The sequence below is a fragment of the Haliotis cracherodii genome, unplaced genomic scaffold (assembly GCF_022045235.1).
Source record: "Haliotis cracherodii isolate W230 unplaced genomic scaffold, xgHalCrac1.p SCAF_8, whole genome shotgun sequence".
NCBI lineage: Eukaryota > Metazoa > Mollusca > Gastropoda > Lepetellida > Haliotidae > Haliotis > Haliotis cracherodii.
In genome coordinates this window covers 35,138,762-35,197,001 of record NW_027266341.1, presented here as the reverse complement: position 1 = coordinate 35,197,001, position 58,240 = coordinate 35,138,762, and the positions used below count along the sequence as shown (strand labels likewise).

Sequence of the window (58,240 nt, the reverse complement as noted above, 5' to 3'; positions counted from 1 at the left end):
GAATGTATACACCTGAAATTCCCATGACAGAAGACGAAAATCTTATTTAGCGATGCAAGGTCATGGATATTGCCTGTGTTATGCTCTATTACCCCAATGAGTCTAGACTAAGAGAAAAAACCCATATGTGGTGGAAACGTTATATAATGGTGCCCGACAATGGTGCCCAATTCATTACAAAAAATATTTAACAATAACTGACGCAATCCCTGATAGTTCAAACAAATTCCTGCGTAACATTAAATGAAGAAGTCAAGCATGGAGACCCTTCCGCGCAATCACAGTGTGTAGGGCACTCCCACAGTGATAAAACCGCAGTCGTCCTACGCTTGGCGTATTATCAATATACAAAAAAGCATGTTATTCCTATACAAACATGCTTTACACACAATGCCAAGCTTGTTGCGAGAGAACCCAACAGCGTGTGTCTTTACACAGGCTCACCCTGGATTGGTTTCAGTCCACCTTTGTGTGTATAAACTGCTGACTACAGAATGATACAGCAGGTCATGTCCCATTAGTCATACGCCCATTTGTCATACTCCCAATAGTTATACAGCAAACGAGGGATCAGTTAAAACAACAATAGGCATATACCCTTTGGTCAAAATGGATTAGTCCACTAATTAGAGTGAGTGAGTGAGTGAGTGAGTTGGGTTTTACGCCGCTTTTAACAGTATTCCAGTTATATCGCGGCGTGTCAGCTTAATGTGGGAGGAAAGCCCGAAGTGATGCAGGCCTCAGACGTTTACCACTTCGATGAAACCCACGAGCACGGGTATGGTGCTGACAAACCTAGAAACATAATCGGGGCGAACCGGGATTCGAACCCACAATCATAGATTTCTGGCGTGCCCAAGGGACGCAACTCTGCACAGCGAATTGCGGCGCCTTAGACGACTGGGCCACCCGTGCCCCCCCACTAATTAGAGAGCTTGGGATTAGTTTAAATAAATACCTATGATGTTTTAGGAACAAGTACAAGATTCATCTCAAACTATTTACTGTTCTTTATATTGTATATTATATTATTATGTATTATATTGTAACAACTTGGGTTCATGATGATGCTAGATTCCCCATCCCTCTCTGGAATCACCACCGAAACATTGAACCTCGCACGAACAATAATCTGGAAGGCTTCCACTACCGACTGAACAAGTCTCTGTCACATCATCATACAACATCTATCGTTTTGTTGAACTGATCAAGCTGATTGAGAAGTCTGAATCTGACAAGATGCGTCAAATTGACTTTGGTGCTGATCCCCAAGGCAGAAAGCGAGTGTATCGCGAGAAGGAAAACCGACTCATCAGATTGTGGGACCAACTCCAAGCACGGTAGGTCAGAAAAACTGTGTTCAGTTTCTGGATGCTGCTGGTTATCCAACTGACCACTAAATGTGAAACTGCAAACTCAAAATGTTCATATGTGATCTTGCGTTAATGATCATTTAACTTACAGTGATTACTTAATGTGATTATATATATATATATATATATATATATATATATATATATATATATATATATATATATATATATATATATATATATATATATATATATATATATATATATATGTCATAGGTAAGATTATAGGTCATTGATGATGATAAGTGCTATGCTGAATATATATGCTATGCTGAGGAGTATTAAAAGATTATTAAAAGTATTGAAAGTTGTAATTTTGTGTTTCTTGGATCATGCCACTTTAATTGTGGGTATTACAAAGGTAGTTGCTGGTGCAGTCAACCATACCATATGTTGTTTTAACCCGTATGACTAATGGGCCGTATGACTAATGGGAGGACACCATACAGCGTACAGCGATATATATATATATTATATAGCGAAGTGCAAGCACGTTCGTGTGTGTCTGCTTGTACTAGTACGGACTGATGCCGATTTATAGTGCTAGCCCACTGCCGCAGTTTAACATGAATACCCCACTCGACACAGTATAGTGGCTCCTAGACGACCAGTCCTTGTTTTACCCCTTAATGCCGAGCGCCAGACAGGGTAACAACAAGTACCACCTTTTAACGTCTTTTGGTATGACGCGGCGGGGATCGAACCCCGGACCTTCCCCTCTCCGGGCGGACGCTCTACCTCTAGGCCACGGAGGCGGTCCGTACATTCAGTCAACGCTGCCGATACCCAATGACAAGCGGCAGGCTGAAATTAGCTGCGGGTTCGTAACGAATAACGAACAGGCTTGAAATATGGTATCTTATTTTTGTTATATCAAGTATGAATAATGAACCTGCAGTTTGTTAGTGTTTCGTTATTCAAGAGTACTGAATTACTAAACAAAATAGACCAAAGACTATGTTATACTTGATTTCTCGTTATTCCGAGAACTACTGAATGAGTATGGTTTTACGCCGTTTTTAGCAATATTCCGGCAATATCACGACTGGGGACACCGGAAATTGCTTCATACATTGTACCCATGTGGGCAATCGAACCCGGGCCTTCGGCGAACGCTTTAATCGCAAGGCTAAACAGAGAACTAAACAGACAGATTTGATTGAATATAACGCCCCAGGCTCTAAATACATTAAGTGAAAATCATGAATAAGGCACAGGTTATATGACTGGTTTCCAGTTGTCAACACTTTGTTTACTAGACGTAGCCAGTGTTACATGTAACAGGCATGCTACAGTCCTGTAACAGGTTGATAAGTGTTTGAAATGTGTATGGCTCTTCACTGACAAGTGAAACATGCATTTCATTTTCAACAAAGCGTGATCATCTAAATTTAAATGTAGACACATGTCTTGGTTTGTCGTAAGGACGGGTCAACATCTTTTTTATAATAATAATAATAATAATAATAATAATAATAATAATAATAATAATAATAATAATAATAATAATAAAAACAACACGAGACATACGTACTTTTAAATGTCTGGGGATGTCACAACATAAACGTCTCTCTACATGTAAGAGCGCCAGTACAGGTTTATAAAAGTAGCATGACGAATCATGTACAGAGGACGCACAAGGTATGAGACAATCTTTGTTTAAACACATTGATAAATATAGTTACATTACCAACTACTTGACTAAACCAGACATAACAAAACCCATAATGGAAAAGTAAATTTGCACTTTCTATGCCCATATTATACACCCACTTGCACCTACAACTTTTAGCATAATATACTTTGGTGTGGTAACTGAATACGTCTACATCGATTTTTGATAACTCGTGTTGTGTATAAGTGTTATAGGGGATCTGCCACATTCATCCAGATCCATGCCATTAAATGATATTCTACCTTTATTAAGAACATTTACAAATATGTACAGATTCAATCTTTCAATGGGAACATCTCGGTTTGCCGGCACCTATTGTTCTGGGTTAAACATTACCCAACCATTACTGACAAGTGTACAATAGAGGGATTATGAGGATTAAAAAGGGATTTAAAAGAGGGCAACATGACTTTCGTTATTTTATTTCTCATGTACATACAGCATACATTATAAATTATACATGTGTTCATACATACAAAATATATAAACTTAAAGTCAGAAATTAAAGTGACTATTTACACTTCACATATATTTGAACTCACAAACCAATAAAATCTTGCCACAGAATCAGTATATTCTGTTGGTGACTTGAGCCCTGCCAACAACTCTTGCTTTTCCCTCTCAATACCGCTATCCACATTGCAGTACTTCCTCCTCTTTGGAGGAAGTCGCCCACCAGGCTGGATTTGCAGGAGCTGTGACTCTACAAAACACTATTCTTTTTTTATAATGTCAATGAATTGTGGTTGTTGCGGTATGTGGTGATGATGTTGTTTGCTGTATTGATAGTTGCTGTACAATCTTTCATACAGCAACGCCAGTGAATTGTTGTATTTCTTCTGCTCTTTATACGGAATCTGTACACCAAATTCTGTCCACCATGCTTATTTTCAACAAATCTCACTTGAAACTGTGCATTAGCCATTTTGACACCCTTTCCTTCCTGGTTCGTCATTTTATAGATTAAATGATTAATAAATTCGTTCAACATGATATGAAACTCTCGTTTGACACGTGTCAGCCAAGCGTCACCGTTAACGAAGCAGGGTTCACTGGTCCCTATAATCCTTTAGATAAGCATCTAAATTGCTGGCACATTTAATCTCTTACCATAACATTCAGGGTGCCGGCAAACCGAGGTTAAACCCTTTCAATCTTCACAAAGGGAGGTTCCCTATATTGTTGAAGCATATCATATAATTGGCATCAAATAATTCAAACAAGCCAGATCATGTGATTTTAACAAAGCTTCAAAAAAACCTACTGACAAAACTGCCTTTCTGGTTTGTGATGCTAAACAAGTTTGAGCTCTGGTCTTTTCAAGTTTGAATGTAAACCAGAGTCCTAGGGATCAGTGGAATGAGACGGTTTCAGTAAGTTCAGCTTTGAAATAACATTTCTCATATTTCGTCCAGATTTACCCCCATGCCTGTTCCCTTACATTTTCAAAGTCACCTATCATTTTTGTAGTTAACTACATGTGTTTCAAATAGACGATACACCATCAGCTAACATGTGTGCAAATCCGTTATTAAAGGCAGATGCAGTCACTGTAATATTCCTTTACGACACTCACTTTCCATAACGGTATATTTGCCATTGATATTAGTGATAATCATCTGGTGACTTAAACGCATCCCGGACAGGGTTGGTTGGTTGGTTTGTTTGTTGTTTAACGCCGCACTCAGCAATATTCCAACTATATGACGGCGGTCTGTAAATAATCGAGTCTGGACCAGATAATCCAGTGATTAATATCATGAGCATCAATCCACATTGGATTCCAAAGCTTCTGGCCCCCGTTCCTCAAAGCGATCTTAGCACTAAGGTGACCGTAAGCCCCATACTTTAGCATAGTCTTACGATCATCGTAGCGCTAAGGTCGCTTTGAGGAACGGGGCTCAGAAGCTTTGGAATCCAGATTGAAACCTGTGTCATGCCCAGCTCTTGCCTCAAATTAGTCTCAATGCTCCTGAAACAGAGTTAGTTTCTACACTAAAACTGACCAAAACCTAGAATGCTTTCGGGGAATTAGCCACGGGATCAACACACCTTCAAAGACAAACAGAGAGAGGTTCTCAGGCAAAGCAGGAATTCTTTATTAAATGTTTTCATCATCATCAAGCATATAGACATAATCTGACAATCTCCTTCATCATCAAACATCAAAGACATAATCAGACAAATAATTAAGCAGTGATACAAAAACTGTTAAGATATTCTTTGTTATATAATAGGCATGAGTTAATAAACAATTGCTTGTTATGTGATCTGACTTTGAGAACAATGCATTAACTTCAGAGACGTCTCAGTACTTATTCAAGTTACAGCCTAATATAACATTGCATAAGATTACGTAACACATTTATAATTAAAATACCATTTGTAAAATAATAACAAAGTGTAAAGTGTAAGCTCAACTCATTGGATATTCATTTATATCATAGCAGTGAACATTTGATATAATGCAGACATTATAATCAATTCAAATTAAATTACTCATTGATAATTACTCATAATGTTTGATATATATATTTAAGGTACTCATAAATAACATCTGAACAATGTTTACAAAAAGCATTCATATGAAAGATTATAACAACACCTTTCTTGAACAATGACATGTCTAATAACTTATTTTACATTAAATACGGTACATGTGACGTCATGAACTATAGCCGATTCAGGTGTACACTTCAGAGTTAAATAGTGAACACAAGATTGAATACGGTAAATTATAATGGGACCTACATTAAATGACTGAATACACTATACTTAATTCAGATAACAGCTATGCGCAAAATGGTTAAATACGGTACGTGACGTCACTGCCAAGCGCTGGTGAGTGCGCCGTTATGTAACAATGAGCGGTGCCGCCTGTGCATGCCGCGCTATGCAGGCCGAGCTTATACAAATCACACATGAATGAATACCGTATTTATAACATGAAATATATATGGATTAAAACTGATTATTAATGAACGTATATTCTATTGTGAATGTTTATGAACCTTATTGGAGATTTCGCCAGAGAAGAACTGTAATTTAGAAATGGATATAAACACTGCTATAGGAAAGCCTGTTTCATTACAACTATTCTACAACATAAAACTACAACGTTATCTGTAGCGTCCAAATTATGCTAAAAGTATAGTATCTGAGATATTCTATACAGCGTCCATTCATCTTACCGAATGGAAATATTATGCATACATTGGAAAACATAAATTTATCAGGCATTGATTACATTGCGTGCATTTATCTAGAACAAAAGTTACGTTCGAGTATTGTGGTCTAGTGCTATGCCCTCACAAAGTAGTTACCTAATAAGAAATATATTTTGGGCTACAGATAAGAATAATATACTTTGCTGTACTTGCACTGATCTGGTTTTGTATATAAAGAATATATTTGATGCATGAACATCGGATATAAGTTACATTCTAGAACCGTATTTTTCAGGCATAAGAACGCAAACATATATACATAACGTAATTTATATCGAGTAACTGGATCATGTTAATGCATATTGACGCATTTAACGTTGTTGCATTATAAAACCACTCTACTATCGATACAACATACAATAAGGTAAATAACACGACACACATATGAATACTGGTCCTACCGATACACGGACAAATAATTCATACATTATTATAATGCACGCTATTCACATTGAACCATGATAATTATGAAGCATCCACGACACCTGTGATTAATAATCATTTGCCTAGTAGTTTTAAACCGATAAATAAACATGTGGTATACGAGCGCTGATTGTGAAATAGTAATATTTCTACATGAGACGCACGCATATAAATTACTGTAGTTAATTTGTGTCAGTAATACTAGAATAATATGCAGCTTAGATTCGAACGGCATTTCGAATACATAGAATATAAGTTCATTGTTCAAGCAAGATATTCATACAAATATCAAAGACAATTTTAAGCAAAGTTCAACCTAAATGGCAAAGTAACAAGTAAAAGTGACTTACATTCAAAGACAAACAGAGAGAGTTTCTCAGGCAAAGCAGGAATGACTAACAGTCGATTTCCCCCTATATTTATACCTGAGACCTCCTTAGTTAATCTGAAGGCAAGTCTACACGTGCATGTCCAGTTTGAAATTTGAGACTTTGGACCAATAAAGACAATTTTGTATGATGGGTTTGGTCTGTTAATAGCCAAAGCAGACGGTCAGTTTGGAAAGTTGAGTAATAGAAGATTATAAATGCCGATAGAATCACTCAGCTCGTGTTTGGTTTCGCGTTTTCAATTTTCTAGTAAGGTCAGTTGCCGCTAAATAGCTGATAACGGTACACTGGTAAGTGCCAAACGCGCTGACCACTACCAGTTGTTATTCAACATGTAATTAAAGTTTCACCCACCGACCTGTTTCAGGCGGCGTTAATCTAAAGGGCTAGATGTTGTTATACAATTTCTTATCACTAGTATGTACCAACAGGTCTTAAATGGTAAACCGACAACTTATGAATTGATGGCGAATTACACAAAAAGTTGAATAAAATATAGCAATTTTAGCACTGTTACAATCCCATGAGAGATGCCTACTATATTGGCTATGTGGCTGTGGTGGGACAATCATTCATAGTCATATGCATTTCATGCATATTTTCCTCAGTGTTTGCACTGAAGGTTTTCCTGATCTCTGGATCATCTTCGAATTCGACTCTCCCTTCGCCTCTTGAACTCCGCTGCTTACCTCCAAACAGTGGCAAAGGAAGGAGGTGAGGTGACTCTAGGAGATTTAACGTGCACTTTCCGACTAAAAGCGTATTTCGCACACGGGGAGGTACTTTATACTATTGGGAGAAAAAAAGCGTAATGAATAAATAAAGAAGTGCGCCCCCCCAAAATGTAACTTTTACAGAGCTAATCTAAATAAAGCTGCGGGGGGTGGGGGTTTGGTAGGATGGGAGTGGGTGGTAAAAAAGTACACAAAAATATGGAAAAGGTTGGGCGTGGGTTGGAGGGGAGGGGGTCAAGCGTGGGAAGGCACGGCGTCGGCGGGCGAGCGTCAGGCTAGAAGACTAGTGAAGGGGGCCTTGAAGGAGTCTCTTGGTCAGCTTCTCTTCCTGGGGGTTGGGATTCTGGTAGAGACTCTTTGCAAGGAGGACGGTGGTGTTGGCGATGAAGTGTTCAGAGCATGAGCCGCCATTACTTTGGAAAAAGTGATACAAATCTGTAAAACTTGTAATGTCGTATTCGTACTCTTGATTTGACTTCCTGTGAACCATGACGAGAGGAACTCCTTGCTTGGCATAGAGCCGCTCCTTGGGGGTAGGAGATGAGCTCTGCGTGGAGATCCGGGTGCGTCTTATAGTGGTTGATCAGGATGTCTGATTTTTCCACTAAGACGTCCCTGAAGCTTTTGACCTTAGGGTGGGCCTCGACCGGGATGGTCTGGGTCTGGGCTTCGGTGTGTTGTGGCGGTGTGGTCTGGAAGCTGGAGTCGTTTAGGGCGGGCTCCATGGTCTGTGACTCTGTGGACGGTGCCATCGGGCGAGCGGAATGGTTCCTCCCCTCTGGATTCGAGGGGAGCGAGTTCCACTGCAGCTGGCGGGGGAGGAGGGGTGGTAGGGAGGGAAGCCTCTATCTCCATGTCTAGGACTGGAGGAGGGGTCTTCTTTTCCCGTGGTGGCCTGTTCTTCTGCGCCGGGCGGGGTGCAGGAAGAGCTGAGGCCGGGGTGCGTTTCACCTGAGGCTTGGTCTTGGCCGGAGCCTTGACCAGAGGTCTCTTCCTTTGACCGAGGTCAAAGGAGATGGTGAGCGTAGACGATTGTGACTTATAGGAAGTCTTGAGGGAGTAGTCCCAACCCGGTAAGCCAGCAAAGGCTCCAGGATGGAGACAAGCTCCCTCGGTAATGACGTTGAGAGGTCTCTCATTGTCAGCTTGGTGGTTTGGAGAGCTTGGGAGGACGTGTGTGCAGGGCGAGAGTCCAAGCCAAGATGATGGAAGGAAGGAGTATCCGCCCCTTAAATGTACACCTTGTCCGGATGGAGACCCATGACGTAAAAGGTGACTATGCTTGTCGTAAAAGGCGACTAACGGGATCGGGTGGTCAGGCTCGCTGATTTGGTTGATGCATGTCATCGATCCCAATCGCGTGGATCGATGCTCATGATATTAATCACTGGATTGTCTGGTCCAGACTCGATTATTTACAGACCGCCGTCATATAGCTGGAATATTGCTGAGTGCGGCGTTAAACAACAAACCAAACCAAACCAAACTTGTCCGGATTGGATGGCTGTTGGAGCTTTTTCCGCTGGGTATACTTGGTGACAACGTGGTAGCCAATTCTATTCGTTTTCATCATTAGGGAATAACAGTCACTTTGATGCCTGCAAAAATCTGCCACCTGTTGGTTGTGTATTTGATTCAAATGCAGCCTCTCAGCATGGACAGTTTTATCCTTAACGTATGTAACATGTTAAGTGTGTGGAGTAGTTTATCCTTAAACCGGCCTGAGACTCATGATATTTTTATCTACACACCAGGTTGGCAACATCTTATTCAAAATGGAAATATATGTTTTACAGAGTCGTCATTTAGTGTGATTCCTCTATGTTTATTTGGGTAATCTCTTTCGCCAAATTTGAATATTAGACTGGTGTTACCTTTATCCCAAAGAGCTGGAAAATAACCACTTTTGTATTAGACAATACACTGTGAAAGGACATAACAAAATGTTTTACAAACTTAATGTTCTCTCTGGTCCTGAGGATTGGGTAGATATCATATATGAGATAGTACCCCCTGTTCAGAAATTGGTTTGTGTATAGAGTGAGACTCCTCTGTAGCTAGCTTCACGAAACATTTACGTAGATGCTCAAAAGTGATAAAAACATTTCGACAGTCATAAGAAATATCTGAAAGTGTCCACTGTACGAATGCGACTATATCCCGACCATATGCTTATGAATCAATATCAAATGTTCGCGAAAAGGTGAGCAACTATCACATACACATGAAAATGCAAGTCTGTTTTTTTCACCTGAAAAAAACAACAACACGGGAACATATGGTACAAGTCAAAATAGGGAATTGCATCGGGCATCATTTTGGTCACTGATGCGCCAAAATTGGAATGTCAAACTTTTTGAAAGCTTTATTGATCCCTTGAATCAAACAGCTTCCGAGCAAGAGTCGTATGGCTCTCTTTGAAATCTTGGTAGAAAGAGCATACCGAAATGTACATTAAAAGGCTCAAACGCTGGAGCTGCAGTGTTCGATATAAAAGATGTTGATAAATATTATAAGATAAATTATCAATGCAAGAGAAGTAATCCTTCGTGTCTTACAGTTTTGTGGAGAATCCGTCTCTCTGAATCTTTATGCATAGACCAAGATATGAAACAGATGATGCGGTCTCCGTAAATTCTAGTTCAGGTGGGTTCAGTGGAAGGGAACTGGCTATTTCATGGTTATTGAACGATATCAGATCATCGATATATCTGAAGCTTAAGATAAACTGCTGGGCCAAATTACCTTGTTTTGACCTTGCTAATCTGAGCAGAAATTGTAACATGGAATGCGGATAAAATATGATAATTATTTATATAATTTGAGAATAATTGGTGAAAGTACAAGCGTCTGTGCCTAAGCGTCGCATGGAAAGCACAAAGAAGTTGAATACTGATGGATGCGCCAAGCATGATCGTACATCCGGCTTTCCATTATAACTCTGTAATCACTCTGTGTGATTTTCTTTCGAGCAATAAACTTCTGTTCTGTTCTGTTCTGTTATAACAAGAACAGACTGTATATCGCGAGCGATGCATAACTAAGAATATTTCTACCCATCGTGACACTAATTATACCTTATATTGTTATTCATTTTGACATTTTACATGTTATGAATAGGTCGTAATTCATAGAGGTCCAAGTACAACACAAAAAATACCATGCCCGAATAGGTGTGGAACAGTGATACGCTTTTCGAAATTCACACTGGTGGGCGGATGTACATCAGTAACATTCTCCTGCATATTTCATCATACAATTTATTTTATGTTGTCTCAGAAAAAAACCCTTAAACAATGAATAGGAAGCTATTTTTGATATATCTCATGAGATTTGTCAGTCTGATAAAAGATGCACATAACTACGATTGAATTTAAAAATGCCTCCCTAAAAAGTGGCATTGGTATGGTATGTACCCTGTACACTAGAAATGTACTTGATACACCAATATTTGGCATACAGGATCCTTGGACGGTCTTGTATAACGCGTATCCAAATCTTAATTTTGATTTCCGTTTGATTTTCGTTAATGGCAAATAAATGTGTAGTTTCTAAAATGTATGCTTTATTCAAATGAAATATAATTCCACTAAAAAGAAATTCACAATAAGATTTTTGGTTTTGGAAGAAACACGCATATACTGTACATATGAACGCTTGAGTTCGATGCAGCATTCAGTTTGGCTCGCCGCTGAACCAAACAATTATTCATCATTGGTAAGCAAAATTGCATCGCAGTTGACGATGTAGTTGCGTCAAAATAACAACTTTGAAACGCCGTCTAGCTCTGGACAGAGTGGATACTGCTGCTGAAGATGATCTGTTCAGTATGCCGTTGGGTGCCAATGAACGAGCCGTCTACTGAATACAGGCATACCGAACCAGAACATTATAATTGTATAAAAAACCTTATGTACCTAAGTGTTCAGTTTTCAGTCCAACCAAAACCATTTGCCGTAGCCATCCTGGATTTCAAAATGGCCGCAATTTCTCAACCACTATCGGTTATATTTCAAAATATAACGCACTTTCACATTGTGACACACATACGTGATGCATATCAAATGAAAGCTATTTCTATGCCCTTTCTATTGATATATAATAGTATTAATAATATATAAAACTGTTTCTGTACTGAATTTCAGATATTGTTCTGACCATATTATACTCATCATGTAAAATACATCCGATTTACCCCAGTTTTGTTACATATACATATGGAAGTCTATATTTTGGTTCTCCAATATCATATAAGTCGGTAGAATAACATGAATCGGGTCCGACTTATATCACGATAATGCCATAAAATCGAGCCTTGCTGTCTGATCTTGTGACCATCTAACTATCGTTCTTTTTTTATAGACAATTACAATTAACATACACAATGTTCAACTTTATTCCTAAAATCAGTCTGCAACACCATTTTGAAAACTGCGCCCTCTGTCGGCGGAAAATGACACATCGTTCGATGGCACCCGAACGTCTGCGGAGAGCTCTTAGAAAGCGCTTCGGCCCCATGAACCTGTTGTACATTTTCGTCTCATATGACGTAATCGAACAAACCGGTCCTTGATTTCTTTTAGCCAATATTATTTGCTACGCTGCTCAGTCTAGAGGACCAATCAGAATGCGATTTACAAACCTGCCTCAATGTTGGCTGGGCGATGTCAACAACATGGCGACTAGTCCCATTAATTACGATAGAGTTTGCAAGCAATTATACAATGAAGAACTGACTGACACGAAAGAAAAAAAACTAAAAATCTTTATGATGGAAAGGATGTCTTAATGTCTATTAAAACTGGCGGTATCAAGTCCTTCCTTAACCATTTCCCTTTTCCTTATCTTACGTTTGATTGGTCGGTAAAATGTTTGTGAATCAAGGTCGAATCCACGAGATAGTGCAGGTTGAGTGAAATGCGAGCCCTCAGGATGGCCAGGGAAATTTCAAGTAGACAACATGTAATTAATCATGCAGAAGTACTGCGAATGTAGATATGTGTATATGTGAATACTGAGAGGCCACATGAGGCCTATAGTACTTAATATATAGTGATGGGCGTACATACATTTATAAGGTAACACATTCAGAACTTTTTAGCTTCACAGCATGCAATATGTACTTTGACATGTTTTTCGTTATTACTACATTGTTACTTGACATTAAGAAACACGTTTCTGTAAACTAGGATAACGGATATAATATTTATCAGTATACAGAGTTCAGCATACAACGGACAGGTAGTAAGAAATGGTATTCACTTTTCTACAGTGCTTAAATCACAAAACTGACAAAATCTGTGTTCTCTTACTGTCCCCTTATATTTCCCCGTCTCTCTCAATAAAGATGTGCGTGTGAAATACATCTAAATCTTGCAAGTACAATTCGAAGCGTTTTTTGTGTTACATTTAATACGTATTGCTCTCCACAGAAACTGCTTTTAAAGAGGGAATAAGTTGACAGTTTATTGAACACTGACAAGGACAAAAGTCAATTTTGAATGTATATGATATGATCTGGTATATACGTGTCCTGTTCTGTTTTGACATTACCATAACAACATGGATAAAATGGATAAAGCTGATGCCTCATGGAAGATACATAAATAGTCTGTCCTTGTTGATCATAGAGTAATAGCATGTGAAGAGATTTCTTTAGATATCTTGTTACAGGCATTTTAACTAATTTTATCCATTATTTTATCGTCTTCTCCCTCAACAAACATGGTTAATGGCTATCGTCCACATTCTCCGTAGACCATTAGATTAGACGTGCTATGTTTCACACCAAGGAATATTTTGCATGCATATAATGTACTTTTTCTATAACATCAATCTTTTCAAACCTCTGCTCAATATAAAAAATTAGACTTATGTTTTTGTCGAAAATCTTAAAGAATGTATTAAAGGATATATGTTCAAGAATTTCAATTAAGATTTTCTTAGCTTGTACAGCAGCTTGGTTAGCATGCATCTTCCATGACAATCTATTTGCAAAATATACACGTAAGTACTTATAGAACGATACAACATCTAATGAATGCCCTTGAAAAAAAACATTTCTCTCTTCTAGCTAGTGTCCGATCATTTTTCAAAACAATAACTTTTGTCTTATTCTTGTTGACAGATAAATTCCATTCTTGGCAATAACATTCCATCTTATAGATTTGCTTTTGTAGTCCAGGTATTGAGTTTTGAAAACATTACTATATCATCGGCAAACACATGATGAAATAACTTTACAGTTTGCGCGTGAAGTTGGATACCATCAGAACAGTTCTGCTGAATTTGTTGAGCTAATTCATTGAAAAAGAAGGAGGATTTAAGAAAAAATGTTGAGAACTTTCGCAGAAAGGTCAAACGAAATCACTGATTAAGAAAAATCATATTGACAGTCTAACCACGAACATTTAAGGTAGCCATCCTGGATTTCAAAATGGCCGCCATTGGTCATACTTAAAACATAACTCTCTTTGACATTGTAACACACAGGCATGATCCATATCAGATGAAAACTCTTATTCTCTTTTTATTGATATATAATAGTATAATACATAAAACTGTTTCTAATATACACGACTGTCTGAACTGAATTTCAGATATTGTTCATACCATATTCTATTTATTCTGAAAAAATACATTAGATCTGTACGAGTTAATAATCATTACATAATTGAATTGCACCTTATATTTCTTTGTAGAAACACATATAAACTGAGGAGGAAAAGAAACTATACATCTCAGTTGTGTTTTTGATATGTTTGATTTTCAACTGAAAATATCGTAAGTTAACGATATTTCATCCAAAGAATGAACTGTACAAGCGCTTAGTCAGCGCTTAGTCAGCGCTTAGTCAGCGCTCAAGAATTACTTCTACAGGGCTTCATTTAAAAAATATAATTTGATTTAAACCTTTATAGAAATAAAAATAATTCTCATTATACACAACTGCTGATAGGTATGACAGACATCCTATCTTCGAAAATCAATAAAAATGCTTTTTTTCGGCACAAATGTAAAACATATAACAGACATGGTACGGGTTACGTCGTTGCAAAGTCAAATTACACAGGAATGAGTGATGGACATGCTCAAAATTAACACCAGTTCTTTCATATTTTTAATTATATAAACAACAAACACACTCGGTATACTTTCTTTTGTCCCCACGTATACTTGGTAAAGGTGAGTACCCAATTACTACCTAAAGTCCCCCTGATGTCACTGTTCGAAGTGTCTGCGGTCAGTGTTTTGAAGTACCAGAAGAAATTCAGTCATTCCTCATCGCCAGTTTGTTTGTTTGTTTGTTTGTTTGTGTTAGGTTAACGCTGCACTCAGCAATATTCCAGCTATATGACAGCGGTCTGTAAATAATCGAGTCTGAAACAGACAATCCAGTGATTGACATCGTGAGCACTGATCTACGCAATTGGGATGATCACAGATCATTGTTTAGCGGTACCGAGAATTGAAGGGCAACTAAAGTGAAAACAATGATTTCGATTTTTATTGCTTATGAATCGCTGAAAAGTGCAGCGAAAATGTCAAAAACTAGAATCAAAACGTCAAAAACAAAAACGAAAAGGTCAAAAACTAATATAAAAATGTCAAAAGCTAAACGCGGTGGGAAAAGTTGTCTGTATTTTCATCTTAGCTTTTGTTTTTGACATTTTAGTTTTTGTTTTTGACATTTTCATTTTAGTTTTTGACATTTTCGCTTCACTTTTCAGCGATTCAATAGCTACTTGAAAGTAAATTTTCAATGTTCTCGGTTGTTTTTATACACGATTTATCACATATTTGTATGACAAATTGTTAATTTGCAAAAGGTTATGATAAAAGTAAGTGAAATATCAAAATATTGAAAAACAGACTCCATGTCCCTTATGGGCCACCGTATCCTTGGGAACATTTCCTATGAATGTTTCCAACATCAGTTCTTAATCATGAACTTGTATCCGGACCAAATGCTGAACCGTCATAGATTTAGTAATATACTCTATATTAAACTGGACATTCACCACAGTGAAATCCTGTTTCTTATGTGTAATTCTTTTCATAGCCCAAGTCGTACAACCACCAAACAGACTGGGCCCGATTGTTGAAATTGCGCAGCGCGCCAAACACCAGGAACCTGTTTAACCCCCGTAAGGAGAATCCCCACAGTGGCGGAATTCTTCTTTGAGGAACGATTTCGCTTGTCGTTCCTCCACCCTACCCCCGGCATATAATGCGGAGGGATATAGTCACTATCTGGTTTGCCTGTCCCTCTGTCTGTCCCTCTGCCTGTCCGTCTGTTTGTCTGCCTTCCTACATATAACTTATAAACCGTGAAAGATTTTTCATACCAACTTGCAACATCTATTAACCAGGGGCTGAAAATGGTGTCTTTTGCCATCAAGGAATTTTTCTAAATTTCATTTTCCATGTTTCCATGGAAACAAATCAGATTTAACTGAAACGCAGGTAGGTGTCGTTTGGCCATAAGACAGGCTAGGGAGTTTAGCTTCTCTCCACCTGCACATGATCCACAAAAAGATAAATATTGTCAGACAGACGGGTAATTTATGAAAGTCACCCCCCAATAAAATACAGCAATATACAAATACGACATACAACAGGTAGTGCCACTCTATAAGGAGTTAAGTCAATAATTATACACATTCATACAAGACAGATTTCTTCTTTTGTGAAATGTTATGGCAGGTTTTGGCAGACAAAGAAACATAACATTGCACGATAATATAAGGGACATGTGCAAATCTCAAAGTCCATTAAAACCTGGTTTTACACGACAACATTCTTCTCAAAGTCTAAAACGCTCATCAATATCCATAGGATAAGTTAAAAGTACCTGGTTTCATCTTCAACAACACTATCACAGTAACAATAGACTCTCTCTTCTACAGACTTATTACTATAGCGACCTACCTCGATGTTTATTGGGGCTGTTCACTTCTAAAAAGAAAGTAGAAAGTGCACTCCTGTGTGACCGGGTCACAGGGTGTGTAGCATAGGCCTCTGTAGACTATTCATGTTGAAAAGTACACAATAATCTTAACTTATTACCTCCCTTACCCGAAGCACTCCGTGGTTGTTAAATAACATTTTCCCAGTCAGTTGTAAATCTATCAAATATCACACGTTGTACTTCAGCTGCTACAAATTTTATGTTAAAATTGTTTTCAGACTGGGTAAAATGCTCTAAACCATAGTCTCTGAGCTTAGAACGTATCAGGTAGTAGGGTGTTGTGGTTGAAGGGTGGTGTGTTAGTGGGGTGTTGTGGTAGTAGAGTGGTGTGGAGGTAGTAGAGTGGTGTGTTAGTGGGGTGTTGTGGTAGTAGGATGGTGTGGTGGTAGTAGGGTGGTGTGTAAGTGGGGTGTTGTGGTAGTAGGATGGTGTGGTCGTAGTAGGGTGGTGTGTAAGTGGGGTGTTGTGGTAGTAGGGTGGTGTGTTAGTTGGGTGTTGTGGTAGTAGGGTGGTGTGTTAGTGGGGTGTTGTGGTAGTAGGGTGGTGTGTTAGTTGGGTGTTGTGGTAGTAAGATGGTGTGGTGGTAGTAGGGTGGTGTGTTAGTAGGGTGGTGTGTTAGTAGGATGGTGTGGTGGTAGTAGGGTGGTGTGTTAGTGGGGTGTTGTGGTAGTAGGGTGGTGTGGTGGTAGTAGGGTGGTGTGTAAGTGGGGTGGTGTGGTAGTAGGGTGGTGTGGTGGTAGTAGGGTGGTGTGGAGGTAGTAGAGTGGTGTGGTGGTATTAAGGAGGCGAGGTAGTAGGGTGGTGTGGAGGTAGTAGGGTGGTGTGGAGGTAGTAGAGTGGTGTGGTAGTAGTAGGGTGGTGTGGTGGTAGTAGGATGGTGTGTTAGTGGGGTGTTGTGGTAGTAGGGTGATGTGGTGGTAGTGGGGTGGTGTGGAGGTAGTAGGGTGGTGTGGTGGTAGTAGGGTGGTGTTGTGGTAGTAGGGTGGTGTGGGGGTAGTAGGGTGGTGTGGAGGTAGTAGGGTGGTGTGGTGGTAGTAGGGTGGTGTGATAGTAGTAGGGTGGTGTGGTGGTAGTAGGGTGTTGTGTTAGTGGGGTGTTGTGGTAGTAGGGTGGTGTGGGGGTAGTAGGGTGGTGTGGAGGTAGTAGGGTGGTGTGGTGGTAGTAGGGTGGTGTGGTGGTAGTAGGGTGGTGTTGTGGTAGTAGGGTGGTGTGATAGTAGTAGGGTGGTGTGGTGGTAGCTGGGTGGTGTGGTGGTAGTAGGGTGGTGTGGAGGTAGTAGGGTGGTGTGGTGGTAGTAGGGTGGTGTGGTGGTAGTAGGGTGGTGTGGTGGTAGTAGGGTGGTGTGGAGGTAGTAGAGTGGTGTGGTGGTAGTAGGGTGGTGTGGAGGTAGTAGAGTGGTGTGGTGGTAGTAGGGTGGTGTGGAGGTAGTAGGGTGGTGTGGTGGTAGTAGGGTGGTGTGGTGGTAGTAGGGTGGTGTGGTGGTAGTAGGGTGGTGTGGAGGTAGTAGAGTGGTGTGGTGGTAGTAGGGTGGTGTGGTGGTAGTAGGGTGGTGTGGTGGTAGTAGGGTGGTGTGGTGGTAGTAGGGTGGTGTTGTGGTAGTAGGGTGGTGTGGGGGTAGTAGGGTGGTGTGGAGGTAGTAGGGTGGTGTGGTGGTAGTAGGGTGGTGTGATAGTAGTAGGGTGGTGTGGTGGTAGTAGGGTGGTGTTGTGGTAGTAGGGTGGTGTGATAGTAGTAGGGTGGTGTGGGGGTAGTAGGGTGGTGTTGTGGTAGTAGGGTGGTGTGGTGGTAGTAGGGTGGTGTGGGGGTAGTAGGGTGGTGTGATAGTAGTAGGGTGGTGTGGGGGTAGTAGGGTGGTGTGGAGGTAGTAGGGGTAGTAGGGTGGTGTTGTGGTAGTAGGGTGGTGTGGTGGTAGTAGGGTGGTGTGGAGGTAGTAGGGTGGTGTGGAGGTAGTAGGGTGGTGTTGTGGTAGGGTGTTGTGGTAGTAGGGTGGTGTGGAGGTAGTAGGGTGGTGTGGAGGTATGATTCGAGTTTCATCCGAGGGATTGTGTTTGCCATTCTTGTCGGATTGGGCAGAGCTTCAGTGTACTTTAGAAATTTACCGGGTGGTATCTGAGACCGAAAACGTTTGGCTAAAAGTGCATCACATTTGAAGGAGAATGCGCCTAATCATGCCCACGAGCGATGTAGTGTGAGATACTCCAACACAAAAAGACATTTGTTGACTACGGATCACACACAATGCAGTCCGACGCTTGCACCTTACGTAATCCTGGCATAAGCCGTTGTGTAACACATCTGTCCTATTTAACCTTTTGTGATGATACAGGATTTACAGACGACGCAGTGTAGCGCTGTCAGGGTCTGCCTTGTTGATAACTCGGCCACTGAAGTCACATGACCCAGGTCGTTCTGGGCTGCGGCGTATTCAGGTCACAGTGTCCTGATGGCGCTCTTTGGCGTGACGATGTACTTTATGCATTGCCGCCACTCTAGTGTATCCCTCCGCCACAAAGAAAGGACAAAGACAGAGAGTCGAGAGAGCTTTTTGATAACCGTACGCTAAGACGATCACCAAAGACCGTATCAACGTGAATGACAAACCTTGGAAAGTACAAATCGCCCCATATCTAGATATGAGTCAATATATTTGCACTAGTTTCATCTTTAAAAAGTCTAATCGGTCGTGTTTGAGCGTCTGCCCCAATCACAGTGGGCGGAGCTTATTTGGGGTTGTGCGATTAATAGGAAAGCACATGTTTACATGTGACACATTTAGATGCATTTGTGTTCAAACTGTATTGTAGTGTACATATTTACCAGGGAACAACAGCACATCAGCAGTTTCGGTAAATGTAACAGCAACGATGCATAAATACGAAATTGACGTTAATTACATAAGTATTAGCGCCAAGATTCTTAAGTTCAAAAATCCGAAAATGACAGGTAACCTATTTGTTTAGTTTTGGATTATACCACACAATAATCAGATTAGATCTTTAAAACTTCAATTATTAGACAGATTTTTCAACTAGTGTTTTTGAAGAGGCCTAGTTTGAAACACCAGCGGTTGCGCCACTATTTCATACCTTGACTACAATATATGAATATGTCACGTGTATCAACATGACAATGCACAAAACCAACTGATAAATAAGTAACGACATAAACGTAGATGTTTTGACCTCGATTAGGCCTATTTTGATAATACTGTACTTTTAATTACGGATTTCCTTTTCTTTGACATAATTTTCACGCATAAAACTGTGTTTGATCATTAGATCCACGTGTGTCCCATGTATTATTTGTTCGGTGGATTTGGATACATTTCGTTCACAAGTTGAAAACACAGTCTGGTATCATATCCCGGTTTGTCCACAACTGTTTCCTCTTCTCCTTCGATTTAAGTCCGGTAGCCTTGTGGTTAAAGCGTTAGCTCGTCACGCCGAAGACCCGGGTTCGATTCCCGACATGGGTACAATGTGTGAAGCCCATTTCTGGTGTCCTCCGCCGTGATATTGCTGGAATATTGCTAAAAGCGGCGTAAAGCCATACTCACTCACTCATTCGTTCGTTTAATATCCATATCTTCAAGTCCAAGCATCTGGGATCTATCCAAGCACTTCCTTTATTCAGCTCAGTCCAGAAGTATTTCTAGCGCTGTTTTCGAATCCACGAATTTCTGGAACTTGGTTGGCTACCATTTTCTAACCACGATTGCCCAAGAATCGGCACTGAATTTGTCAGAGTTTCTGTCGCAAGAGTGAAAAGAGAGGCGCCATCTTGTTGATTCGAATTGACGGTCAGAATGATGTCATCTTGAACTGGAACTTTCTCCACAATAAAGTCATCGATGTCAGAATCGTAATGACCAAAGGCTCCCCTGGTCATCTCGAACAATTTTTCCGTCAAATTAAGCGTCACACGAAAATGGTTCGTTGCTCATATGAACATAAGCGAACTTGCAAAGTACTTGACAGTTAACGTAAGCAGTAATACAATTTTGATGCGCGCTCGGGGCTTGGTTGCTAGACGTGTTCGGAAAAAGGCATACAAAACGTGTGATGCGTGTCAAAAGCTACATTAATAATCTTGATTTAAATAATGTTGAAATCCATGTTCACACACATGACAGAATTAGTAGTGTGAACAAATTTAATATACTGAACAGCATTGAAAACGCACCACCATGAAAATGGATGTATTTTTATCCGGGCTTAAGTCATATGAAAATATATAAGTGAATGAGTTATATACGACGTTCTGGACGAAGCATGAAGGAGAACAGTTCGTCAAAACACATTCCTATTTTTTTTGTGAGCGAAATCGCCAAAACGCAACAAATTGCGTGCACATCATGGAAAACGTGTTTTGTTTCACGGGAAGCATGCAGAATAGGGTTATAAAAGACAGACTTTTAAAAGCCACATCACTTGTTGCTGTAAAGGGTACTGACACAAGAAATGCCAAGATTAACAGCAAAGGAACGTGAACGTGCCTTGGGCATGCTTCAAGTTGGTACGTCAAGTAGAGTCGTTGCACAACAGTTTCAATGCCATCATTCAACAGTCTTCAGGCTACTGAGCAGATACCAGCAGACAAGAACCACCAGAACCACCAGAGATCGACCACGTCCGGGTCAACGTCGTGTAACTACACCACGTCAGGATCGCCATATTGTTCGTCGGCATCTTCGTGATCGTACACTTCCGGCTACCAGGACTGCAGCAACCGTAAAAGGCCGACGGTGTTGATCAGCGCTGACACCGTACGTCGACGTCTCCGTTCAGCAGGGCTACGTGCTCGACGTCCATATGTTGGACCCATACTCACTGATCGACATCGAAATGAACATCTGCGTTGGGCCAAAAGGCATCGTCATTGGAGATTGCGGCGGTGGCATGGTGTGCTTTACTACAGGAATAACATATTGGCAAATCACGTGATCCCATTCTTTCATCAGCACCAGGATATGCACACCTTCCAGCAAGATAATGCAAGAGCGAACACAGAACGTGTTTCAACACGGTACCTAGCGAACAATAATGTGCCTCTGCTTCCATGGCCAGCCCTGTCACCCGATCTATCGCCAATTGAACATCTATGGGATTACCTGGGTCAACGCCTCTCACGTCGTCCGCAAGTACAGAACCTAAGAGAACTTGAAGATACACTACGTCAAGAGTGGAATGCCCCAGAACACTATTCGCAGACTTATTTGATCAATGAGAAGACGTTGCATGGCCTGTGTTGCTGTCAATGGTGGACATACCAGATATTGACTTTTCATTTTAACCCTTTGTGTCCTTACACTGATGCCGTAATTGTAATTACTGTGTGGTATTCCTGTTTCCTTTGTCGTCTTTCTTAATAATTCGTCTATGTCTGTTCTAATCAAATTAGGTCATTGCTCAAGTTGTTTTTGTAATATTTCAAGATATATTGCTTGTGCGTTTTCAATGCTGTTCAATATATTTATCTGAACAGTGTTTCGAAGTATGTAAGGTAGTCCGATTGTTTGTTTTTATCTCCATTCTGACGTAAAATGATATAGAGTTTTCGCGTCTCAATTTTTGCTGCCGCTGTGGAAAAGTGTGCGCCGATCTGTTAAAGCAATTACTACTACCACTGCACAGTCTTATAGCAAAGCGTATTGATCTCCGTCGTAAATTAATTCATATACTAGTACCAAGTGACATCTATACCGAAACGTCCCTTTTTACAGTATTAAAGAAGTTGTTATCCACAAATTGTGTCTACTTTGTCATCCGTCAACTTCTAAGTAATGCCTATCAAACAATTAAGTACTGTTTTAAACTTTAAGAAAATGTTATAAACTTGTAAGATTTTTTAAAATTTAAAAAATCGTATATTTTATTTCATCCTCCTGCTCTCTTGTTGGTTGAGGCTGGAGATGAGAAACACATAAAAATAGGGATGGCCTCATGCAAATGATACTTGGCATACCACAAAGAAATCAACAGGGAATTTAAATTTTGGTCACGGGGACCCGCAAAGTTTCACGCAGTGACTTCCACACGCGCGTGCCTCTACCAAAACACATTACCGCTAAATAAGAGACTCCCGTCTTTTCAAGTCTTTCAGAACGAAATAAGAAACTACTACAACCTTACTAAATGTTCAGCGATTATTGAGTGTGACAATGGCCTATTCTATACATTTTGGTCAACTTGCCATCATCTATTTAGATGATTAATCAACTATGTACTGGAATGTCACATTTTATCAAATAAATGTCAAATGATTGAAAAAATAAAAAAAATATAAACCAACAACAAAGAACATTGCTACTTGGCAATAGAAATATGTGACGGAAACGATAAAAATTTACTTTCATCGCATGAAAATATTTTTGACCTTTACCAGAGTTTTCACGATCCTTGTCATCCAGATTCAAGATGTAGGCAAGACAAACACGACTGAAAAACACACTGTTGAAATCACCTATTGCCGTGGATATATTGAGAAATGCTATTCATAATTATGTTGAATATTTTAATAATACTGCTCCTATTCATCGCGACACAACGTATTTCGAATACAAGCACAGGACTAATTTGTGTGCGTTGGACTGGAAAGAAAATATAAATCGTAGACATAAATCACGCATTAACCAATGAAATTTGTGTGTTGACGTCATATTGACTTGTCAGATACCCGTATAAGCTCCGCCCACCGAGTGTGCAATAGTTCCAACGCAAAATGCCGCTTGAGGATAACACATTCTCTCTGTCTGAATATCCCATTTTTGCGAGTTCGATTCCCAGATGCTTACAAATTATAATCCTTAGTTTGTCAACACCAAAGGGAAGGTCGGTTCAGAGTCAGTATACTGTGTCTGAGTGGGGTATGTATGTTAAACGGCGGCATGGTATCTCAGTGGGATAGCACTATCAAATCGGTCTCAGTCGGGACTAGTAAAAGCAGCCACACACACATAAGTGCTGTAATATTGGACGCGACGTAAACCCCATTTCACCTCACTTGTATTGTATAACCACCCGTGTTAAAGGGGTTATAAGAGGAACGCTCTGTGGTTATGTGTTCACACCGAAAGCCTTGGTTCAATTTTCCTCAGTGGCAGAATGTTTATGTTATCCCCTGTCGTCATACTGCTCAAATATTGCTAAGAGCGGCGAAAAACATCACTAACTTACTCACTAAAGGATTAACTTAGTCTGTAGAACCGTCGGGTGAGCGCCTGCTACCCTCTGCCTCATTTAGTGCGTGAAAGGCGTGGCAGTAATGACCCGGGGGCGTAATTACCAGTGGAAGCATGGTTGGTTCGATACTCCAGTGGTTGAAGCGTTTGTTGAATTCTCGTATTTCCCGAGAGCGAGAGTAATATATGAATTCTTACACCCGTTTCGTAAAACCAGTATGATACACAAGCGAGTGTAATATTTTCTTTTTTACCCATTATTTCTTAATCGTTTTGAGCTCGCCTTTAGAAACATGCACTGATTACGACCTCCGTCTTAGAAAACCACAATTTTCGAATGACGTCGTTTCTAGTGATACGTCATTTCGGCCTTACGTCACAATTAGATTGGAATGACATCAACAATGCCGTCCAGATGACGTAAACAACACACTGGTTCCCATGAAGTGATATTTGCATGAATGCACATACGATGTTCATGAAATAGGTTATTTCTAAACCTATGGGTAATAAAATCTTATATAAAATGTCATACAGAATGTCACAGCGTCCCCGGTAGAAGATGTTCCGGATTGTTGATGAAGACTGTCGCACAAGAAATGAACGCGAAATGCATTTTCAGGTAGCATTTCAAACAAGAATGAAAAAGTAATAAGCTAGCAATATTATACGACTATGTCAACCTTATCAGGCACATTGATCTGTATTGCATTCAGTGTACACAGCACGAGGCGTCCCAGCGAGGACGTATTCATTGAAGTACCTGACACATGGATATACCCAACTTTTATATTATATGTAAATTAGTAATCGTATGGAATAATCTGAGTTTACACAAGTTATTTGTTAGATGGTTTTCTGCCCCGTGAAGGCCCCGGGGTAGAATTTTTCTTTAGCAACCCGTGCTTGCCGTAATTGGTGACGACGCTAGTCACAAGAGGCGACGATGCTTGTCCTAAGAGGTAACGAGCGGGATCAGGTGCTAAAACTCGCTGACATGTTCTAGATTTGTGCCGAAAAAGAGCAACAGCAAAATAAATTATATTCAAAGGTAAGGTGTCTAAGATAAATCAGCAGTTGTGCATTATGAGAATAATATTTTTAATTTGTAAAAGTTTGAAATAAAATATATTTAAAAAAATTAGAACCATGTAGAAGCCATTTTTGAGTGGTGACTGCGCCAGTACAGTTCAACTTTTTTGATATAATATAGCTTAAAATATTTTCTATTAGAAAATAAACATATGATAAAATCAACGGAGACGTATAATTTCCTTTGCTCCTTGTTTTATATTATACAGTAAACTACGGTTATAACGAACTCAAATGGACTTAAGTCTACTAATTTTAGTTCGTTATAACCGTAGTTCGTTATAAGTACATATACAGCATGACTACAGCTAGTAGTCGGGACCATAAAGTAAGTTCGTTATATCCGTCAGTTCGTTATAAGCGTGTTCGTTATAACCGTAGTTACTGTAGTTAATTATACTGGATATAAAGGTACTCATCAAGTTCTATGTCTCCTACATTCGAATTTTATTTATTTTATAAACGTTATAACGTATTATTCATAGAGATTATTACACGAGCGTATGTGTCATTGATTTTACGACACGGGGGTCAGAATTGTTGTATTTCCAGTGCAGAGTAATACACGAATTCTTACACGAGTTGCGTAAAATAAGTATGACACACATGTGATAATTTCATTTTTACCCCATTATTTCTTTTGAGCTCCCCTATAGACAAATGCACTGAACAAGACTACCATCTTAGAAAACCACAATATTCGAATGACGTCAACAATCTTCAACTATATAGTGTATCTATCTTGCGATCTCCTCCCAGTCTGTCATTTGTGTCACGATGCTCACTCAGATGTCAAAGTTGTGAGTTGCTATCATAATTGCATTTATACCTTTTCTCCAAACGTTTTATAATGACACTCCCTTAATGCTACATTGGGCACAACCGACCTGCAAGAAATGTAAGTTTTTATTCCATGATCTGCCAATTTACCAATACTGTTTTGATTAACTTCGGTTTCTTTTGATAGGCAACCCGTAAAGATCCCGGGTAGAATAGGTCTTCAGCAACCCATGCCTGCTGTAAAAGGCGACTAACGAGATCGGGTGGTCAGGCTCGCTGACTTGGTTGATGCATGTCATCGATCCCAACTGCGTGGATCGATGCTCATGATGTTAATCACTGGATTGTCTGGTTCAGACTCGTTTATTTACAGACCTCCGTCAAATAGCTAGAATATTGCTGAGTGCGGCGTTAAACAACAAAATCTTTTGATAGACAGCTTCTAATTCATACAGAGGGGTCCTCCCATTTGTCAGACAGTTGTATACAGTGGTATATTTTTTAACTGCCACCCCCCCTTTACTTATAATGGTATGACCCAGACACTTGCAATCTCTTTGAAGTTTTTAACGGCTTAGTTAAATTGTAAAAATGTTTGTTTTCACTGAAGTTTGTGATGTGGTATGATGTATACAGGTTATTATTTAATGACGACCTATTTGGAAAATTTGAACATAAATGGATTGCATATATCAAACGAAAATACGAACTTGGACTCAGCTACATCTGGTTTTCACAAAGTTTCACAAATCCAACATTTAGTCCATGAAGAATTAAATGACATTAATCTACAGTGTTGCACAAGAGCAAGAGATAAGTTTTCAAATGCACAGTGTTTAGTATCATAAAAAATGTTTGCCTAAATTTTGAATATTATTTAAACGTACTGCAGGAAAACGTTTGGCGAGTCTTACTTAAGTTTAGAACTTGTAACAATAATGTACCTATTGAAATTGTGAGATGGAGAAAAATACCCTTAACCGAAAGGAAAATTCAACCATGTAAACCATCTGACATAAGGTGATGAATTCCATTTTTTAAAATCCCGGTTTATCTAAATGAATATATCAACAACTTAAATCCACTACTGCGCCAGACCATCGACAGAAGTACGGCTAGTCGGCCAAGGCCGTTGCCTCAAAAACGAATATGTCGACGATTGTTTGTCAGTTTAGTGTATGTTAGTGTCATGTATGTCGGTGCACTGTAGTGTATGTTAGTGTCGTGTATGTCGGTGCGCTGTTGTGTATGTTAGTGTCGTGTATGTCGGTGTAAATTAGTGTATGTTAGTGTCTTGTATATCGGTGTAAATTATTGTATATTAGTGTCTTGTATGTCGGTGTAAATTAGTGTATGTTAGTGTCTTGTATGTCGGTGTAAATTATTGTATGTTAGTGTCTTGTATGTCAGTGTCAATTAGTGTATGTTTAGTGTCGTGTATGTCGGTGCACATTAGTGTATGTTAGTGTCGTGTATGTCGGTGTAAATTAGTGTATGTTAGTGTCTTGTATGTCCGTGTAAATTAGTGTATGTTAGTGTCGTGTATGTCAGTGCACATTACTGTATGTTAGTGTCGTGTATGTCGGTTCACTGTAGTGTATGTTAGTGTCGTGTATGTCGTCGTAAATTAGTGTATGTTAGTGTCTTGTATGTCGTCGTAAATTAGTGTATGTTAGTGACGTGTATGTCGGTGTAAATTAGTGTATGTTAGTGTCGTGTACGTAGGTGTAGTGTAGTGTATGCTCGTGTCGTGTATGTCGGTGTAATTTAGTGTATGTTAGTGTCTGGTATGTCGGTGTAAATTAGTATATGTTAGTGTCGTGTATGTCGGTGTAAATTAGTGTATGTTAGTGTCTTGTATGTCGGTGTAAATTAGTATATGTTAGTGTCGTGTATGTCGGTGTAAATTAGTGTATGTTAGTGTCTTGTATGTCGATGTAAATTAGTATATGTTAGTGTCGTGTGTGTCGGTGTAAATTAGTGTATGTTAGTGTAGTGTATGTTAGTGTCGTGTATGCCGGTTTCAGTTAGTATATGTTAGTTTCGTGTATGTCGGTGAATCTCCAGTTATGTTCCATGCATCTGAAGGAGGAGCTCTAGCCATTGTGAAGAGAAGGGAGGGCAATCTTACTTCAGATTTCAGATGAGATTCCCCAGGGCGTCATCATGTGATACGTCCACAACAAAGTGTTCATATATCCACGGTTGGATATACGGTTGACGCGCATTGCGACCATATCTCTGACGATCTACAGGGGGTCCCATTAGTCAAGGTTGACCCCATCCAGCTAAATAACTTAACCTCTGTCTGGCCAAGCAATGGGGCTGTCGTGCAGATAATTGTCGCCACATTTCTCGACACATGAGACCCATGTATCTTATTCTTGTGGTAAGAACCAACTGCAACAGCGTATACTCTCAAGAGAAAGAGGATCGTGAAATATAGATGTTAAGAATGACTTCATCAGACAGATCAGGTTGTAAAACATTCTTGACCAACTCGTGTTATTCCGGGACAAGCCGAATAGCGACTCGTGGCCATTTTTGTGACCGGGTTCCGTCTTAGCGCAAACGGGCATACCCAAAACAATTTTCAACTCGTTGCGTAATGGTTCACATATATTTCCCCATATATTATATATAATTCAGATGCAATTTAAAGCATATCGGGACATGTGGGATTATACAGTATGATTGAACACATTTAACTGTGTCTTGGGTATATTTTTAGATGCAAGACATATGTAAAATATAAAAATATTTCTGATGGATTCTTGGACGAAAAACTTGAAATCATACGCGCATTCTGCTTGGTTTGTCGTATTTTCGCACATAACATTCATCGATAGGGGGGACGAGTCTTCTTGCAGGTTACGGAAAGGGGCGAGCGGTGACGAATGCTTTGAAAATTGACTCCCAGGGACAGATCGGTTTCGAGACCAAAACATAACGACTCAACACACTCGAAATATTGCACGTTGACAATGCAATTCCTCCATGCGTATGGGTAGGGGGACATCCTAGATTTTGACACATCAGTGAAATCATACGTATTTTTTATTTTTATTATCAACGGTAACGCGTAAGTTATCCATTTTTAGTTTAATGCGGTATTTGTGATCAGATTGGGAAAGCGTCGTCTGCAACGTGATGAACGTCTAAGGGATATTTGTATGCTTAAAACTTGTGGAACCCAGCTAGAGGTAACCAGTGTCCCCGAGGTGTCTGAGTCTGTGTTTTGCAGACTTTGGAACAGGTATAGATCTTCAGCACCCCATGCTTGCGACCCATGCAAGGCGATTTTTCTTGTCAGATGCAACTAACGCATCAGGCTCGCTGACTTGGTTGATGCATGTTATCGTAACTCAATTGCGTAGATCGATCTTGATGTCATTCGCTTGATTGTCTGGTCCAGACTCAATTGTTTACAGAGCGCTAACATACAGGTACAATATTGCTGAGTACGCCGTTAAACAAGAAACAACCAACAAAACATCCACATATACATACGTACATTCATTTTCCTTGGTTGCAAAGAAGATGATCTTAACTATAGGTGTAACCTTTGACACACATATTTCAACACCCACACAACCTCATCAATATAAACACACAGGCACATGAACACATTCACACAGCCACAATACCCCCCCCCCCTCCCCCACCACCTCTCCTGCCACTTTCAATAGTGAGAGAGTATGGTTTTACACCGCTTTAGCAATATTCCAGCAATATTGGCTTCACACACTGGCGATTCGAACCTCTAGGCTCTACCCAGCCAGCCCCTTTGGTCAATAAGACCCGTGAAGTTCCGGGGTAGAATAGGTCTTCAGCAACCGTTGCTTGTCGTAAAGGCGACTAACCGGATCTGGTGGTCAGGCACGCTGACTTGGTTGATGCCTGTCATCGATCCCACTTGATGTCAATCACTGGATTGTCTGGTCCAGACTCGATTATTTACAGATCGCCATCATATAGCTGGAATATTTCTGAGTGCGGCGCAAAACAACAAACCAACCAACCAACTTTGGTCAATAAAGTTGGCTGGTGATATAAATCGATTAATAGATGACGAAAAGGTTGTCGAGCAAATACACTGGCACATTACTTTATCTATACATATCGAAATCATTACAACAACATAGGCTAAACTCAGGACGCCTTATTATCTCATGAGAAGTACGTGGTGGCACGTGATCGCGTGCACAGGTCACAAATCAACATAGGTCGCGGAGAGTAGTTGGATGGGTGACCGCGTTCTGCGTCCTGATACTTTCAAGGATACTTTCTAGGGCTTCCTCTCCCACATTGAAGGACATGTAGCACACATGGCGTCTCCTTAGGCAAGTGACTTTGTTCGAAATGTGCTTCTGGTCACCCAGTAGTCAATGGGTACCCGGTAGGATGAGATAGTGATGTGACTTGACAAAAGTGCCTCAAATGCAGTTTGGGAGTTGGGAAAGTAAATCGAGTTCTCACGCTTTGAGCATGCTTTTGGGTGTTGATTTGGCGTATTTTAAATATGAATAATATTACCGATATGTTTATGAAGTCACGACATTACGACACATAAACTCATCCATTAATACTGCGAAATATTGTTAGAATAGTATGCACAAAATTACTGCATATCCAGTCATATTGTAGGGCATCCTTTGGAATTCTCTATATTTTCGACTGTCCAAATTAAGAACACCAATCTTTTCGGTGTTAAAGAAACTGATATACATGTCACTCCCGTACTGAGCAAGAGCTGAAACTGTATAAGGAACTGATATCATACTAGTCGCTGTTTTATCCGAAACAGATATTTTGAGAACCACTCCATCCTTGATACGATAGTAATAAAGCTCCTGGTTAACGTGATCAATCAGGGCGATGCGGGAGAAGACGTTCATCAGGAAGGGAGTCATGTCACTTCCATCGTATTGCGATGAATATATGCCTGAAAATTTAAAAATATAAAATCTGCTATTACGGCAGTCAATTGAGAAGGTTGTGACGCTTTCCCCTCTGAAATTTTGAATATTTTTAACATCACGTCCATCTGCCGACACGCGCCATATACCCCTGAAGGGACTTCGGAGTACATGGACAAACACAAGTTTTTCCCCATCATCCACGCATATGGTATTGGTATGAAGACCCCTCTTCAGGACTACTTTGTCATAACTATCTAAAGCAAATGAGACAAGGAGTGGGGACAGTTCCATGTCCACTACAATCCTCTTCAGTGAAGGAATATAGGCTATCGCCCTGACTCTCTTTGGGTCCTTAATGAAGGGGTACTCATACTCGCTGCCACTGTTTAATGGCAGTTGGTGGAACTGACGAATGTTGTTTATACTCGACAGGGTCAACAACAGCCGTGGGAGCCCGAGATGCTGTTCCTTGTCATGCACTGAAACATCAAAGGGACATTGAACAAATGGAACATTGGTGTAACTGTTCGCCTTATGAGGTCGCAAAGATGGCAAATATATCAACACTGCTTACTATCACATGATATATCAACACCGCTTGTTTCTATCACACAATATATCAACACTGCTTACTATCACATGATATATATACACCACTTGTTACTATCACACAATATATCAACACTGTAAGTTACTATCACACAATATATCAACACTGCTTATAATCACAGGATATATCAACACCACTTATTACTATCACCCAATATATCAACACTGCTTACTATCACACAATATATCAACACCACTTATTACTATCACACAATATATCAACACTGCTTACTATCACATGATATCTATACACCGTTTGTTACTATCACACAATATATCAACACTGCTTACTATCACATGATATATATACACCGCTTGTTACTATCACACAATATATCAACACTGTTAGTTACTATCACACACGATATCAACACTGTTAGCTATGAAGTAGCACCTGATTGTCGGGTTAGTAAACACAACAAACGGCTACAGGGTGTGAGCTGATGGCTGTTTATTCTCTCAGAAGAGAAAGGTGAATAAATACGGCCTGCAACAATGTATAAATAATAAGATATACTGCACAAAAGACATAGAACATTGACATTGTTACAATATACATACTGGCCTTAAATTCAATTGACATTCAATTATATGAACTTAAAATAGCAAAAAAACCTATGTTACTCACGTAGTGAGAAACCTGCACAATCATACAATGAAACCTGTGCCGTGTCACCAAGGCTTCTGAGATAGTGCCAGTTACATCTGCATTGACAAAGTATAAACTAATGCAGATACTATTTACACTATAATTATACACATCACAAAAGTAAAATGGGTATTTAAAATAAGGATTGATCAAATTACTTAAATAATGCACTTTCACACATATCCTTCTTATACACAATTAACACAATTACCTTAATGTGATATGAGGTATAGAATTACTATAAGTTTATTTAGGGTTTAGATTTACTTAGTTAATGTTCACGTTAAGATGATAATAGCCTAGGATAAATTAGCTATTTATCACTTAAAGAAACTGTTTATAATACTTTATCAAATAAAATAGTCGTAACCAGAATACACTGAACTGTGAATTCAATACACAAACTGATTAGCATAACTTTAAGAATTAGAAATACACAAATACATATAAAGCATCACACAAGAAATATACAACGACTAACCTTCAAATCCATGAAATTATCACATCCATTGGATCCGTGAATAAAATTATGAACACGAGATCCATCCCAAATGTACACAAAATGACTGATGTATATACGTCAAGTGTAATCTGGCAACTGACCCAGATCACTAGAAACAAAGGTATACCTGTGGTCAGCTGTGAGTGACCACAGAGAACAATAGAGTAGTCGAAGCGCGGGGTGGGATACTAAGTGCTGTGGGTGAAAAGCATGCAGTGGTATGGTTAGTCAAGGCTGGATAAATGATAGACTGAATGAAACAGATAAGCTATGATATTAATGTTTAAGTTGAAAAACAATTTTATGTCAAAAGTAAGATATAAAAAATAAACTATGTACTTCATTCAAATTTGACAGAGAATGTGTATAAAACTATGGCTAAAATATTATTAAAACCTAACGTGTATGTATAAAATATTACTCTGCCACAGCTACTATCACACAATATATCAACACTGTAAGTTACTGTCACGCAATATATCAACACTGCTAGTTACTTTCACATAATATATCAACACTGTTAGTTACTTTCACACAATATATCAACACTGTTAGTTACTATCACACAATACATCCACACTGCTAGTTACTATCACACAATATATCAACACTGCTAGTTACTATCACACAATATATCAACACTGCAAGTTACTATCACACAATATATCAACACTGCAAGTTACTATCACACAATATATCAACACTTCAAGTTACTATCACACAATATATCAACACTGCCAGTTACTATCACACAATATATCAACACTGCCAGTTACTATCACACAATATATCAACACTGCCAGTTACTATCACACAATATATCAACACTGCCAGTTACTATCACACAATATATCAACACTGCCAGTTACTATCACACAATATACCTACAGAAAGTAAGGAAATTCAAATTTACAACTTTATGGATGTCAACTTCTTGTTTATTGCATATAGCGAAATAGATTCTACCACCGTTATCAAGCTATATGCAATAAACCAGAAGTTGTTATCCATAAAGTTGTACGTTTTCTTACTTGCTCACCAACTTCAAACCAACCACAGTTACCATACCAACACTTTTAGTTACTATCACCCCCCAAAAAATTAAGAAAAATATTCATGACTCTCATGGCTGTTCGGCATCACTTGAATGATGTGCTCTGGTTGAAGGATTGAGGGTAGTAAGACACCCACCTTGAACACCCCACTCCACACACTGGCATGCCTTTGTCCTGCTGAAGATGACCCTCTGCTTATTCTGCTGGCAGCTGACACGAGAAGTTAAGTTGATGCTTGCTTCAACCTAATGGGTGGAAAATAATAATGGATTCCAATAGTATGGAATCCTAGAAGGGACATTGTCGCCCTTATGAAAACAAGCAAAAAGTGTCAAACTTAACCAAAGCGCGACAATGCGACAACGCGACATTTTGGCCATTTGTCGCATTGTCGCATTGAATTTTTTTTTTTACCAAAGGGTAACAATGCGACAGATGACCAAATTTGTCGCGTTGTCGCGCTTTATTTATTTTTGACACGTATTGCTTGTATAAAAATATATATAGTGTTAGGGTGACATTGCGACAATGCGACAACGTGACAATGTCCCTTCCAGGATACCATACAGTAGCGTACTGACCGGACGACAGGCGGACAGCCAATACGACGCTTTCACATAGACATGACTTAATATGGTAGTTGGTTCAGAATACATTGCATTTTACGTTTCTGTACGAATAACAAATGTTTAATATTTGGAGGCCGTTATATGATAGTTATCATAACATATCCTATATCAACCTGAGACCTCCATATCAGCCCGAGGATGGAAACTAACCTTTTTTTATCAAATGCCATAACATCAAATTTTAAACTGTATCTATTTGAAGGTGAATGCAATACATTTTCACCTTGCTTGGAAGACAATGTCACCGGAAAGCTCGTCGAACAGACGAGCAGACGACACACTAAGGGACGTAACTCCAATTTCTTACCACCCGGGCTGATATCGATCGCCCATTGAAAATGCATTGACAAGCAATATCAGCCCTGCAGGCGGTGTAATACGGGTTTGATTAGTACACCCCCTCTGATATGACTGTCTCCATGCGATATCCATGCGAAATGCCTCATATCATTGATAGGTATATGCTAATTCGATTTATCATGAGGGTAAATCAGTGGATGGGAACTGGCTATTGGATTGTTATTGAACAATATCAGATAATCGATATACATGAAGCTTAAGTTAAATTTCTTGACCATATTAAGTACGTTGCTGGAACTGTGCCGATCCGAGCAGAAATTCCGATCCGTATGCATAAAGAAACAGATCAGCAAGAAGGGGGAGCACAATTGGTGCCCTTGGGAATGCCTACTTGCCTCAATGCCTTACCCCCATATTTTACAGAGCTGTTTCATTGAGGAAGTGTTGTTTCTTTATCTATGGTCACCACGTTTTGTTAAAAAAGCCCCATGGATCAGGGAATTAAGTTTTCCCTTAAGTTTGTCATGTGGGATAGTTGCGTACAAATTTGACAAAACAAATGTTTTGACAGAATTGAAGTTGGTTCTTTTCTGAGATTTCAATAGTTCAAGTAAATCCTTTAATTTATTGAGAATACACGTAGTATTAATTCCGATCTAACCCACCTAGGCTTCAGAAAAAAAGAAAGTCCAACAACTGGTAGTCTTGATCACACACTCAGTGTACCCCTCTGACAAGAGTAAATTGGTACGGCTCCCATGGACGAAAGATATGAACTCTGGCAGTGTGGGTTCGAATCCAGGATGGGACTCAACCCAAACAAGTTCCAGATTCTGTACTAAGAAAGTGTTATCCCAAATATAACATTTGTTACATTTGACCACTTTCTAAATGGTATTTGGTGTTTATTTGCCTATGCTTTGATTTAAAACTAAATAAATGCTTTTCAGTTTTGTCTTTTAACTTTTACCACAAAATATATGCCTCGCACCCCCCCACTCAAATTCTTCCCACGCCTCGCCCAGACACACCTACTCTGATAAACACTCATATGCACCTGTGAAACAACGTTATCTGACACGCATGCATTAATGTCATTTCGAAATAAACACAATTAGGATTTGTAACAAATGTTATATTTGGAATCTCACTTTCTTAGCAAAGTACAGCTTCTCGTACTTTTTTGGGTTGAGCCCCGTCCCGTGCGAGAATCTGTACTTTACTAACAAAGCGTTATCCCAAATAAAACATTTGTTACATTTGACCTCTTTCTAAATGGCATTGTGTATTCATAATTAGGATTGAACTTTTCATGCAATGTTACTTAGGGTGACGTTTCTTTTGCGGTTCAGTATTGTATTGTATTTTGATAAATATCTTGGACCCATTCGCTAAAATAGCTTCGATTTGACGTCGTCACCTCCATCGTTCCTTTTTTAACTTAGTGCAAAATTTCTGTCCCGCTTGAGAGTGATTTCATTGGATGGCTATTTTGAGCTTCGGACTGGAAGTGAGCTATTGCAGAGAACGGATCCGGGATATATTTATCAAAACAGACTAAGAAAATAAAACTACACTGTAAAACATGTTTAGAATGTAAACACAGACAAGACATGTTTTGAATTAAACATGATTATGAATGTGTTTAATTTCTAAACGGAATACACATTTGGAGAGTTCTATCTAAACTCATTTAGGTCTAAACACATAAAATGATCATCGATTACCTGTTTATCTTCGGGAAAAAAATATGTACCGTCGGAACATTCCGTATTACTGGATAGAGGTATACAACAGCTGAGAATCGACCTTGAGAACAGGTAAACGTTGCAGTCGATCATCTGATGGCAGAGTTGACGGCACATTGCGACGCCATACGGTTTCTTCACAATCTTATCGTCATCTCCACCAGCAATGCACTGACCTGCTATTCCAAGACAAACGCACAGCCAAATTCGCGGCATCATTCTGGTAGGGAAGAGGAAACATTCTCGGTTTCAGTGTACGAGAATATTTATTCAAATGGCAGGTCGCTTGTCTTCAAATTCTGGTATTTCGATGTGTCCTTGATCATTCTCGATTATCTAGTGTATAATATACTGAACCGCAAAAGAAACGTCACCATGGATAGATATATGAGAAACCTTATTTGTCCAAACACTGTAAACATACTATGAGGCATATTAAAAAGATGAAACTTGGCAAAACTGATCATAGGGGTTGAAATTAAAGTGTCAAAACACAACACTAGTCTCTGAGAAATTGGCATCACAAGTCAGTATCTCGTGTGTCCGCCATGTGCATTGATGACTGCCATGCAACGTCGATACGTGGAATGGATGAGGCGGTTGATGAAGGCCGTAGGGACTTGAGCCCACACACTGAGGAACGCCTGACGCAGTTCAGCTGCAGTTGTCGGCTTTGGTCGGACGTCACTCAGCCGTCTTTGAATCTCGTCCCACAGGTGCTCAATGGGATTTAACTCGGGACCGAGGGCAGGCTACTGCTTTATCTGATGCCATGCTTCTGGAGGAAGTCTCTTGTTGCTCTCGCAGTGTGGGCACGGGCGTTATCATGCTGAAACTCGTTGTTGCAGCGACGTGCCAAATGAGGTATGGCGTGTGTTCTCAAGACTTTATCAATGAATCGATGTGACACAAATGCCTCTCCCTGGACCGATGTTCTGGAAGACCACAGGGGCGACCCTAGGTGCAAGACCAAGTCCACCCCACACCATGATGCTCGGACCACCCCACGAGTCTCCCTCAACAACACAAGCATTCGAATAACGTTCCCCACGGCGTCGCCAGACTCTCTGTGTGATATCTGCTGTTGAGATACAGTAACGGCTCACGTCTCAGAAGAGTACTCTCCTCCACTGCTGGTGGCGCCAATGCTGGTGCTGTGTTGCCCACTGAAGACGGTTCCGGAGATGACGTGGTGTCAGAATGGGTCCTCGGTGTGGCCTGTGACAGTTGAGGTGTCTGCTCGTCAATCGTCGACGCACGGTGTCCGCACTTATGTGTCGCTGGTTTGTCCCCATAGTCAGTCGAGCAGTTTCCGCAGCAGTAACAAAGCGATCTTGAAGATGCTGTCGCACAGTCTGACGATCCTGACGTCGGGTGGTGATTCTTCGTCTTCCACTACGTGATCGGTCATCTGTAGTGTTGGTGATCTGGTACCGTTACTGGAGTCTGTATATGGTCCTTACGTGGACTTGAAATGGCTACTTGCCGGGCGGTTTGTCCAGCTTGCAATCGTCCAAGGGCTTGGTGCCGCTGATTTCTTGTCAATCTTGGCATGTGGTAGCAAATCAATAACAAATGAATGTTATCCAATCTGGGTGCATTTTATAGGGCAAGAAATGGGGAAACGCATGTGCATTTCAATTTGAACGGAACTCACGTGCATCGGGTTACCATGGCCGTTGCCGTGATGCGTTTAGGCGATCGGTTTTATTGTCATCTGCTTTGTTTTTTTATAATCAAATTTCATTTTTCAGGACAAGGTAATGTTAAATTTTAGAAACTTTGACAAAAATTACCCAGATATTTAAATGATAACTTTCATGCAATGTTACTTGGGGTGACGTTTCTTTTGCTGTTCAGTATGGTATTATATTTTGATAAATATCTTGGACCCATTCGCTAAAATAGCCTCGATTTGACGTCGCAACCTCAATCGTTCCTATATTAACTTAGTGCAAAATTTCTGTCCCGCTTGAGAGTGATTTCATTGGATGGCTATTTTGAGCTCTGACTGGAAGTGAGCTATTGCAGCGAACCTATCCGGGATATATTTATCAAAACAGACTAAGAAAATAAAACTACACTGTAAAACATGTGTTTAGAATGTAAACACAGACAAGACATGTTTTGAATCATGAATATGAATGTGTTTAATTCCTAAACGGAATATACATTTGGTGTGTTCTATCTAAACGCATTTAGGTCTAAACACACAAAATGAGCTATCGTCTCACAGCCCTAACACAACCTAAACACAATTTTAAAGTTAGAATTTATACATATTTCAATAAAGTGCATATCATTTGGCAATAAGTCAAATATGGCTAAGATGTACAAGACATATTGAAATTTGATGTGCAAATCAGATTCACGGGCACTTGCCTAACACAAATACCACCAGGACTTACAACGAACTCGGTCCAATATTAACATAAATATGTACTACATCACCAAACTCGGTTAATTGTGACTAGGAAAACTGACACTTGTGACGACAACGAGCACAGATGGTTGGACTACAAATCAAAACGTTGCAGGTTCGTATCCCAACGAGGTTAAAAATCGACGTAAAGAAAAAAAACACACTTCTCATTGGGCTTACTACGGGTTCCCTTCTGTCGGGTTTTACAATCTCAAGTAATTCCAAGTGGTGTTTCCATTGTATTAAGCGACTCTTCAAATAGATAATAGAAACACATCGAGATACCTTATAGTGTAGTCTGTCTTACAGACTCTGATACAAATGTAAAATACAGCCCATGCAAGTCTATAATGTTGGGCAAGTCAAGATTTCTGCAGTATCAGGAATTGACGATAGTCTCTGGGCTCCTTGTTATTATTTTGTTATAAATATAATTAACAACTATTTTTATCTCTGTACGATATGTTCATTTCAGAGACTAGATGTTAGTGAAACAATACAGTGTGTCGCGGTATAACAGGAATTCAATCAAGCGTGCGAGAGAAATAACACGTGCAGCATGGACCAACTGGATTAATGACATGTAATATTGAACAACTTTTTATCACCAGTCCAGAAAACAATGGGTTACAAAACGAACCACGTTTTGTAAGGGTTGCAGGTTCGATTCACATTCATTTATACAGAAGTCGAAGTAACTCGCCATATATTGGAGGGTTTACGGTCATTGTAACCCAGACTGCAAGGGATACCATTTAAACTAATGCACTCTGTGGGGGAATTCAACCATTTCAAAAATCCCTCACGGGGTTACGCAAACACGGAGGAGGTTTGTAAGTGTTCATAAAAGTGTTGACTATAAATGCATGACTATAGTATTTCTCTCATACAAGCTGACAAGATGTTTGAAAACCGCCTGAGAAATGTTGTTCGAAATGTCAACCAAAGATTGACCCAACTGAGCTAGCGTCTCTATTGAGAGGTTCTGGAGAAACAGCCGACCATGGCAGTACAGCAATGTTATGCCGTCTCACAAATTTATATAATGTGGGCGGGTATTATGGTCTGCAACGTGACGTTACGTCCCTGCATTTGCACAAAGGGTAGATCTCGAATGATGTCGTCCCGGTAGCGAACGCCTTTCAAATTGCCATTAACAATGAGGAGTTGCGTTCTCTCAAGAGTTGCATTGCCACCCCATACCAATGCACCCCCCCCATAAACTGACGCTGAGGAACGCAAGCGTCACTAAGCGTCTCCTGGACGTTTGTAGGATCTTGCATGACCGTCAGAGCTCTCCAGATGACGGTATACTGTCCCAGTCTTGTCGTCTGAACCTCAGATGCTATCTGAATCAAGTAAGGCGTGCTTGACGGGGACGTGGAAGCACAGTTGAACATATTGCTGGCCAGATGATGTGCTCCCTCAACCGTTTCCGTACGGTTCTGGCACTAATTGGTCTCAACCCAATTGTCCCATTTGTTAATGTAGAAGTTTGGTGACGATTCCATAGATGCACCAACCGAATATGGTTGTCTTGTTGACGTGACGTCACACGTGGACGACGGGCCCGTGGCATGTCATGGGTGTTGCCCTGCTGTAGATAACGTTTCCAAAAAGACAGATGATTTTGTTTCGATGAACATTAAAAAGTCTGGCAACTTCGTTGTGCGCCATTCCTGCTTGCATCATGCTCATGGCGTGTAGACGTTGTTTTGCAACAAGCCGTGGCATTGTGTAAGCGTTATTTGTGGCTGAACAAAAGTTATATATGATCATCTAATAGCTAAATAATCATTGTGTGCTGTTCACATTAAGAAATCACGTGTGTGAGAAGCATGGTCACATCAAACACGCAAACTTTGAAATTGTGCGTCGTGAATGCTCGTCCAAATTGTGAATAACGGCCTTAAAATCGAGATGTCTTTATGAATATGTATTGAAAGATGCATTTATTTTATTTCTGAATAAATTTATTTTTAATTGAACTGAATATGAAGCACAGTTACTGTGTTACATTAGTATACTTTACTCGCACATATGAATGCAAGTGCCTTCCGAAATAAATTCAAGCCTATCCCTATGTCCCGCACCCCGCCTAGCCAAGATATTTCTGTATGGCATCGCCTAATGTGCGTACAAATATTGAACAATTGAGGAGTTGTGTTCGGACTGACAGAGCCCGTCCCAAAAATGTTTGATGATAACAAAACATATAACACGACACAGAATTAAAATAGTATTGGTAAACTACGCAGAAACGATTTGTCATGAGTTTATGTGAATGTAACGAAATAGGCATGTACATGCATGTGCTTCGCTCCACTTATAGTTCAACTTTTATACTTTCACAAAAACAACAACATAAACCACGAAACGAATATTCGACCCTCGTTATGATATGGTACTGTTAATGAATTGTGGCTTAATATATAGGTGATATTCAAAACCGTATTATAGTCATCTTAGGATTCGTCAATGAAGGACTTAAATGTTGAAAAAACCTCCATAAAGTAATACGTTGGTTAAAGAAAACCACAAAAATATCTTCACCAACGCCCGAGCTCACCTACCTGTCGGATGTTCGACCACCTTCTGAGATGGAGGTCGTGTCTGTGTCGATCAATAGCAAGGAACATGAGCAGGTTCCTTCTTGCGCATCCTATATACTTGTTTGTATCACTCAAATAATCAAATATGTTTGAAAAGCTTTGTAAGAGCAAAATGTCATTAAGATATGATAATATTTATTGATGAAACATCCTCAGAGATAACACATAAGACCCGCACTCTAAACTGACACGCCATGACAAATCATTGTAAACTTACACGGGTTGATATAAATGATATTATGTACGCAACACACCGAGAGGTTGTTTGTTTGTTGTTTAACGCCGCACTAGGCAATATTCCAGGTGAATGACGGCGGTCTGTACATAATAGAGTATTGACCAGACAGTACAGTGTTCGATAACATGAACATCGACACCAAGATCTACATACTGTAAAATATGTTAAGGTATCAATCACATGCTAATATAATCGACAAAACCATTTTCATAGCCATAAGACATATATGCTTTCGGCTATATCACGAGCATGTGTTTTTGAATCACTTTCAAATAGTTATGATAAAATGAACACACAATGTCATTTAGAAAGTGGTCAAATGTTGTATTTGGGATAACACTTTCTGTAAAGTGGGATAACACTTTCTGTAAAGTACAGATTTTCGTACTTTTATCTTAATGATAAAGGTTTCGCGAAAGGTGAGCGTGTCCTTCCCCACCAGTGACACCCTCACAAACACATGTAAAGGCAAGTTAATTGTTCAGCTAAAAAAACACGGGAACATATGTTGACTCGTAAACGCGTTATGAAATGTGTGAAATTGCGAACGGAATGTAAGTGTTACGTGTTTAATCTGGTTAGAACTTAAACACTTGAAACGGGACAAGTATCACCCGACTAAAGACAGAATCGCAATAATCTAAACATGTTTAGATTTCAAACATACAGAAGGCAAATTAATTTGGTATTGAGTTTGTAAGCGGAAAATACAATTATTAGAATAAAAATGTTCCGTTCTGAGAACATCGTCAAATTCATTATAGGTAAATATAAGCTACATCCACCATAGAGAATAACCAGTCTCGAGTGTCCTCCGAAACAGATTCCATTTAGAGTAAGTAAAAGTAAACATAGCTGTGAAAAGTATATGAATGGCTCAGTAAAAGTCAGTGGTAACACCAGGCGTTAAAGGTGTAAACATGTTATGGCGACCTACTTCACGCAAAATAACTTTATTACATGCACATTTGACGAAATCCAAAAAAGTTTTTTTTAAAAAGAAAGAGGCATGAACCTTTTCGATAACATGATGATATCTGAAAATCAGTGATGACACCAGGTGTTCATGAAATGATATCCAATTATAATATATTTCCGTTGTGGTTATTAACCGCACAGGAGAGCAACTCCCAAAACTTTAATAACATCATGAATATTAATTCTTATGATGTTTTGGTTCTTAGTACAAGAGGTTAGAGAAACATGGGGGTCAAGTGTTATGATATACATTAGCATGAGACTCCGTGTGCAATTAACCACTTTCCCGTTATTATTTTTACAGGTTTAGATTGAAAACATGTGTTTAGATCGTGAACACAACTCTAAGGACATGCCTTGTTCCATTATTTTAACCCGTTTAGAAGCCTAGATGTACTAAGCCAAAACAGTAGGATTCAGTGGGAATCATCAATACATATCTTCTCATCTTTATGGTATTGGCGAATGGAAATGATATGATCATATCTGTTTGGGAGTAGGCGATCACATCTAATGGCTTCTAATGGTTGGTGTGATGAGATGGTGGCCCACTAGGTCGTTAAAGAGGTCGGGGTCAAATTCGAAATTTGAATTGAATTGAAATACAATGCTAAACTTGTTTAGGCTTCTAATCGCGTTACAATTATTGGGCAACATTTGTGTTTAGGTTCTAAGCACATTTTTTGACAGTGTGTGTATTATTCACAGTATATAAATTGGACATGACGGCTATGTACCAACCGTCGTGTATTTGGGATGTTTCGCTTGTTGATGACAAACTGAAACAAACTTGCCAACGAATACACAATTGTATTGCAACCCGCATTGGCCATGATTTGTGTCGAGATGCCCATTTGGGAAACAATGATGAATAGTCCACTCCAAAACTTACTTTTCACCATCTCGCAGGCGAGCCAGTGACTAAAAGCATCCGAACCTGGATTATCTGTGTTTGGATTATCTCTGATTGTCTAATTAAACCATTAGTGTCCATTTCGTGCCATTCCACATTCAAAACTCGCACTTGTTATTGCTAAATAACTGTATAATGAATTACTTTTTTGTCAACATAAAGTAGTTGCATTTTCATATTGGATGGGAAATATTCACTAGGTTAAAATAGAAACTATGTGTGGGCTCAAAAATATTTATGATTTTTTTTCTCAGGATTATTCCTTCTATGAAACGAAAAATTCATGGTTAACAGGGAAATGATATTTTTAGACATGTGCAATTAGTATGTCAACAGACGTGAGAACATCATATGTTGCAATATCCAAGCAATAAAACACTATCATGTAGCGGATAGTGTTATCGAAAAAACAAACGACGATCCGATAAATATGCAAATGAGGTCATACAGGAACTACTTTCAATATTCATACCTCAATTCACTGTCTGTTCACTGTCTGTTTGCCCATACACTTTTGACTAATGTTCCCAATACGTGTAGATTGGATTATGTAGGTATTGGTGATTATATTATGGAGACAAACGTGGCTGCAGATCATTTGATACTATACCATCTGCACTATATGATAAATAGGACGGTTTACTCAAACACTGTATATATACACGGTTTCCAAAGTTACTTGATTACGACTCAAACACTGATTACTGTTAGAATGACATTTATGATTATTACGAGATATTAAGATATTATTACCCATAATGAGCTTCCATACCGTAATCATAAAATTAGGAATAAAACATGTATTATGCTCATTAAAAGCTCGCAAACTGCATTTTAAATTCAAAGAATATGCAGGACGGAAATACTCTTAGTTAAATCTCTTTATACCAATGTGTATGCAATGAAGCTTCACAATCTACAAAGGTTAGCTCACCTTGCACTTGTATAAAAAAACACTCAGTGGGCAAACGATCTAGATTATATTTATTATTCGCAACACAAAGCCAAAAAAGTTGTAACTAAAGTAAAAGTTAAATTCAGGATTTAGATTAATAAATTTTGTTATTATACAATTTACGGATTGGAAGATAAAATTAAGTCCATCTGGTGTTTCAGAATACTGGTTACCATGGGAACTACAGGGCAAGTTAATATTTAGGCCATCGACAAAGTGCAGCTTGCCCATACGAAAACAATAATCAGAGTGCTATATTCTCCTTACATGAACCACCGTTAATGAAGTTCCAACGCCACTGGTTTGGGATGACACGGGTGTCACCGAGTCTGTTAGACTGCTTTAGATTGGTCGGTAAAACAGAACAAAAAAGCTGGAGTCGTTTAGGGAGTAACATTTCTGCAATGATGCAGATATAGAAATATGAGCATGTCTGTTATGAATCAAGGAAGTGATTCATTGGAACGAGAAGTGGCATAACTGTTTATCTTATTTTAGAGGGTGTGAAATGTTCTCTTTGAAGTGGTGTATTCAAATTATATAAGCAACGTCATCTTGGTTTGAGATGGAAAGTTTATATTCAATGTTACATCTATTGATAAAAATGATTTAAGTTCATGTGTTTCAGGGACGTAACTTCACTGGCAAAGGAATGTAACATCAGTGTTTCACGGACGTAACACAAGTGTCATAGGTACGTAACAAGAGTGATTCAGGGAGTTAACATCAGTGGCAAAGGTATGTAACATGTGTTTCAGGGACGTAACACCAGTGGCATAGGTACGTAACATCAGTGTTTCAGGGACGTAACACCAGTGGCAAAGGAATGTAACATCAGTGTTTCAGGGACGTAACACCAGTGGCATAGGTACGTAACATCAGTGTTTCAGGGACGTAACACCAGTGGCAAAGGTATGTAACATCAGTGTTTCAGGGACGAACACCAGTGGCATAGGTACGTAACATCAGTGTTTCAGGGACGTAACAGCAGTGGCATAGGTATGTAACATCAGTGTTTCACGGACGTAACATCAGTGACAAAGGAATGTAACATCAGTGTTTCAGGGACGTAACACCAGTGGCATGATACGTAACATGAGTGTTTCAGGGACGTAACACTAGTGGCATAGGTACGTAACATCAGTGTTTCAGGGACGTAACGCCAGTGGCAAAGGAATGTAACATCAGTGTTTCAGGGACGTAACACCAGCGACCCAGGTATGTAACATGTGTTTCAGGGACGTAACAGCAGTGGCATAGGTACGTAACATCAGTGTTTCAGAGACGTAACATCAGCGACCCAGGTATGTAACATGTGTTTCAGGGACGTAACATCAGTGGCAAAGGTATGTAACATCAGTGCTTCAGGAAGGTAAATCAGTGGCATAGGTAAGATCGGTGTTCCTTGGACGTAATATCAGCGACCCAGGTATGTAACATGTGTTTCAGGGACGTAACATCAGCGGCATAGGTACGTAACATCAGTGTTTCAGAGACGTAACATCAGCGACCCAGGTATGTAACATGTGTTTCAGGGACGTAACATCAGTGACCCTGGTATGTAACATGTGTTTCAGGGACGTAACATCAGTGGCATAGGTATGTAACATGAGTGTTTCAGAGACGTAACATCAGTGGCATAGGTACGTAAGATCAGTGTTCCGGGGACGTAACACCAGCGTCCAAGGTATGTAACATCGGTGTTCCAGGGAAGTAACATCAGTGGCATAGGTACGTAACATGAGTGTATCAGGGACGTAACATCAGCGACCAAGGTATGTATCATGTGTTTCAGGGACGTAACATCAGTGGCATAGGTACGTAGCATCAGTGTTTCAGGGACGTAACACCAGTGGCATACGTAACATCAGTGTTTCAGGTACGTAACATCAGTAACACAGGGACGCACCATCAAAGCCAAATGCTTCCTCCTCGACCAACCTATTTCTTCACAGACTCACCTGACTCATACTCCCCCCCCCCCCCCCCCCCCCCCCCCCAACTTTGTTTTAACCTTTGTTGCGCTGAGTGACACTGTTCAACGTTCCTTTGTTGATTTCAGCTGATTTACAGTTTCTTCGGAGAACAGTTATTGCCTTGGGAGAACCCTGGTGATGCGGACTGTCAAGGTTGACCAAAACACTCCACAGAATATTACTTCTCTCATGTTTCTCCTCTTTCCATTTTATCTTACAACAACAACGGACTTGCGTAAAACCCTTGGGCACTCCTGAAATTTCCGTATTTCGCTTCCCGATTCGCCCAATTTATGTTTTAAAGTTCATCGGGTTTCACCGAAGTGGGTAACCGCCTGAGAGCTGCATCATTTCGGGCTTTCCTCCCACAGTAGAGCTGGCACTCCATAATATAACTAAGGCAGGGCGGGACAACTTAGGAATGGCCAGGAGTCCGAACTTGACCACTCAGAAGGAAGCGAGCTACAAAAACATGTTTTATATCATTGGAAAGATCTCGAGGAGACGAATCCAAATAATGTGTGTCCCGGTGTGTACACATGTTTACAAGCTCAAAAATTGGCTGAGAAAATGCATTACTGCAGAAATTTCTGGCAGAATTTTTTTTTTCTGCAGAAATTTCTGGCAGTATTTTTTTTTCTACAGAAATTTCTGGCAGAATTTTTTTTTTCTACAGAAATTTCTGGCAGATTTTTTTTCTGCAGTAATATTTAGCAGGATTGTTTAAATTCAGGAGTAACAAGGTTCAAGCACCTGATTGTTTCTTTTGGTGTGGACTACATTTAAGTACCAAAATTCTATAAAAAGGACCCATTTTAGGATCTTTTTATGACCTTTTATGCTTCTAATTAATCTGACCTATTATTTTCAGGCATCTAAGATTGTGCAAACTGAGAAAATGGTAAGTTAATATATATGTAACTGAATTATAGTTAATTGACTAAACCCTAATATTTTAAAAATGGTAGATAGTTCCTGATATATGTAAACCAATAGTTTGATTCTCTTTCAGGTTGAGACATACTTGCAAAGAAGGCGGCACAATAAAAAGGTGAGCAGATTGTAGAAATAATGGGCAGTAACTGACACGTTCATATGCTAGTGTATACATGCATGAGGATTTTCATGGGCCATGGACACTGTTGCTGTGCATGCCTATAGTTACTAGAATACTGTTCAAAGTGGCGTTTAACCCAAACCACTCGCACACTTATGTCAATATCAAGGACGTGGGTGTGGTCGTGGGTGTGGACGTGGGTGTGGACGTTGGTGTGGACGTTGGTGTGGACGTTGACGTGGAATTGGGTGTTGGTGTGGACGTGGGTGTGGGTGTGGACGTGGACGTGGACTTGGACGTGGACTTGTACGTGGGTGTGGGTGTGGGTGTGGTCGTGGTCGTGGTCGTGGGTGTGGGTGTGGGTGTGGACGTAGGTGTGGGTGTGGGTTTGGGCGTGGGTGTGAGTGTGGGTGTGGGTGTGGATGTGGATGTGGATGTGGGTGTGGGTGTGGGTGTGGATGTGGATGTGGGTGTGGGTGTGGACGTGGACGTGGACTTGGACGTGGGTTTGGTTGTGGACGTGGGCGTGGGTGTGGGTGTGGACGTGGGTGTGTGCTGACGTGAACATCGACATGGGTGTGGGTGTGGGTGAAGACGTGGGTGTGGGTATGAGTATGGACGTGGGTATGGGTGTGGGTGTGGACGTGGGTCTTGGTGTGGGTGTGGGTGTGGACGTGGACGTGGGTATGGGTGTGGACGTTGACGTGTGTGTGGGTGTGGGTGTGGGTGTGGGTGTGGACGTGGACGTGGCTGTGGGTGTGGACGTGGACGTGGTTAAGGACGTGGACGTGGGTGTCGGTGTGGACGCGGGTGTGGACGTGGGTGTGGACGTGGGTGTGGACGTTGGTGTGGACGTGGACGTTGGTGTGGACGTGGACGTGGGTGTGGACGTGGACGTGGTTAAGGACGTGGACGTGGGTGTCGGTGTGGACGCGGGTGTGGACGTGGGTGTGGACGTGGGTGTGGACGTGGACGTGGGTGTTTCTGTGGACGCGGGTGTGGACGTGGGTGTGGACGTGGGTGTGGACGTGGACGTTGGTGTGGACGTGGGTGTGGACGTGGGTGTGGACGTTGGTGTGGACGTGGACGTGGGTGTGGACGTGGACGTGGGTGTGGACGTGGACGTGGGTGTGGGTGTGGGTGTGGGTGTGGGTGTGGGTGTGGGTGTGGGTGAGCGTGTGGGTGTGTGTGTGGGTGTGGAAGTGGACGTGGGTGTGGACGTGGACGTGGACGTGGGTGTGGGTGTGGGTGTGGGTGTGGGTGTGGGTGTGGGTGAGCGTGTGGGTGTGTGTGTGGGTGTGGAAGTGGGTGTGGTCGTGGGTGTGGACGTGGGTGTGGACGTGGGTGTGGGTGTGGGTGTGGGTGTGGGTGTGGGTGTGGGTGTGGGTGAGCGTGTGGGTGTGTGTGTGGGTGTGGACGTGGACGTGGGTGTGGACGTGGACGTGGACGTGGGTGTGGGTGTGGGTGTGGGTGTGGGTGTGGGTGTGGGTGAGCGTGTGGGTGTGTGTGTGGGTGTGGAAGTGGGTGTGGTCGTGGGTGTGGACGTGGGTGTGGACGTGGGTGTGGGTGTGGACGTGGACGTGGGCGTTGGTGTGGGTGTGGGTGTGGGTGTGGGTGTGGGTGTGGGTGTGGGTGTGGACGCGGACGTGGACGTGGGTGTGGGCGTTGGTGTGGGTGTGGGTGTGGGTGTGGACGCGGACGTGGACGTGGGTGTGGGTGTGGGTGAGGGTGTGGACGTGGACGTGGACGTGGGTGTGTGTGGACGTGAACATCGGTGTGGGTGTGGGTGTGGGTGAAGACGTGGGAGTGGGTATGAGTATGGACGCGGGTATGGGTGTGGGTGTGGACGTGGGTCTTGGTGTGGGTGTGGGTGTGGACGTGGACGTGGGTATGGGTGTGGACGTTGACGTGTGTGGGTGTGGGTGTGGGTGTGGACGTGGACGTGGGTATGGGTGTGGACGTTGACGTGTGTGGGTGTGGGTGTGGGTGTGGACGTGGACGTGGCTGTGGGTGTGGACGTGGACGTGGGTGTCGGTGTGGACGCGGGTGTGGACGTGGGTGTGGACGTGGGTGTGGACGTGGGTGTGGACGTTGGTGTGGACGTGGGTGTGGACGTGGACGTTGGTGTGGACGTGGACGTGGGTGTGGACGTGGACGTGGACGTGGACGTGGGGGTGGGTGTGGGTGTGGGTGTGGGTGTGGGTGTGGGTGAGCGTGTGGGTGTGTGTGTGGGTGTGGAAGTGGGTGTGGTCGTGGGTGTGGACGTGGGTGTGGGTGTGGACGTGGGTGTGGGTGTGGACGTGGACGTGGACGTGGGCTTGGGTGTGGGTGTGGGTGTGGGTGAGGGTGTGGACCTTTGTGTGGGTGTGCGCGTATATGTCCATGTGGTTATTGTGTGGATGGGCTCCTATGTGATTGAAGACATAATCTTTTATATACCTAGCTTGCTTTTATGAAAGTAATGACATGTAATATCTGATAGCATCCATTGTATACTTGCCTTTTCTGTTGTTTCTACAAAGGCTCATTCCATTATAATCCGCCGGGGTAGCGGCGGGCGATTCGGGGTGCACTCATCCATTTAAGGTTAAGGGCAATTGGGACTGGTAACACATAGGGCCATAACCTCGCATGACCTCAGTTCAGTCATGAAGGCCTAGTTTAGAGGTTTTCAGAAAATGTTTCTCTCATATTGCAACATGATAGGAACGGTGGGGTAGCCTTTTGGCTAAAGTGATATTTCTGGAATATTGTCAAAAGCGGCGTAAAACAATACTCACTCACTACAGGCTCACCTTCTTCGGAGATGTATGTGTACGTACAAAACTATTCAAGCATATACATTATATCAACTAGTGATGAAAAGGTGAACGTATCCTGGGCGTGGTAAACGTCACAAACACATGCAAAGGCAGGTCAAATGTTCATCTGAAACAAAATGGGAGCATGTGGTCAAGTCGAAATACTTGGATCGAACAAGTTTTGAACATGAGGCATGTGCCGCTCTTTGAAATCTTCGTCGAAAAAGCATCTCAAAGGATGTGCAATGTAGACACCCAACGCTTGAGCTGCTGGATAATTGCTCCATATAAAGCGAAAGTTAACTATTGAAAAGTTAAAGTTATCCCTCTTGTCATACATTCTTGTGGATAGTTCAGGGGTCATTCGGAAGGTTTATGCAATTTTATGATTTTATAGGGAAGGCTTAGCATGCACTCAAGCTGTTTTGGGTTTGGTCTGTGACAGGTATATTACTTCACTGTGATGCAATGGATCGACTGAATTCAAGAGATGGTTGATGTCTTACTAAGAACCGCATCCATTTGAAATACTTTAAGATATCGTATTGTCTGTACCGAAGTATATAAATGTCATAAAAGTTCCCCTATGGTGACAAGTTTGGAAATTGCTATATTTCATGTTTTCTTTTTTCTTCCCAACTAGCAAATTTTTATTGCATTTTTGTTAAGATGAACTTATATGGACGCCACCGCATTCAGCTCATGTGATGAGATGCAGTCGCAGCACATACTTGCACAATAATAAACCTAAACCTAACAAAAACTAGGGCTATTACTATGTGCACGATAATATCAAAAGAGCGAGATACAATACAATTCATGTGCGTTGTTCGGGAGTCTCATTTCAACGACAAAGAGAACAAAGTCGACAAGAACCTTCAGCAGCCTCACGAGACCCTCAAGTCAGATTAAGTCATACAAAACATTTTTTAGTATTCTGATGAGATCCTGCATGACAGATTTAGTAGTCTCATCAAATCCTGCACGACAGATTTCCAACAAAACAATGTCTGACGAGATCCTACAAGTCATCGTCTCATGAGATCTTACGAGTCAGAACTAGTCTCTTGAGATCCTACGAGACATAGTCTCATGAGATTTTACAAGATATAGTCTCATGAGATCCTATACGACATAGTCTCATGCGATCCTATACGACAGACTGAATAGTCTCATGAGATTTTACAAGATATAGTCTTATGCGATCCTATACGACAGACTGAGTAGTCTCATGAGATCCTACAAGACATACTCTCATGCGATCCTATACGACAGACTGAATAGTCTCATGAGACCCTATACGACAGCCTGAGTAGTCTCATGAGACCCTATACGACAGACTGAATAGTCTCATGAGACCCTATACGACAGACTGAGTAGTCTCATGAGATCCTATACGACAGAGTGAGTAGTCTCATGAGACCCTATACGACAGCCTGAGTAGTCTCATGAGACCCTATACGACAGACTGAGTAGTCTCATGAGATCCTATACGACAGACTGAGTAGTCTCATGAGATCCTATACGACAGACTGAGTAGTCTCATGAAACCCTATACAACAGACTGAGTAGTCTCATGAGATCCTATACGACAGACTGAGTAGTCTCATGAGATCCTATACGACAGACTGAGTAGTCTCATGAGACCCTATACGACAGCCTGAGTAGTCTCATGAGACTCTATACGACAGACTGAGTAGTCTCATGAGACCCTATACGACAGACTGAGTAGTCTCATGAGATCCTATACGACAGACTGAGTAGTCTCATGAGATCCTACTAGACATAGTCTCATGCGATCCTACAAGAAAGACGCAGTTGTCTCATGAGATCCTACAAGACATAGTCTCATTAGATCCTACAAGAAAGACGCAGTTGTCTCATGAGATCGCAGCGGTCGCGTAGTCTAGCGGTGAAAGCGTTCGCTCGTCACGCCGAAGACCCGGGTTCGACTGCCGACATGGGTACAATGTGTGCAGCCCATTTCTGGTGTGATATTGCTTGAATATTGCTAAAAGCGGCGTGAAATCAAACTCACTTACTCCAGCAATATTCCAGGCATATGACGAGGATCTGCAAATATTAAATATACTGGACAGTATTTAAAGCGCACCACCATGAAAATGGATGTATTTTTATCCGGGCTTAAGTAATATAAAAATATATAAGTGAATGAGTAATATACGACGTTCTGGACGAAGCATGAAGGAGAACAGCTCGTCAAAACACATTCCTAATTTTTTTGTGAGCGAAATCGCCAAAACGCAACAAATTGCGTGCACATCATGGAAAACGTGTTTTGTTTCACGGGAAGCATGCAGAATAGGGCTATAAAAGACAGACTTTTAAAAGCCACATCACTTGTTGCTGCAGACGTAAAGGGTACTGACACAAGAAATGCCAAGATTAACAGCAGAGAAACGTGAACGTGCCTTGGGCATGCTTCAAGTTGGTACGTCAAGTAGAGTCGTTGCATAAAGGTTTCAATGCCATTATTCAACAGTGATCAAGCTACTGAGCAGATACCAGCAGACAAGAACCACCAGACATCGACCACGTCCGGGTCAACGTCGTGTAACTACACCACGTCAGGATCGCCATATTGTTCGTCGGCATCTTCGGGATCATACACTTCCGGCTACCAGGACTGCAGCAACCGTACAAGGCCGACAGGGTTTCATCAGCGCTGACACCGTACGTCGATGTCTCCGCTCAGCAGGGCTACGTCCTCGACGTCCATATGTTGGACGCATACTCACTGATCGACATCGAAATGAACGTCTGCGTTGGGCCAAAAGGCATCGTCATTGGAAATTGCGACAGTACCTAGCAAACAATTATGTGCCTCTGCTTCCATGGCCCGCCCTGTCATCCGATCTATCGCCAATTGAACATCTATGGGATTACCTGGGTCAACGCCTCTCACGTCGTCCGCAAGTACAGAACCTGAGAGAACTTGAAGATACGCTACGTCAAGAGTGGAATGCCCCAGAACACTATTCGCTTACGTATTCGATCAATGAGAAGACGTTGCATGACCAGTGTTGCCGCCAATGGCGAACATACCAGATATTACTTTTCATTTTAACCCTATGTGTCCTTACACTGATGACGTAAATGTAATTACTGTGTGGTATTCCTGTTTCCTTTGTCGTCTTTCTTAATAATCCGTCTATTTCTGTTCTAATCAAAATCGGTCATTGCTCAAGTTGTTTTTGTAATATTTCAAGATTTATTGCTTGTGCGTTTCAGTGCTGTTCAGTATATTACGAACATTTTGGTGATGTAAGATTTGATAGTTACTTTAATCATAAGACCGTCACATTGCTTATCACGAATTCGGTACAATGAACATTCCTGTGCGTCCCACTGGTTGCAATAGAAAAAGTTGCGCCTATTTTATACATGTCTGCGTCGTGCATCAACCAAGTCAGCGAGCCTGAATACCCAATCCCGTTAGTCGCCTCTTACGACAAGCATAGTCGCCTTTTACGATAAGCATGGGATGCTGAAGACCTATTCTACCCCGGATCGATCAAGTCAAGAGGTTAGTGTTGAACTTTACTATTTCGTCTTGGGTCCACAACATCAACTCTATTACCAACATTTGGACCTACATTTCTCCAAATACTGGAAGCGATATGAAAACCTCTTCTATTAAGCTATTGTGAATTTCTACTGTCACTGTCCCCACTGGTCACCATAGCAAAGTGCAAGCGTTTCAGCCCTGTCAAATAAACCTCTGGTGGCAGACATAGAATCTTCACCCCACAGTTTTATCACATTCAACTGATGCTCCTGCTCCAGCCTCTAAGGAACTGGTTTTGTGTAACGCAACGGCTGCTTGTGGTAAGCACCTTTTTCTCTTTTGTTGAAATCTATCCATCATGAATGTCCTTTGCGACCAACTGAGCATTCCATACAGCCGACATCCAACTATGACAGTAAGTTCATCATGCCATCCTCACACTTCTCCCATTCTCCCCCTCTTTATGAACTACCGTCCTCCCCTTGGCCTATATTGAGTGACCGTCACGCCACACCAACTCCAACTTCTTGGGCAGTGAATGGGTACCTGGTAGGACGAGATGGCAATGTGGTCGTTAATCTTCTAGCGCCTAACAGACAGCTTGGGTTATATACTCCCCAGGGAGCTGAGAATAATTTGTTGAGTGCATACTGATCCAGTGACCGAAGTAATAATAGCGCTTTGAGAATGCCCCTGAGTGGTGTGGAAATATGTGCAATATAAATAGACAATCATCATCATCATCATCATCATCATCATCATCATCATCATCATCATTTCCAGATCAAAATTTAAAAAAATGCAGCAAAGAGGGTTTGGGTGATCCTGGCCACAGTAAGGCTGGTTAGGCTCATCATCAGCTCAGGGCCTTTGGCCCTTCTACACGCAGTCCAGACAGCGAATGGGACTTCTCCCAGGAAGCGCTGCCTCATTTGATTTATCAAAAAGGACAAGATCAGGTTTGTTGGCCTGGATACGTCTGAGGCTGTATACGGGCCTATTCCAAAGAATTTTGTATTTATCATTTTCCATGAAGCCCTCTACATATTCCGGGTCGTACCATGGATGGACCTCTGTGTCAAAACCCCCAAAACCACAAGAATGACGAAGACGGTAATAAAAGGATCCAGCCACTCCACCATGTCGCTTAAGATATTGTGTTTGTGCCAAAGCGGTGCATCCTCTGACAATGTGTTGGACAGTTTCTTCTTCTTATTATTATTATTTTGCTACTCTTGATAATCACCTTGCTTGTAGTAGTCACACGCAGGCATACATGTGTACAACACACCTCATCACACAAACATATCAGATTACCTGCGTCACCCTCCACAACATAACGGTGCATTGTTAACGTCCATCTGCTTTTATGTAAAAAGCGTTGATGTAATATTTGCCTTTTTATATCTGGTCTATTCATGTACGAGCTATTTCGTTTATGACGCTTCGTTGGTGTCATTTATTGCATATCATACATTAAATAACACATACGGCACAGTCACAGCCAGCACAAGGTACCTCCACTTACCCAAGTCTAGCAACCTTACGTGGCTATCACCCGAGGCCCCCCAGTAGGAACTGGCTGATACGGGTCATTAACCTGACAATTACAAGTCAGTAAATCTTCCTGCAATCACACAATTATTCAATGACATTGCGTAGGTCTGAAAGTGAGAAAGTTAAGGATGTGAGTATGAAAGGTAGCATGGAAAGTGTGAGTAGTTAAGCTCACCATATGAAGCCTCAGCGTGTGACAGTTAGAAACGAATGATTTATAAGGATTACGATTGATCCTGTGTTATGAGTGTAAGGTTTCAAAAGAAAAGTAACCAAACTTGCCGCCTTATCAGACGATCCTGCAAACAAGCAAAAAAGAATAAACAATTGTTTAATAATGAATGATTCCATTATAAGTAACAAACACACCATTCACACGCACGTCATTGGATTCATAAAAATTTACATATTGCTTATTGTAATGTACCATGCTTTCATAAATTAGAAATATAAGTATATTTAATTGTAAAAATCTTATAATGCTACCATTTCTTATAAATATGGGTCAATATCATACTGCACATGATAAGGTGCATAATATTTCATGTCCATCGTGAAATAAAGTAAACCACTATTTTACTATGCAATTTTTCCAGATTAATATATTAATGTATCTGAGGGTCGTTCACTGTCACTTGCTGACAATCAATCCACTCATAAAGAAGCGTTGATACGTCCATACATTACGACGGAGCTGCATATGGTAGGTAGGGATCTGCCAAATTGTGTTGTTTGTGCCCAACATCCCTCAGATCATTCAACACTAAGTATAATACTGCGCCTATTCATACCTGAAACACTCTCTTGAATAACGTGTCATGCTAATGCTGATTATTGTCCAAAAACGACATTTAAAAGGGCGTTCTGAGACACAGAAATATGGATAAAAAAGTTACAATTATAATTTCGGGATTTTCCTTATTTCTGTTGCACAATAAGTCATCTGACCTATGTAAATAATTGACTTTCCCTTGCATGTGTTTATGACGGTGCCACAGTTGAGTCAGGGTATGCTCACCTATTTGCAAACACCTTGAATCGTCATTATTTGATAGTGATTAATGAAACGCCCATTCATGATACAGTCGGAATCGCACAATCGACTTACCTTTTAGAAGAGATTTCTTAGGAATATGGAATGGGTTTTGTCGATTGTTTTACACTCATGTCATCCCCAGAAGTTGGAACACGTTTTGACATATGAATGCATATTTTTCTAGAACAGTATACATTGTACTTTGTCAGGCTCTAAGGATCAGATGCGGGTAGTAGTCTCATGAGATGATCTAAAACAGATAAATCAGTTTCCTGAGATCCTACAAAAGAGATAAATCAATCAGTCCCCTGAGATAAAACAGATAAAGTAGTCTCCCGAGATCCTACAATACAGATAAAGTAGTCTCCTGAGATCCTACAAAACAGATAAATCAGTCTCCTGAGATCCTACTAAACATATAAATCAGTCTCTGAGATCCTACAAAAGAGATAAAGTAGTCTCCTGAGATCCTACAAAACAGATAACGCAGTCTCCTGAGACCCTACAAAACAGATAAAGCAGTCTTCTGAGATCTTACAAAACAAATAACGCAGTCTCCTGAGATCCTACAAGACAGATAAAGCAGTCTCCTGAGATCCTACAAAACAGATAAAGCAGTCTCCTGAGATCCTACAAAACAGATAAAGTAGTCTCCTGAGAGCCTACAAAACAGAATAAGTAGTCTCCTGAGATCCTACTATACAGACAAATCAGTTTCCTGAGGTCCTTTAAAACAGATAAAATAGTCTCCTGATATCCCATAAAACAGATAAAGTAGTCTCCTGAGATCCTATAAAACAGATAAAGCAGTCTCCTGAGATCCTACAAAACAGATAAAGTAATCTCCTGAGATCCTACAAAACAGATAAAGTAGTTTCCTGAGGCGGATAAAGAAAACTCATGAGATCCTAAAATGTAGATTCTGGAATTTATGAGATCCTAGGAGATTAAGTGGTCTCATGATGCCCTTTTATGCAAGATAATAGCCTCACTTGAATTAACAATGGCTTGAGATGCCGCACATGACACCGTTAACTTCACAATTCATACTGGAGGCCTGTGTTCGATTTAGGCCAATTTCTTATGTCGCGATAATATTGCAAGAATACGTTAAAAGCGGCATAAAACCCAAACCACTGACTCACAATTCAAAAGCACATACGTTGTGACGTACATAGTTTAGACGGCATTGTTCGTCTCGAATATTAATCACCAACGTGTTTTTCTTTGTCGACATTGTGATTTCGAACCCCACCGCCGCCCGGTTTTGAACCATTTTTGTCCACACTATACCCGTGATCGAAGGTTTATCGTCATTACCTATGGCTAACCTGGGATGCCTTGAGAAACATAATTGAGATACTGATGGCAAGTTTGCTTGAAGAAGTCTGTTGACTACGCTGGTGGCACGCACACACAGAGGCTTTAATAGGTACCAGATGCCTAAGGCTAAAATTTCTCCCATCGTGACAGAGCGCACAAAAAATGACCCCGCTTCTGCATTGTTGTGTTCTATGTGTTTAAAAAAGAAGCGCGAGAGTATACCTGTTGATGCCTTGTGGAAGTATCGAATGTTGGTTGATGGTTGGCCCATTTACATACTGTTAAAGGTAGACCCAGAATCCATATCCATTGACATTGAGATTATTGTCCCACATCCTTGAACTCGTTGACGAAAACTGTGGAATGCCTTGTTTCCATCATGAGTCTTGACATGCTTCAAAAGAGGACCATCAGACAAATAAATGTGTGCAAAAGTGCACAATATAACTCTATCATGAAGAGCCTCCGCGTTAATGAAACAACGCCCTCCCATGAAAATTGGTAAAAATAAGTGATTGGGGAAACAGCGCGGGTGGTGGGGTCTACTGTCTGACATGATGTTTCGTGTGAGTTTGTAAATATCCT

The 58,240-nt window shown here is 40.8% G+C and overlaps 2 protein-coding genes across 2 annotated transcripts; both read right to left on the bottom strand.

Annotated features, from left to right (window-relative positions):
* Nucleotides 1-30,187: 30,187 nt before the first annotated feature.
* Nucleotides 30,188-36,477, bottom strand: LOC139449419 (uncharacterized). The gene is made up of 3 exons (XM_071230803.1): nucleotides 36,238-36,477; nucleotides 33,718-33,826; nucleotides 30,188-31,245 (listed from the first exon to the last, which is right to left on the bottom strand). Exons 1-3 carry the CDS (start codon nucleotides 36,475-36,477, stop codon nucleotides 30,446-30,448), a joined length of 1,149 nt encoding a protein of 382 aa, XP_071086904.1. The 3' UTR covers nucleotides 30,188-30,445.
* Nucleotides 36,478-47,562: 11,085 nt separating this feature from the next.
* LOC139450963 (mucin-2-like) lies at nucleotides 47,563-52,950 on the bottom strand. The gene is made up of 4 exons (XM_071232785.1): nucleotides 52,909-52,950; nucleotides 48,932-49,816; nucleotides 48,098-48,697; nucleotides 47,563-47,961 (listed from the first exon to the last, which is right to left on the bottom strand). The coding sequence occupies exons 1-4, from the start codon at nucleotides 52,948-52,950 to the stop codon at nucleotides 47,563-47,565; spliced, it is 1,926 nt and encodes a 641-aa protein (XP_071088886.1).
* Between the last annotated feature and the right edge of the window lie 5,290 nt (nucleotides 52,951-58,240).

What these genes read in the sequence shown, in the direction of transcription:
- LOC139449419 (XM_071230803.1), bottom strand. Translation starts at nt 36,477, where the DNA reads ATGATGCCGCGAATTTGGCTGTGCGTTTGTCTTGGAATAGCAGGTCAG. An exon ending in TTTTTCCCGAAGATAAACAG is followed by an intron (nt 33,827 to 36,237) that starts GTAATCGATGAT and finishes TCCACCCATTAG; the next exon opens with GTTGAAGCAAGCATCAACTT. An exon ending in TGTGGAGTGGGGTGTTCAAG is followed by an intron (nt 31,246 to 33,717) that starts GTGGGTGTCTTA and finishes TTGATGTTTCAG; the next exon opens with TGCATGACAAGGAACAGCAT.
- LOC139450963 (XM_071232785.1), bottom strand. Translation starts at nt 52,950, where the DNA reads ATGGACGTCGAGGACGTAGCCCTGCTGAGCGGAGACATCGAC. An exon ending in CCACACCCACGACCACACCC is followed by an intron (nt 48,698 to 48,931) that starts ACTTCCACACCC and finishes ACACCCACACAC; the next exon opens with ACACCCACACGCTCACCCAC. An exon ending in ACACGTCAACGTCCACACCC is followed by an intron (nt 47,962 to 48,097) that starts ATACCCACGTCC and finishes TCACGTCAGCAC; the next exon opens with ACACCCACGTCCACACCCAC.